Below are 70,657 nucleotides of genomic sequence, written 5' to 3' on the forward strand. Positions count from 1 at the left end.
CCTGTCCCTCCCCCGTCCCTGTCCCTGTCCCTCCCCCTCTTCTCGGCCCCTCCCAGCCCTTTGCCCTGACAGAAATGGGGAAAATAATGGCTGCCCAGGCCCCTCCTTGTTCCCAATCTACAGATGGCTAAACTGAGGCCGGGAGCAGTGGAAGAGACAAAGGGCACTGAGGCAGGAACTCACACTCACGTGGGGAGGGCATTCAGGTGCATCCTGTCTCACGGGGTTTAGGGCGGATTCGTGAGCTTCTGACCAGGAGCTTTTACACCCCTGGGACCCCACCCCTGGGACCCCACCCTTGAAACCACACCTCTGGGACCCCACCACTGGGGCCCCACCCCTGGGACCACACCCCTGGGACCCTGCCTCTGGGACCCCGCCCCTGGGACCACGCCTCTGAGACCCCGCCCCTGGGACCACACCCCTGGGACCACACCCCTGGGACCACACCGCTGGGACCCCGCCCCTGGGACCACACCCTTGGGACCACACCCCTGGGACCACACCCCTGGCACCCCGCCCCTGGGACCACACCGCTGGGACCCGTGAACATTTGAAGCTCTAAGGACCTACCAGGAAAAAAATCTGATAAAAATCCAGGACCCCAGGCGACGCCCACTCTCAGGCTGGCCCCAGCTCCCTTCCCGACGCCTGGCCCCTCATCTCTGCAGGGAGGGTCCAGCCTGTCCTGGGGTCTCCACTCCTCCCTCTGCTCATGGTGCTGTTCACCGGGAGGCGGGACTGGGATGCTCTCCAGGAAAGTGGCATCTTTGATCTGTTTCTCCGAGGCCGTGCCAGGACCTGCTGGGCCACACCAGTGCCCACTGCGTGCTGCCTGAATGCCTAATGCTAACCCGAGGCCACAGGTGTGAGGCCAGCACCGGGGACCATGAGGACCTGCCTCTGCCAGCCTCAGGGCCCCCCTCCCCCCACCCCCCCACCTCGCTCTGGAAGGGGGCGTGGCCAGCAGAGGGTCCCCATCCTCTCCCAGCTGTTCCCCACGCCTAAAGCCCCCCCCCTTCAAGGTCGTGGTGTCTGGGGAGGGGCCATGCAGCTAAAGTGCTTCAGCAGCGCTCCTCCAGTCCAGCCCGGCTGGCGGGGCTCCGTGGTCGAGCGACAACCTATGAACCAGGAGGTCAGAGTTCGGTTCCGGTCAGGACACATGTCCGGGTTGTGGGCTTGATCCCCATGGCGGGGGGGGGGGGGGTGTGCAGGAGGCAGCGCGTTCTTCCAGCATCACTGACGGTGACAATGGCCGGCGGCACCGAAGCCCGGGCCCGGCTCCTCTCAGCTCTCCTCGGTCGGACCCTCCTGGCTCAGCCCCAGGGCCCGAGGAGCTGGGTGGGCGCAGCTGAAGCACCCCCATAAACCCCCGTGGGCGGTGACGGGTTCCCTCCGCAGGGACCCTGGCCTCCGCCTGAAGTTAAGTTCCCGGCCGCAGTCTCCATCCACACCCACAGGACGGCCCAGGGCCGCACCGCTCGGACCAGCGTCGCAGGTCCCGGGAGCATCTCACTCACCACGGAGCTCTCTGCTCCCCGGTGACCCCCGAACACCCAAGGCCAGGGGTGTCCTGGGGGCTCTGACTGGTGACAGGCCCAGCCGGAAGGAGCCCGCTGAGTGCTGGGCCATCAGCCGAGCCTGCCTTCCAGCCGGCCCAGGGCTGTGTGTCCGTCCGGCACTCCGTCCGCTGGCTGGTGTGTCACATGAGCTCTGGTCCCCGAACAGCCTGCACCGGCTCAGACCGCCGCTCCTCCTCTAACGCGGCCGTGCTGCCGAGACCGCGGCTGCTGAGATGGCGCTGCTTGAGCAGGTCCGGCCCACGTGGCCATCCTCACAGCTCCCTGTTCAGAAGCCCTGGGGGTCCACCCACCAGTTACCTGAACAGGGGCTCCCCCTGAGCCTAAAGCCTCCTCAGGTTTGGAGACGCCCCTGCGCCAAGTCCCTCCACATGGTGGCACCTGTCACTCAAAAAGAAACCCCGCCTGCGTCTGGATTGTGTCACTAAACATGCAACATAAACTGCTGTCTCTACCCTCAGCCCCAGCCCAGCCTGGAAAGGGAGATCCCTGTGGGGGCGCCCCCCCCCACCCGTCACCGCTCCAGGGAGTCACAAACTCCGGTGGGGCTGTGGGGGGAGGGGCGCTGGGCCATGTCGTCACTGTCAGCCAAGGCTGTTGGGTCTGATTCCAGGGGAGCCCTGAGCGCAGGCTCCGCTGCCTTGCCAGCAGCTCCCTGCTTGGCCTGGGGGATGCCTAAGGGTCTCTGATCAAACCTGTGCTTCTCCCTCGGGGAAAGCACAGAGGCTCACAAACAGGGAAGCGCCCAAGAGGTCTGGGTTGGCGTCAGGAGAAAGGAGGGAGGAGACAGAGACGCGGCCAGGGGTTCAGAAGGCAACCCCGTCCCAGGCAGCCCTGGCGAGGTGCTCCTCAAAACTACGGGACGAGGGGTGGGCGGAGATCAAGCCAGGAGCAGAGAACTGGGGGGCCCCGGGGGTGAGTGGCTGGAGGGGATGCCAGGGAGCTGTCCAGGCCACTGGGACCCGAGGCCCGCTTCCCAGCAGGACTGTAACTGCAAAGCCCAGGGGATGGGGTGGGGGACCACTGCCCAGGTGGGGGTGAAGAGCAGAGACTATGCAAACACTGGCCCCCAAAGGGGCTCACGGAGGAGCCACGGGCCTGAGCGGCTGTGGCCCTGGCATCCCATCCAGACAGGTCACTGCTCCGGTCCTGGCCGGCTTCTGGCTGCGCCCCTGACGACAGGAAAAGCCCCGAGAGGGACACACCCAGCGGCACAAAGGCCAGTGCGGCCAGCGGCCGGCGGCCGGCGGGGCCAGTGCGCACCTCAGCGATTCCTGTTGGACGGACAGTGACACAGACACGTGAGTGTCCGCCTCCTCACTAGCATCTCGGAGCATCTTCCTCCTCGTTTCAGTGGATCCGTGACCCCAGGAGCCCGGACAGCTTCTGCAGGCGCCTGCCTCCCGCGGGATCTGCTACATCACGCGGCGCCTCCCAGGGTCCCGCGGCCCCCTGGCCCACAGAGGAACCGTGTCACGGGTGTGGTGCAGGAGAGCTGTTCCAGGCCGCGGGCTGTTAGGACATGTAGGTTACACGTCTTCTGTTCTCCCAACATTCCTGAATCCAGAGACCCAGCCATTCCAGTGATTTCAGGGAAAGGGCTGTGGGCCAGACACGGTGTTAAGCGAAATGGGGAAGGTGCCGGGCTACGTGCACGCAGACCCGGGGTGGTGATTCTGTGGGTGAACATCTGACCCAGCAGTTTGCCCAGGCGGGGGGCCACTGCCCTCCTTCTCAGGGAAACACGCAGGCCCGGAGGTTCCAGTGGCGAAGAGCTGGGGGTGCGATCGGGCGGGCAGGGCCAGGTCACACCTGGGGGATCCGTGTCCCCTGCCACCAAAGCTGAGGGCACAGCAGCCTTCCACTCCGCCCGGAGTCCGTCCCTTCTCACTCTGCCTGGTGCTGCTCCCAGGAGGCCACTCGGCAGGCACTGGGGACCGAGAGGAAGCGTCCAGCACAGTCCTGCCTGCGGGAGCCCCTGCTCACCCGGACGGGCCCCTGCTGCCCGGCGGTGTGCCCTCGCAGTGGGCTAAACATGGGTGTGGGGGCACGTTCCAGCCTCTGTCCGCATCCTTGTCGCTACCTCCCACCCCGGGGCTCTGGGTGCTGTGCCTACAGGGCTTTTGGAGCGGGGAGGGGCTGGCAGCCCTCAGCTGCGGAGAAGAGCAGATGCGTTTCCAAAATAAATAACAGCTTTAAATCCTCCCTTTCCTCCAAACCAGTAAACAGCAGAGACAGCCTGGGAGGTCCTGGTGCTGCCGGGCGGCCCTCACGGGGCCACCCTGGACTCTCGGGGTTCCCGGGCTCACAGCTGCTGTGGGATGCCCTGCTCCTTGTAGCCTACGAGGAAGAAGCAGAGGAGACGGGTGAGACACCCACTTCCTTCAGGATTTCTCCCGGAGGCGCCCACCTAGGATCTGTTCCTGAGGCCTTAGTCACACGGCACCACAGGGTCCAACTTTCCCCCAGGGCATTGGCTTTTTCATGGGAATCAAAAGGGTGAATGGAAGCGGTGGAGCTTGGGGTTTAGTGGGGATATGGGAGGAGGGATCTGTGGTGGGGGCTGGGAGGTTATCCACGCCCCCTCAGCCCACACCCCAGCACACAAGCGGCCCCACCAGGCTGGCCTGGTGTGACTTCCCAATGCAGAGCCAGGGAGAAGGTGCCAGACAGGCTCCACCAAGTGGTGGGCATCTGGGATCCGTGGACGGAAGGAGGAAGGAAGACAGCTCACAGGAGGGAGTGAGCATGCGTGTCTTCAACCAGCTGGACGCCGGGGACACAGGCGAAGGTGACCGAGGTTTGGAGCCTCTAAAACATTTGGTGATAATTATGAGGCCATGGGAAACATTGACCATATCGATGTTAGAGAACTGCTGCTTGTTTTTGTGGGTATAAAAGGGTACTGTGGTTATGTTTTTTTTAAAGGATACCTAGTGAAATATTTAAGGATAAAATTGTGAGTCTTGAATTTTGGTGGTTACCCCCTATTAGCTGGTAACTTGGCCCTCTTTGGGCCCTCAGTGGGCTTAACTTTTTTTCCTTTTTATTTATCGGTTTATTCATCTATTTGGGGAAATTCATCTGTTCTGAGAAACCCAGGCTGGGCTGGGGGAAGCTGTGGGAGTAACTCATGAACAAGAGCAGCGTGAGCTGACAGATGTTGGACCTTCAGGGACTCGCTGGACTAGGCCCTTTATGTTTGTTTATGTTTCAACATTTTCCAAAATAAAAAGCTAAAAATAGAAGCCAGTTGACCAACTGGAAGAGGGGACGAGTGGGGGGGCATTGGGGGGGGGCAGGCAGCCCAGGCCCGAGGCTGGCACCCACCAGCAGACTCACCTTGGGAAACTTGGAGAACACAGGATGTGAGGCAGCATGAGGAAAAAAGGGAAAGAGAAAGAGAAAGGAGTCTGAAAACAGGGCAGAGAGGGGCTGCCTGAAATCTAAGACGGGCGAATGCTCGGGGCCAGGCGATGGAGCAGGGTGGGCTCAGGGTGGCCAGTGGCCGGCCATGCCGCCCTCGGTGGCCCCGTTAGGCTGTGAGCACCGCGAGGGCTCCCAGGGAGTCCTGCCCCGTGAGGCACTGCCAAGAAGCCCTCTCCAGGACCCTCCTTCCCTCCCCAGCTCAGCCACGCCCCCTCTGCTGCTCCCCTCCTGCCCCTCACTCTTTTTTACCCCAACACCTGTCTGCCTGGAGGTGCATCCTGGATGGACCTGAGCAGGGTCAGCTGCAGAACAGGTTTGACCACCAGAATCCAAAGGTACTGAAGTGCCACGCCTGCCAGCTCAGCTCCGTGTGAACCATGTAGGTCACCCTTGTATAAACAGGAGCCACACATAAAATCTAATGCTGGGGAAGACCCAGGCCCGGGAGGCAGGCAGATTTTTATCTTGCAAACATCTTGGATCAATTGGTAGTGACTGCCTAAAGCCCCCATCATGAGATCGTTCAGCAGAAAGTGTAGCAATTGATTGGTAATGTCTGCCATGGGCAAGGCAGTAGAAAGAAGTGACTGTAAAATTACCAAATATTTATTGACCCATGACCAAGACAGGCTGTTGTTCCCTGTTATTTGCTTATTGTTAATATAAGTAGAGTAGAGCCCTAGCCAGCTTGGCTCAATGAATAGAGCTTTGGTCTGCGGACTGAAAGGTTCCAGGTTCAGTTCGATTCTGGTCAAGAGCACATGCCTGGGTTGTGGGCTCAATCCCCAATGTAGGGCGTGCAGGAGGCAGCCAATCAATGATTCTCTCTCATCATTGATGTTTCTATCTCTCTCTACTTCTCCCTTCCTCTCTGAAATCAATAAGATATATATTAGAGCAGTGTGCTTGTAAGTTCCCATTTTAACTTCTACTTTGACCTGTATTTCTGATTCCCCTCTGAGGAGTGTGTTGTTGTTGTTGTTGTTGTTTTATGGTGTGGTGTGGCATGCCCTGTGAAAGATCTGCCTGTGTGGTTACAACTGAAAAGTTTTCTGCATTCTTATCGGAAGGGGCTGGAGGGACAGAAAGGGCAGCCTCTGTCCAGCTGTTGGCCAGGAGTCAAGTCAGTTGTGGTTATTCCCTTCAAACTCGTCATCCTGGGACACACACTGCATTGTTGCTTGGGGCCACCCAGGCCCATGGCACCATCTCAAGAGTGGCAACTCTTCATCCTTTGAGGTGGGTTTATTTTTTGGAAAAAGTGCAGACACCTTGTGCTGACATGGGTGAGCAAGTCTGGGGCCAGGGCGGGAAAGTGGGTAGCAGTGAAGTCTGGCGGGTTTTCTTGTGCAGGCCCCACGTCCATCCCCAAACAGTGCTCTGAAACGTCTGACATGAAGACAGCACCCCGGGAACAGTGTACAGACATCCAGGGAGCTGGCTCTGACCCCAGGGAAGGCTCGGGTTGGGAGCAGTAGGAAGGGTGGGGGCGGGGGGTCCTGGCATTTGATGATCCTGCAGCCCAGTTATGAACCCCACACCAGCCACAGAGGATGGGGCTCTGGCTGAGTCGCTGGCTCTGGGAGTGAGGCAGCGACGGGGTTTCCGTCTGTACTTCTGGGCCTTCTATGTCCTCATCTAGGGCGAGGCGAGGGAGGCTTATCGCTGAGACCCAGGCCCCATGGTTCCTGGGTATAGAGTTGGTGTGAAATGGTTGGTGAAGGGCCACGCAATCCCAGTGAGGAAGTAAGGCTTTCGAATCAAGCTACAAAGAGCTTAGTTTAAAGGAGAAATTATGCTGCTCTGGCTGTAAAACGCACAGTCACAGGGTGTCGTGGGCAAATGCACCAAGTGGCCTTTCCCTTCTTTCTGGAAAGTGCATGATGGAGGCGCAGGGCACGGTAGGCACAGGGACCCGAGCTCCCTTGGCCACACCCCTGCCACCAGTGCTGTCAGAGCTGGATAAGGGCTCCCGCCCTCTCGCTCGTGCTCCCTGGCTTAGTCTCTGCGTGTCCGCGCCCAGGAGTCCCTGCAGGCTTGGGGCTGGGCGTGCAGGGAGGCCCCTCTGCCAGGCAGCACGGACACCGACACCCGTGAGGAGGACAGAGGCGAGCCCTCGGGGAAGGAGCAGGCTCAGCACATCTCCCGGCCACGCGCCCACACCCTGAGGGTCACAGACACCCAGACTACAGATGGTCAGCCTGCTCCTCCTCCAGCCCCGCCCCCTCACCCGGCCCCACCCAGGCCAAGAGGAGGCGTGGCCCGTGGCTGCTTCTCCAGTCACGCCCCCACCCTGCTAAGCCCTGCCCACAAGGAGGCGTGGTCTGTGGCTCCTCCTCCAGCCCTGACCCTCATTCTGTCCAGCCCCGCCCACAAGGAGGCGTGGTCTGTGGCTGCTCCTCCTCCAGCCCCGCCCCTCACCCTGCCCTGCCCCGCCCACAAGGAGGCGTGGCCCTTGGCTACTCACTGGCCAGGATGACCATGTCCATGCCCCAGAAGATGCTCATGATCCAGCCCACCATGACGATGGCCGTGAGGATCTGGATGAGGGCGGCCGCGATGTTCAGCCAGAAGACGCAGCACACGTGCCTGTCGGGGAGGTCGGTGCGGGCCCCGCACAGCACAGCGAAGGCCGAGACGAACGTCCCTGTGAAGCCGAGGGGACAGCGAGTTAGGGTGCTGGGGACGCCGCGCATGCTCCTCGCCGCCCGGACACTGCCCGCCCTGCGGGAGCCTGGAGAGAAGCAGCCTGTGTCCATGCATCCCCTTCCCGCTCAGACCGGCCCTCCCCCTGCTCCACACGGAGAGGCCAGGGTAGCCCCTGGAGGAGGCCCAGCATGGGGCTGCCGCGGGCCTTGGGGGACACGGAGGGCACGGCAAGTCCCTGCCATTAGGAGCAGGGCAGGGGTGCCGCGGGGGCAGGAGTGGTGGCATGGGGGTGCTGCTCAGGGCACTGTGGGGGCTCTGAATGTCTAGAGAGGGACCTGAGCTCTGACCGTTTTGAGCAGGAGAGTGACACCCTGGGAGCAGGGATCTGAGAAAGGTAACTTGTGGGCAGAGTGTTGGCGGATTGAAGTGTCTGAGAAAGATGGACTCAGAGAAGGCGCAGCTAGAAAGGCGGGGCGGAGGGGGCGGGGGGGGAGGGGGCGGGCTGCGGGCTCATGGAGGACGAGACACCGGGCCGTGGGCTCGTGGGGAAGAGTGCGCCACACCCTCGGCCTTGGCCAGGCATCACGCAGGTGGCATATGAGCTGAACACGCGCTGACACCATTAAAAAGAGAACACTGCCCTCCGGCGTGGCTGCCGGCTGAGCATTGACCCATGAACCCAGAGGTCGCTGGTTTCATTCCCCTCAGGCACAGGCCTGGGTGCGGGCTGATCCCAGCAGGGGGCGGGCAGGAGGCAGCTGACAGATGATGTTTCTCTCTCCCTCTCTCACTGCCCCTCTCTCTAAAGATCAATTGCAAAAAGTTTTTAAAGAGAGCACTACCAAAGTAGAAGGGAGCATGAGAGGAGTGAGAGCACGTGGGGGTCTCACGTGCAAAAGCACAGACGCTGCTACCCGCTCAGCTACAGTGCCCTGCCCTCAGCCAGCGTCCCCTGACTCTCCCACCCCTGGAGGCGGTCATTAGCACCCCCATTCTACACATGGGGGACCAATTCCACCTCTGGAGGCGGTCATTAGCACCCCCATTCTACAGATGGAAAGCCAATTCCACCCCTGGAGGTGGTCATTAGCACCTCTACTCTACAGATGGGGACCAATTCCACCCCTGGAGGCGGTCATTGGCACCCCCATTCTACACATGGAGGACCAATTCCACCTCTGGAGGCAGCCATTGGCACCCCCATTCTACAGATGGAAAGCCAATTCCACCCCTGGAGGCGGTCATTAGCACCCACATTCTACAGATGGGGGACCAATTCCACCCCTGGAGGCGGTCATTATCACCCCCATTCTACACATGGGGGACCAATTCCACCCCTGGAGGCGGTCATTAGCACCCCATTCTATAGATGGGGGACCAATTCCACCCCTGGAGGCGGTCATTAGCACCCATTCTACAGATGGGGGACCAATTCCACCCCTGGAGGCGGTCATTAGCACCCCATTCTATAGATGGGGGACCAATTCCACCCCTGGAGGCGGTCATTAGCACCCATTCTACAGATGGGGGACCAATTCCACCCCTGGAGGCGGTCATTAGCACCCCATTCTACAGATGCAGGACCAATTCCACCCCTGGAGGCGGTCATTAGCACCCCATTCTACAGATGGGGGACCAATTCCACCCCTGGAGGCGGTCATTAGCACCCCATTCTACAGATGGAAAGCCAATTCCACCCCTGGAGGCGGTCATTAGCACCCCATTCTACAGATGGGGGACCAATTCCACCCCTGGAGGCGGTCATTAGCACCCCATTCTACAGATGGATAGCCAATTCCACCCCTGGAGGCGGTCATTAGCACCCCATTCTACAGATAGGGGACCAAGTCCGGAGAGGCTGAATGCCTTGCCCACACGGCACAGCCCTGATTCAGACCCAGCCCTGCTTGGTGTAGCCTGCGCTCTCCTCCGTCAGGGTGCTGCCTCTGTACATTGAAAACCAGGGAAGCTGGGATGGCCGCCCTGGGAAACAGGAGGGCGGTTCCGCGAAAAAGTAAAACTAAATATATTCCCAAGGAACTGAAAACAGAGTCTCAGAGCATCTGTACACCCTTGTTCACCGCGCGTTATTCACAACAGCTACAACATGGAGGCGGCCCCGTTGTCCATAGACAGATGGATGAATAAGTAAAATGTGGTATATCCATCCACGGAATAGTATTCAGCCTTTTCTAAGAAGGGAGGAAATTCTGTCACACACTACCACATGGAATGAGCCTTGAGGATATCGGCTGAGTTAAATAAGCCAGTCACAAAAAGACAAAGACTGTGGGTTCCACGTATACGAGGTACTTAGAGGAGTCAAGTTCATTGATAGGAAATAGAACAGTGGAGGCTGCCAGGGGCAGAGAGGAGGGGCAGATGGGAAGTTAGGGTTTAACGGGAGCAGAGTTTCTGTTTACAAGATAAATATGTTCTGCGATGGATGGTGGTGAGGCTGCACAGTAGTGTGGATGTACTTAGCACCGAGCTATGCACTGGAGGATGGTCGAGAAGGTGAGTTTCATGTTGTGTGTACTTTGCCACAACAGAAAGAATTTGGGGGGGAGAGAGACTTGTGTGCAAGAGGGGACAACCTCAGGCGGGTGGTGTGGGAGGGACTTCTGGTCACCACTCTCTCTGCTACCACATTGATGCACTCGTGGTAACTGTAAGACGCCTATAAAAAGACAAGCACATTGTCTACAACTGATTTGTATGATATGTACCTATATCATACATGCAGTTGCACTAATTTAGATACAATATTATTAATGAACTTACTAATGATAATTTGCATAAATAATTTCACTAAGAAACAACAGTAATAGGTCCCTTTTGTCATATAAATTAACATATGCCACAGAAGGATTAAGTGTGTGGATTTATAGTATAAAAACATCATTTTAATCAATTCAGCAGGAAATTTAAAAAATAATTTTAAGGAGGAACCAAGGTAAACACCTGTACTTGCTGCCTCTCACAACCACATCAAAATTACAACTAAAAGACAGAACAACGATCATCTAGAACCATGGGAAAGCTGGCTGAGTGGAAGTTCCCCAACTAGAGAGGTGAAAAAAGCGGTGAGACTGGTAGGAGGTGCAGAGGTGCGGAAAGTGCTAGCACCTGGATGTGCTGCTCTTTTAATCGGGAGGGAGATACAAGCTCCCGCTTGCTCTGAGCTCCAGTTCCGGGCGAGACTCTGGGGGACCCAGAAACTAGAGTGTCTGGCATCGGGGCAGGAATGAGAGGGCGGCTTTCTTTCAGAGAGAAGTACTCACAGTGGTCATTGTTTCTGCGCTGGGACCCCTCCTGTGCAGGGCTGACTAGCAGCCATTGCTGTTTGCTCCGCCCTGGTGATTCCCTGAGACCCTGCCCCACCCAGTTTACAACCCCACCCCAGCTATGCGCAGTGGCTTTTGCATATGAATGGCCTGTCCTTTCTCAGCGGTCAAACAGGCAGCAGCTGGGTCAAGGAGACCCAAAGCAATCAATCTGGCAGCATCAGCCTGCCTTGCTACACAGTTGAGCCTCATCTGGGCACTTCCAAACCCCAACCCGATACAAAGAGGAAGAATCTGCAGATCTCTCTGTAGCTCCTGCTGGGTGGCCCCAGACAGTGGCTGACTTTGCATCTCCTTGGAGATCCAAGAGCCAGTGTACCCAGTGGTCAGTATGAGACCATACCAGATTACAACTCTTCACATTCATAAGTGACACACTCAAGGGGCAGACTCAGTGAGCACCAAAGCCCTACTGAAGCAAGTCCTGCTCCATAGGGGTGTCTCCAGCACAGCAGCTCTTCCACTGTAGACACAGCTGGTACCCACAGCCAATTGGCCTGGAGGTCAATTCCTCCCAGTGATACCAACAACAATCAAGGTTTAATTACAACATGACTGTGCACACAGCCCACAAAGGGGTGCACCAAGAGTATCCACCTCAGGTGACTGGGGAGGCTGAGCCACTGGACCCTATAGGACACCTACTACACGAGGCCACTCTGTCAACTCAAGGAAACATAGCAGCTACCCAGTACATAGAAACAAACATGGGGAAGCAGCCAAAATGCGGAGACAAAGAAACATGTCATAAATGAAAGAAATGGATGAAAGCAAAACACTGGATATAGATTTCAAAACCACAGTTATAAGGTTACTCAAGAACCTTCTAGAAACCTCCAAGGAACTTAGTGAGACCTTCAAGGATCTTACTAAGAATGCCAAAAAAAAAAAAAAAAAAAATGGAAAAAGACCAGTAAGAAATTAAGCATACACTGACTGAAATAAAGAATAATATACAGAGATTCAACAGTAGACTAGAGCAGGCGTCCTCAAACTACGGCCCGCAGGCCACATGCAGTCCGCCGAGGACATTTATCCGGCCCGCCGGGTGCCACTGCCTGTCCTGCTTAGCAGCTGACTCGTCCCAGGCCCTCAGTGCGCATAGGAATTTGTTCATAGTTTTTTTTTTTAAACTATAGTTAGGCCCTCCAATGGTCTGAGGGACAGTGAACTGGCCCCCTGCTTAAAAAGTTTGAGGACCCCTGGACTAGAGGATCCCAAGAATCAAGTCAAAGATTTGAAATATGAGGAAGCAAAAAACACCCAACTGGAAGAGCAAAAAGAAAAAAGAATCCAAAAATATGAAGATAGTGTAAGGAGCTTCTGGGACAACTTCAAGTGTAACAACATCCGAATTATGGGGGTGCCAGAAGAAGAGAGAGAACAAGATACTGAAAACCTATTTGAAGAAATAATGGCAGAAAACTTCCCCCACCTGGTGAAAGAAATAGACTTACAAGTTCAGGAAGCGCACAGAACCCCAAACAAGAGGAATCCAATGAGGACCACACCAAGACACATCATAATTAAAATGCCAAGAGCAAAAGACAAAGGGAGAATCTTAAAAGCAGCAAGAGAAAAACCGTTAGTTACCTACAAGGGAGCACCCATACAACTGTCAGCTGATTTCTCAACAGAAACTATGCAGGCCAGAAGGAATTGGCAAGAAATATTCAAAGTGATGAATAGCAAGAACCTACAACCAAGATTACTCTACCCAGCAAAGCTATCATTCAGAATTGAAGGTCAGATAAAGAGCTTCACAGAAAAGAAAAAGCTAAAGGAGTTCATCACCGCCAAACCAGTATTATATGAAATGCTGAAGGGTATCATATATAATAAAGAGGTAATATGCAAATTGACCATCACATCCTCACAAGATGGCTGCCTATGACCAGGCTGGCAGGGGGGTTAGTGAGGGATTACCAAATGACTGAACAAGCAGGCTGCGTGGGGAAACTAGGCCAGCAGGGGGGTTAGTGAGGGATGACCAAATGACTGAACAGCAGGCTCCATGGGGTGACCAGGCCTGCAGGGGGGGGCAGTTGGGGGCAACCAGGTTGGCAGGCGGGCAGTTGGGGGCAACCAGGCTGGCAGAGGGGGATAGTTGGGGGCGACCAGGCCGGCGGGGGGGGGCAGTAAGGGGTGACCAGGCCGGCGGGGAGGGGGGCCAGTTAGGGAAAGCCAGGCCAGCAGGGGGCAGTTAGGGGCAATCAGGCCGGCACACAGAGGCAGTGAGGGGCGATCAATCAGGCTGGCGGGGGGGGGGGGCAGTTAGGGGCAACCAGGCAGGCAGGCAGGTGAGCGATTAGGTGCCAGCAGTCCAGGATTGTGAGAGAAATGTCCGACTGCCGGTTTAGGCCCGATCCTCATGCCTAAACCGGCAATCAGACATCCCCCAAGGGGTCCGGGATTAGAGAGGGTGCAGGTTGGGCTGAGGGGACACCCTCCCCCTGCACGAATTTTGTGCACCAAGCCTCTAGTTCTTTAAGAAGAGGAAGAAGAAGAAAAAGGTAAAGATAAAAAATTATGAACAACAAAGTGACAACAAATACTTATCTATCAAGTGAATCTAAAAATCAAATGAATAAAAAATCTAATGAACAGAACAAATTGGTGAATGTAATAGAATCAGGGGCATGGAAAGGGTGCGGACTGACCATTCTCGGGGGAAGGAGGTGTGGGGGGTGCGGGAAGAGATTGGACAAAGATCTTACACCTATGGACGAGGACAGTGGGGGGCCGAGGGCCTGGGGTGGGGTGGGAACCGGGTGGAGGGGAGCTATGGGGGGAACAAAGAGGGACATCTGTAGTAATCTGAACAATAAAGATTTAAAATAATAGTAATAATTTTAGCACATTTTCATATGGAGGTGTTAATTATTTAAATAAATAAAAAGCCCTCCCCAACAGCGATGTGTTCGTTCTCATTCACGAGCACCCACCAGGCGCCTGTGCTGGGTCCTGGGAACGGAGCCCACGTGGGCGGTGGAGCTGGCCCCACCCCCACCCCCACCCCCACCCCACCCCCACCCCCACCCCCACCCGGGAGCTCACGCTCTGGAGGAACACTGGCCATAAGGAGCAGTGAGGAATTCGGCTGGGTCACGTCAGGAAGACTCCACGGGAGAGTAGGGATGGGGACGAGGTCTGGAAAGGGGGGGAAGGGCCAGGGAAGGAGGGCGAAGGGCATCCCAGAACAACCCGCGTGAACGCCCGGGAGCTCAGAGGTGCGGGGCCCGCATGGCCAGGGCTGCTGGACACACGGCGGGAAACAAGGCCAGCTCAGCTTCGGTTTAAAAAACATGGAAGAACGAGGCTGAGGTGGGCAGAGGTCAGACGGGCATGGGACCCAAGCACCAGGCTTCCTCTGCAGGCTGCTGGCAGCCCTGGGAAGGGTTTTGACAGGGAACGATGCAACCAGGGCTGAGTTTCAGAACCAGCCCCAAGGCGCTGTGGCCCCCAAGAGGTTGTGGCCCCCAAGGTGCTGTGGCCCCCAAGGCGCTGTGGCCCCCAAGGTGCTGTGGCCCCCAAGAGGTTGTGGCCCCCAAGGCGCAGTAGCCCCCAAGGCGCTGTGGCCCCCAAGAGGTTGTGGCCCCCAAGGTGCTGTGGCCCCCAAGGCGCTGTGGCCCCCAAGAGGTTGTGGCCCCCAAGGTGCTGTGGCCCCCAAGAGGTTGTGGCCAACAAGACACAGTGGCCCCCAAGGCGCTGTGGCCCCCAAGGCGCTGTGGCCCCCAAGGTGCTGTGGCCCCCAAGAGGTTGTGGCCCCCAAGGTGCTGTGGCCCCCAAGAGGTTGTGGCCAACAAGACACAGTGGCCCCCAAGGCGCTGTGGCCCCCAAGGTGCTGTGGCCCCCAAGGCGCTGTGGCCCCAAGGGGAGGAAGGGCGGGAGGGGTGAGGAAGGCTGGGAGGAGGGACACAGCAGAAATCCCAGCGGGAGGGGCAGTGGGGGAGACAGTGGGAAGGACCCACGGAGGGAGAGGAGGTCGTGTCCCCAGGATCAGCGGCCAGCTGCTGACGGGGAAGGAGGGGCCAGGTCACAGGGTGAGGGGCAGCCATAACCAGGCGGGAAAGCGAGAGGCATGTCCACCGGCTGAGGAGAGCAGGGGACAGGGATGGGGACTGAAGTGAATGAGGTCACCCCAGGAGGGCGTGGAACGCCAGGAAAGACCTGGGGGACATGAGCTCTTAGGCGAGCGCAGAAAGTGACTCCAAAGGGGACGGAGGGGGCCAGTCAGGGAGGTGAGGGAGGCGTCCCGATGCGGGAGGGGAGACGGCGCGGGGTCACCTGCTGCAGAGATGGGGAGGGACCTGCTGAGGCCGAGCGGCCAGTCGAAGAGAAGGAATGGCGGGCGGGAGCAGCCGTCAGAGGTCAGAGGCGAGAATGAGGAGTGGATTGCAGGATGTGGTGAGGACACGCCGTCCCAGTCCCGGGAGAAAGAAGCGTGTTCACCTGCGGGGAGAAGCTGCCGGGCAGGGAGGTGACAATGTGACGATGAGGGCGACGTGGGGGTCAGGGGTTTGATAAGATGAGACGGTGAGGGGCGGGGGAGCGACAGCAGTTTTGCAGCCTGGTTTGTGCATCAGAAACAGACTGAGTTTTTTAAAATGCAGGTTCCAGGCCCCACCTCCAGGTCCCCAGAGGCCCAGGGCGGGGTCCAGGGATTGCTTGTTTAAGAATAAAACATTCCCGAGCCGACTCTAACATGCAGTCGGGTTTGCAAATCCCGTGGAAGACAGAACAGGAGACCACCCGACCTGGGAAAGGAGCCCACTCCGCAAGGCCGGGGGCGAGGCCGCAGAGAAGGCTGGCAGCGAGCACCCGAGGGGGCAGGCGGCACGCAGGCATGGGCACAGGAGAAAAAGCGAGGTCGTGGGCTCTGCTGGGGCTGCGACAGGGCACCCCGAGCTCCCAGGAGGCCCCTGGAGGGAAGCCGTGACCCAGGGCGTCCTTCCCAGTGAGCAGGCAAAGCGGCTCCCCACCCAGGGCGGGCGCTGTGGGTTCTTGTTTGGCAGCAGGACATGATCCAGGCTCCAGAGACCTGGGGGCGCCCCGTGGTCGTTAGGGGGCCACAGGGCAGCGGTAAAGGAGGCGGCTCTGCTCGGCTGCGAGGCACTCAGCCGCCCGGAGGACCAGGGAGGACGGAGGGAAGGCGGAGGGAGGCCGTGTGCGGCTCGCGCTCAGGCGCTCCCTGTCTGGCTGGGGACTCCCACAGGCCCGGCAGGCAGGCCTGCTCCTCCGGTCTGTGCCCTGCGGGTGCCTGTGTGCTGCTGGGTGGGACAGCTTCCTGCCAGGGCGCGGGGTCAGCTCCATGGCGTGCTGCACGCAGGGCTGATGCCGCTGCTCGGGCCACAGGGACTCGCCACCTTGCAGGAGGGCGTGTGCCTTTACGTTGGAAGTAACGCACTCAAACGGGCTTCACTAACAGGGATCTGCTGGCTCCCTCCCCGGTGTAGCCCCACCTCTCTGTGCTGTCCCGGGCACACGGGAGCTGCAGGCGCCTAGACAGTGGGGGCGCCCAGGAGCCACGCCACACGGACGTGTGTGGCTCCGTATCGTCACACCAGGAACAGGGTTTGCATGTTACCCCCCTTTATGTCCCAGGACCCGGGCACGGCCTGGAACACGCAGGCCTCAGGGAGGGTTTAACACGAACAGATGGCCACGGAGGCACCCGCAAGGCGCGCACGGGACAAGCCTGTCTGCGGGCTCGTGCTCTCTCTGCCCTCCTGTCCTGACTCAGCTGTGACGTGGTTGGCCCTGAGGGGACCGTGTGGCCTTGGGGACAAGCCCGGGCGGTCGGCTTCCTTTGTAAGCACGTCTCCCCCAGGTCCCCTCAGTCCCCGCCCTCGCCCTCCCTCCCAGGGCTGCACAGAGCAGCTAGAAGTGCGGCCCACGAGGACCCTCTTCGCTGAGAAGCTGGTTCCACAAGCCAAGGGGGTGGGCTCCCCTGCCCGGCGCCTGCAGAGGAGGTGCAGCTGAGTCCCCGGAGACAGGCAGCCTGCACACCCAGCTGCTTCGGAAAGGCGACCTGGCACAGGTACGTGGCGCCACGCCCTGGCTTCCAGCCCTACTGGGCGCCGCAGCCACCGCCCCCTCGGGGCGACCACTCGGGGATGGCTCTTGTTCATGTGGTGTGATTGGCACCCGGCAGAGCTCAGTCCGGGATGCTGGGGCTGGGCAGCCCTCTGCTGCCGGAAAGTGAGCTGAGCCGGCTCCTGGGAGGCTGTGCGATCCAGGAAGTCGCTGCCCACCCGTCTGGGTCTGGGAAGGGGACCAGAAGGGGACCGCCCTCAGGGCACGGTCTACAAGAGGAGCTGTGTGAGCAGCATGAGCACTCCATGTCCCAGACTGTCCCCACCCCAAGTGGACACGAACAGAACACAGACCCGGGAAAAGCTCCCCAGAGGGTTTGGGGAGGACATCCCATCTCCTTCCCCAAAGGAAAACGTCAGACACATTTCAGACGTGTGAGCAATCGGTCCACACAGACAGCACCTCAAAGTGCGCGCCATTCCTGCCTGAAATGCGGACTGTTTTCTGCACCCCTGTCAGCACGTGAGCTGCCACCACCCCCCCACGCTGTCAGCACGTGAGCCTGCAGGACCCCCCACCCCCCCACGCTGTCAGCACGTGAGCCTGCAGGACCCCCCCACCCCCCCACACTGTCAGCACGTGAGCCTGCAGGACCCCCCCCACCCCCCCACGCTGTCAGCACGTGAGCCTGCAGGACCCCCCCACCCCCCAACGCTGTCAGCACGTGAGCCTGCAGGACCCCCCCACACTGTCAGCACGTGAGCTGCCACCACCCCCCCACGCTGTCAGCACGTGAGCCTGCAGGACCCCCCCACCCCCCACACTGTCAGCACGTGAGCCTGCAGGACCCCCCCACGCTGTCAGCACGTGAGCCTGCAGGACCCCCCCACACTGTCAGCACGTGAGCTGTCACCACCCCCCACACTGTCAGCACGTGAGCCTGCAGGACCCCCCCACACTGTCAGCACGTGAGCTGCCACCACCCCCCCACGCTGTCAGCACGTGAGCCTGCAGGACCCCCCCACGCTGTCAGCACGTGAGCCTGCAGGACCCCCCCCACACTGTCAGCACGTGAGCCTGCAGGACCCCCCCACACTGTCAGCACGTGAGCTGTCACCCCCCCCCACACTGTCAGCACGTGAGCCTGCAGGACCCCCCCACACTGTCAGCACGTGAGCTGCCACCACCCCCCCACACTGTCAGCACGTGAGCTGCCACCACCCCCCCACGCTGTCAGCACGTGAGCCTGCAGGACCCCCCCACACTGTCAGCACGTGAGCCTGCAGGACCCCCCCCACACTGTCAGCACGTGAGCCTGCAGGACCCCCCCACACTGTCAGCACGTGAGCCTGCAGGACCCCCCCACACTGTCAGCACGTGAGCCTGCAGGACCCCCCCACACTGTCAGCACGTGAGCCTGCAGGACCCCCCCACACTATCAGCACGTGAGCTGCCACCACCCCCCCACACTATCAGCACGTGAGCTGCCACCACCCCCCCACACTATCAGCACGTGAGCTGTCACCCCCCCCCACACTATCAGCACGTGAGCTGCCACCACCCCCCCACGCTGTCAGCACGTGAGCCTGCAGGACCCCCCCACACTATCAGCACGTGAGCTGTCACCCCCCCCCACACTGTCAGCACGTGAGCTGCCACCACCCCCCCACGCTGTCAGCACGTGAGCCTGCAGGACCCCCCCACGCTGTCAGCACGTGAGCCTGCAGGACCCCCCCCACACTGTCAGCACGTGAGCTGCCACCACCCCCCCACGCTGTCAGCACGTGAGCCTGCAGGACCCCCCCACGCTGTCAGCACGTGAGCCTGCAGGACCCCCCCACGCTGTCAGCACGTGAGCCTGCAGGACCCCCCCACACTGTCAGCACGTGAGCTGCCACCACCCCCCCACACTGTCAGCACGTGAGCCTGCAGGACCCCCCCACGCTGTCAGCACGTGAGCCTGCAGGACCCCCCCCACACTGTCAGCACGTGAGCCTGCAGGACCCCCCCACACTGTCAGCACGTGAGCTGTCACCCCCCCCACACTATCAGCACGTGAGCTGCCACCACCCCCCCACGCTGTCAGCACGTGAGCTGCCACCACCCCCCCACACTGTCAGCACGTGAGCTGCCACCACCCCCCCACACTGTCAGCACGTGAGCCTGCAGGACCCCCCCACGCTGTCAGCACGTGAGCCTGCAGGACCCCCCCCACACTGTCAGCACGTGAGCCTGCAGGACCCCCCCACACTGTCAGCACGTGAGCTGTCACCCCCCCCACACTATCAGCACGTGAGCTGCCACCACCCCCCCACACTGTCAGCACGTGAGCTGCCACCACCCCCCCACACTGTCAGCACGTGAGCCTGCAGGACCCCCCCACACTGTCAGCACGTGAGCTGTCACCCCCCCCACACTATCAGCACGTGAGCTGCCACCACCCCCCCACACTATCAGCACGTGAGCTGCCACCACCCCCCCACACTATCAGCACGTGAGCCTGCAGGACCCCCCCACGCTGTCAGCACGTGAGCCTGCAGGACCCCCCCACACTGTCAGCACGTGAGCCTGCAGGACCCCCCCACGCTGTCAGCACGTGAGCCTGCAGGACCCCCCCACACTGTCAGCACGTGAGCCTGCAGGACCCCCCCACACCCCCACGCTGTCAGCACGTGAGCCTGCAGGACCCCCCCACGCTGTCAGCACGTGAGCCTGCAGGACCTCCCCCCTCCACGCTGTCAGCACGTGAGCCTGCAGGACCCCCCCACCCCCCCACGCTGTCAGCACGTGAGCTGCCATCCCCCCCCCCACGCTGTCAGCATGTGAGCCTGCAGGACCCCCCCCTCCACGCTGTCAGCACGTGAGCCTGCAGGACCCCCCCCCCGCCACGCTGTCAGCAGGTGAGCCTGCAGGAGCCACTCTCCACTCTGCCCGCACCCCCCCCCCCCGCCCCCCGCCCGCCGCCACCGCTGCCACACACACACAAGTCGGGACTCAGACTCATGGGTTTGGTCACAGTTCATCCTGACGTCACAGGAGTCAGAATACTCAGCTTGGTCACCCACTCCCTTCACCTCCCTTCGCTGCAAATCACCTATTTCTGGAAATGAATGTCACGCCCTAGGGTGAGGCTCTGGAAATGATTTAAAATTTTCAAAGGAGAAACCAAGATGACGGCATAGGTAAACACCTGAACTTGCTGCCTCGCACAACTACTTCAAAACTACAACTAAAAGACAAAACGGACATCATCCAGAACCACAGGAAGGCTGGCTGAGTGGAAATTCTACAACTAGAAGGAAAGAGAAAAGCACATGGAGACTCAGAGGAGCAGTGGAAGTAAAGTGCAGAGGTACGGAGGCACGCACGCGGAGAGAGCTGGCAACTGAGTACACAGCTGGCTTTTTCATTCGGGAGGTAGACACAAGCTCCCGACTGCTTGGAACTGCAGTTCCGGGTGAGACTCTGGGGACCCAGACTCATACGGGAAGAAACTGGACTGTCTGGCAGCGGGCGGAACTCGAGGGCAGCTTTCTCTCAGAGATGCTTGCAGCAATTACCAAGGGACACTGAGACCTGGGGGCCTCTTAGGGCAGGGCTGATGGAAAGCCATTGCTGTTTGCTCCACCCTGAGACTCCGCCCCACCCCAGCTGTGCACAGAGGCTTTTGCATATGAATGGCCTGGTCCTTTGAAATCTGAACTTACCTTACAAACTGTAGCTGAGTCAGAGAGACCCAGAACATCCAAAAGAAGGCCCAAGGCCCCACAGAAGCTTGCACTGCTTCACAGCTGAGCCTCATCTGGGCACCTCCAAAACCCAAACAAAGAAGAAGAATCTGCAGATCTCTCCGTAGCTCTTGCTGGGTGGCCTCAGGCAGAGGCTAAACTAGCACTTCCTTGGAGATCCAAGAGTCAGTGTACCCAGGGGTCAGAGTGGGACCATCCAGATTACAACTCCTCAGATCCATAAGGGACACACTCAGGGACAGACTCAGTGAGCACCAAAACCCCACTGAAGCAAGTCTTGCCCCATAAGGGTGTCTCCAGCACAGAAGTTCTCCCATCGTAGACACAGCTGATCCTCACAGCCAATTGGCCTGGAGGTCAATTCCTCCCAGTGATACCAACAACAATCTCAACTACAACAAGACTGTGCACACAGCCCACAAAGGGGTGCATCAAGAGTGTCCATCTCAGGTAACTGGGGAGGCTGAGCCACTGGGCCCTATAGGACACCTAGCACACAAAGCCACTCTATCAACACAGGAAAGCAGCCAAAATTCGGAGACAAAGAAACAGGTCACAAATGAAAGAAATGAAGGAAAACAAACGACTGGATATAGAGTTCAAAACCACAGTTATAAGGTTTTTCAAGAAGTTTCTAGAAACCACCAATATATTTAGCGAGACCCTCTAAGATATGAAAAAGAACCAACTAGAAATTAAGCATACACTGACTGAAATAAAAAATAATATACAGAGATCCAACAGCAGACTAGAGGATCTCAAGAATCAAGTCAAAGATTTGAAATACAAAGAAGCAAAAAACACCCAACCGGAAAAGAAAAAAGAAAAAAGAATCCAAAAATATGAAGATAGTGTAAGAAGACTCTGGGACAACTTCAAGCGTACCAACATCCGAATTATGGGGGTGCCAGAAGAAGAGAGAGAACAAGATACTGAAAACCTATTTGAAGAAATAATGACAGAAAACTTCCCCCACCTGGTGAAAGAAATCGACTTACAAGTCCAGGAAGGGCACAGAACCCCAAACAAAAGGAATCCAAAGAGGACCACACCAAGACACATCATAATTAAAATGCCAAGAGCAAAAGACAAAGAGAGAATATTAAAAGCAGCAAGAGAAAAACAATTAGTGACCTACAAGGGAGCACCCATACGACTGTCAGCTGATTTCTCAACAGAAATGATGCAGGCCAGAAGAGAGTGGCAAGAAATATTCAAAGTGATGAATAGCAAGAACCTACAACCAAGATTACTCTACCCAGCAAAGCTATCATTCAGGATTGAAGGTCAGATAAAGAGCTTCACAGAAAAGAAAAAGCTAAAGGAGTTCATCACCGCCAAACCAGTATTATATGAAATGCTGAAAGGTATTCTTTAAGAAGAGGAGGAAGAAGAAAAAGGTAAAGATAAAAATTATGAACAACAAATACATATCTATCAACAAGTGAATCTAAAAATCAAGTGAATAAAAAATCTGATGAACAGAATAATCTGGTGAATATAATAGAATCAGGGGCATAGAAAGGGAGTGCACTGACAATTCTTGGGGGGAAAGGGGTGTGCGGGATGCGGGAAGAGACTGGACAAAAATCGTACACCTATGGATGAGGACAGTGCGGGGGAAGGTAAGGGCAGAGGGTGGAGGGGAACTATCGGGGGAAAAAAAGAGGAACAACTATAATAATCTGAACAATAAAGATTTAAAAAAATAAAAATAGATAAAATTTTCAAAAGAGCCTGGCCGGTGTGGCTCAGTGGTTGAGCGTCAACCTATGACTAGGAGGTTCGATTCCTAGTCAGTGCACATGCTGGGCTCGATCCCCCAGTGTGGGGCGTACAGGAGGCAGCCAATCAATGATTCTTTCTCATTGTTGATGTTTTTGTCTCTCTTTCCCTCTCCCTTCCTCTCTGAAATCAATAAAAATAAGTTTAAAAAAAAAAAGACTGTGCTGCCACCCGGAGAGCAGATCCTGGCGGGGGTGGGGGGGCCCACAGTCTTGGCTCGTCCCGAGCCACGCAGCCCTGCTGGGACCGATGGCACTCAGGACAGAGGGTCCCCCATGACAGTGTGTCTTGTAGAGGTGAGCTTCCCTGAAATGCTGTGGCTTTTCCGACCACGGAGTCAGGCCTCCCCTGCAGGTCTCAACTCAGCACATCACCTGCCAGAGCGCCAGGCCACCTCCACAGGCTCCGAGAAGTGGGCGCAACAGAGAGGCATGTGCCGTTTGTGCCATGCACCCTGATGGAACGCCAGCACAGGCCCCCGGGCCGTCAGCGTGCAGACGCAGCGTAGCCAGCTGAAGCACCAGCCACTGCCGGCTATGGGTTACCTTACACCGATATTTACAGTTAATGCAGGCCCGTCATTCCCGAGGCTGGTAAGTTACCTGTGTCTACGCTATTGGAGGGTCCAGCTACTCATAGCTGATGACTCTTAGGATGCTTTGAGCTGGAAGTGACACAAAACCAACTCAAACTAGCTTAAGTGATAGCATTTATCGTCTCAAATGACAGGAAGTCCAAAGGTGGTTCAGAGGTTGGATAACTAAGACGTTCAATTGTGCCACCAAGGGCCGGGCTCCCTTTTTTTTTGGGGGGGGGGCGGGCGTTAATCCTCACCCAAGGTTATTTTTCCATCGATTTTTAGAGGGAGTGGAAGAGAGAGGGAAAGAGAGAGCAAAGCATCGATGTGAGAGACACACGTTGATTGGTTGCCTCCTGCACACGCCCTGACCAGGCCTCAGATCGGGGAGGAGCCTGCAACCAAGGTACGTGCCCTTGACCGGAATTGAACCCAGGACCCTTTGGTCCTCAGGCCGAGGCTCTATCCACTGAGCTAACCTGGCTAGGGCGGACCGGGCTCATTGCCTCTCTGCACTGACATGCTTGGTGCTGGCTTCAGCCATAGCCTGGTGCCAGATGGCTGAGCCGCTCCAGAAAGCTCCGTCTTGGCAATTCCCCGACTAACGATCGTTGGGTCACCTGCCATTTCTGAACCAGTCACCCACCGGAGTATGAAGTTCCAGGACCAGCTTACACCTGCCATCTGGGTGCAAAGGATGCTGGGAGCCAACCTCACTGCCCACCACACACAGCCCTTACCAGGAAGCGTGCCCTCCTCTTCACCTCTGGGCACCCGCCTCCCAGGCAACCAGATGCTCCAAGTTAACCCTAGAGACCACATGAGCCATCACAGCTAGACACCAGACGTTTCCTATTAGAGCACTGCGTCTTTAAATGCCCTGCCCACGTGTCCATCAGCAGAGGACGGATACACAGCGTGCGGTGTATCCCTAACGAAACGTTATTCAGCCTGGAAAACAGAAATGGTGACACACACTACAGCACGGGTGAGCCCTGAGAACAGTATGCTCAGGTTGTATAAGCCGTCACGAAAGAGCAAGTACTGTCTGATCCCACAGAGACAGAGGAGGACGAGGTTACCGGGGAGAGGGGGAGGGACCTGGGAGCTCAGGGGGCACAGAGGTTCAGTCTGGGATGATGAGAAAGTTCCGGAGAGGGTGGGTGCAGCGCATCGTGAATATACTTAACGCCACAGAGTTGTACACGTACAGCATTAATACGGTGCATTTTATGTTATGAAAATTTTACCACGATAAGAAAGATGACCTTTGACGTCTACTAACTCACTAGTCATCTGCAACCTCAGTGAGACGTGTCTTTACTGAGACCTGACGCTCCAGGCATTGCGTGGGGAGCCCTGGTCCGTGTAATCTCCCCTCCACTGATGTAACCTCGTCCCGGCTTTAAAGGGGAGGAAGAACCCCTTCTTTTCCTCTGACTTGAATGCCAAGCGGATTAAGGAGGTCCGGCCCATAGGGAGGTAGAGTGTGAATGTCAATCAGGGCTCCGGGCCCCTTAGGGGCACTCCGAGCTGGGTCCCCAGAACATACAGCGGGCCATCCCTGGCCCAGGACCCTCTGTCCCTCTGACAGCACCCTGCAGTGACCTGACTGTTGTCACCCCTCTAATGAGACCCGAGCAGAGCCAGACCATCACTCCACCTGGCGGGGGCGGCTGGGCGAGGCGCTGCGAGCCTTTTCCGGGAGGCTCGGCCGACGACTCCCAGGGGGGAAGCACGGGTCAGACAGAGCGCTTCTGCCGCTGATGGATCTCAGGAAGCAGAACTCGCTGGGGAGGAGGCCTATCTGGGCTCTGCAGCCTCGGGCAGTGCACTGCCTTCCCCAGGCTAAGCAGGCAGGAGCATGGCGGGGGGCGGGGGGCGGGGGGGGCGAGCTGGGAGGGTGGCCTGGGGCCAGGCCGGGCGCCAGGGCAGGCTCTGGGGAGACGCAGCACCAGACGTTTCCTATCAGGGCCAGGAGACTGCGGGGCGAGGGCTGGGTTTGTGCTGGAAGTGCCGCTCCAGGCCCCAATGACCTGCCAGGGGCCTGGAACGGGTGACAGGAAGGCGTGCAGCTCTGTGGGAAGTGGGTCCTCTTCTTCCTCTAGGAAATGGCACTGTCGGGAAGTCTGACAGATTCCAGAGCTGCCCCGCGCTGTCCTCAGCCGGAACTGCCGTCGGGGGCGGGCCCGTGGCCTGCTCTCACCCACCTGCCCCAGCGTCTCCATTGCCACTTAGCCACCCACTCAGCTCCCCACAGCCCAGGGGCCAGCCAGGCCTAGCTGCCGAGTTCAGGGACCTGGCTCACCTCCATCCTGCTCCCTCCCACAACCCCACCTGGGTGCCTCGCTGGTGTGGGATCCAGAGAGTGGCCTGTTGGAGAGCCAGGCAGACCCATCTACTTCTCGGGGACCCTCAGCTCCCAGGTGGGGCGGCTCCTGGCTCTGCCCCTTCCCTGAGTCTCCCCCTCCTACGTGAGCCTGGGGCAGAGCGCCACCCCCGAGGGCTTGCTCCGGGCCAGGCCTGTCCAAGGGCTCAGTCTGCCAAGTCTCCTCGGGTCCACAGAACCCCCGAGGAAGGCGCTCCTTACAGGAGCAGTGGTGGGACGGGTGGAGCGGACTGCTGCTGGGGCCAGGGACGGGCACCCTGGCTCGGCCGGTCTAGCCTGGGGCAGGGCAGTGGGCTCTTTGCGCCTCAGGCTCTCCTTCACCCAATGTTAAGGGCGCCTGCAGCCCGGCTGCCACGCACAGCGCCTGGACGGGGCGGCTTACCCACAGCCGAGTCCTCACGGTGTGGAGGCTGCGCGGTCTGAGATCAGTGCTTGCCGGTGATCACCAGCTCCCTCTTCTCACGGGGCAGGGAGACAGCGCGAAAGCCTCTGGCGCCTCTTCTTCTAAGGGCGCTCACGCCATCCGGCCCCACCCTGACGGCCTCGTTTAAACCTTAACGACCCCCTAAAGGGCCCATCTCCACATACAGACACATGCTGGGCGAGGGCTCCCGCTTACAGATTTGGGGGGACACAATTCCGTCCACGGCCACAGGCGGGACGTGATGGGGTGCTGGGCTGCGGGGCCGGGGAAGGCGGGGGGCGGTGTAGTGATGGTCCCTCTTGGTCGAGACCAAGCGTGTCAAGCTCAAAGGCGAACACGGCCGAATAAACGCGGCGTGCGGCCCTCGCCGGAGTCTGACGTGCTTGGCAGGTCAACAGCTGCTGCCTCTGCTCAGGGCCGAGGTTCCCACCGGCTGGAGGCGCGAGTTCAGATGGCCTCTCCCCCTCGCGATCTCACTGATTTTACGTGGCCATCGCTGGATGCCCTGGCGGTGCCGTGTGCTCTGGATGGGCCTGTTGCTAAGAGACCAATCCCAGAAGTTTTTCAAACACCCAGCTCCATAAAAGCACATTCCTCCTCACTCAACTGCAGCCTCCTCTTGGGCCTCAGCCACACCAGCAGCTGGTTTCTGGGCCGCAGTGCGAGCCTCCAGCGAAGGCAGCGACCTGCTCCGGTGACCCCAACAGAGGAGCCACTTCAGAGCTGGGGGATGGCATGGGCAGAACGAGGCCCGTCCTGGCCAAGGGTGCCTGCGGCTCCGCCCGGCGCCTGAGGTGGCCTCTGGGGAGGGGCCCGCTCGGCTGCGGGGAGAGGAGCAGCCCTGACCTGTGCTGACCCTCGAGGACCAGCAAGCTGTGGGCCTGTCCTGGGGGCTCCTTTTAGGATCTCTGTTCTCTGTAGAGAGGCCCCGCATTAAACATGCTTCAGACCAAATCTAGCCACAACCTCTCGCCCAGAGGCGGCTGCGGGGCCCAGGCTTCAGGGCCACAGAGCGCCACCCAATGAGGCTCCCAAGGGTTTCTCTCCAATGGGGTTCTTTTTAGAAAATGCATGTTCCCCGGCCCCGCCCCACCCCTCCTGATGCCAAACGAGACTGCGAGGGTGGGAACTGGGACGTGACAGCTAGCAAGAGTCCCAGGGTTCTCATGCTCGCGGAGGGTCAGGACGCACCTCCGTGTTCCCGGCTGCTGTTCTGTCCGATGACTGCGCACCTGTGGCGAGCGGGCGGGGGCCAGCCGGCGGGCAGCGCTGCGGACCAGTCCTGCCCACCGGCCACGGTCTGCGCCCACGGGCTCACACCGCATGGCTCCACTCAGACCTAGCTTGGGAGGGCCGGCTTCACCCCAATCCCAGTTCCAAGGATGATGATAATGACATTTAATTTTAAAAAATTAAAAAATGAGCCCTAGCCAGTTTGGCTCAGGGCTCACAGACTAAAGGGTCGTGGGTTTGAGTCCCGGTCAAGGGCACATGCCTGGGTTGCAGACTTGATCCCTGAACTGGTTGCGTACGGGAGGCAACCAATTGATATGTCTCTCTTACATCGATATTTCTCTCTCTCTCTCTCTCTCTCTCTCTTTAGAAAATGCAAGTTTCCTTCCTCCCTCCCTCCTCCCCTCCCTCCCTCTCCTCCTTCCCTCCCACTCTCTCTACAAATCAATGGAAAAATACCCTTAGGTGAGGATTAACACAAAAATGAGCAGAGGAGATGAGCAGAGGAGAACGTCTCTAAACGCAGACGGGACAAGGCCATGAGAAGAAGCTCAACATCGCTCATGGCAGGGAATGCGGATCAAAACCACAAGGAGATGTCGCCTCAGCCCTGTCAGGTGGGTCAGCAGGAAGACAGGAAGTGACGCGTGTTGGTCAGGATGGCAGAGAAGGACTCCCTCGAGCACTGCAGGTGGGGATGTAAAGTGGCGCAGCCGTTATGCAGAGCAGCATGGAGTTTCCCCAAAATTAAAACTGGAACTACCAGCTGACCCCTGACCCCACTTCTGCGATGCACCCAAAGGAAACAAAGTCCTGTCTGGAAGAGATAGCTGCTCTCCCTCGCTCACTGCAGCGTTATAGTCGCGACATGGAGGCGACTGAATGAACGAGTGGGCTTTAGAGCGTGCTGTGTCCGTAGCTGTGGGATTCAGCCTTCAGAAAGAGGAGAGTCCTGCCACTCGTGACAACAGGGCTCAAACTTGAGGCTATAATGCTGAGTGAAACAAGACACAGAAAGAGAAATAATCTCACTTCCATGTGGAATCTTTGAAGGAAAAAAAAGCCAAACTCCTAGTTACCAGAAGCTGGGGCGTGGGGGAGGGGAGCTGTAACTACAGATTTCCCTCAGAACCAGGGGTACGATGTAATACCGTGCCCCAAGCCCTGTTTTAGGCACTTTACGTGTGATTGCTCATTTCACCTTTAAAGGAATCCTGTGAAGTGGGTATATTATTATCCCCATTTTGCCAATGAAGAAACGGAGGCACAGAGAGGGTAGTTAACTGGCCCAAGGTCACACAGTTCTCCAGTAACAGAGTGAGATCTAGACCCTCAGCAAAATAAGAAAGTTATAGAAAAAGGTCCCCAGCGTTTAGGGAAGCACCCCGAAAATAAATAAATGAAGTTTGGGTCCCTGACTCCACATCACCAAATGCCCTTTGCTCTGGGCCCGCCTCTGGGCCGGGCGGCAGGCAGTTCTGCTGCTACTTGTTCCCTCCCAGAGAACGAAATCTTCTCGTTCCTGGCAAGGGCCGGCCTGGCCTTCCCGACCCTGGAGTGGGGGAGCACCTCAGGGGGCATAGCTCCCCCAGCATCGGCTCCTGGCCCCAGTGCAGAGCCCCCGCCGAAGGACCCTGCTCTGCCCAGAGCCAGGCAGCGGCCGCAGGGGGGCCTGGCTGCTGCCCCCTCCCTGCTGCCCCGGCCCGCCCCGCCACCTGCTCCCGGGCTTTTTCAGTTTTAAGGGGAATGTGTGCAGGGAAGAGGCCGGCAGGCTGCAGGCACCGAGGTTCCCACTCGGGGCGGGCGGTGAGCCCCCTCTGGCAGCTTTCCACGTCACACTCCTCGGGACATTTCAGGCCAAAGTCCATCCTGGACCGCCCTCCGGCGGCTGGAAGGCGTCCCTGAGGCTGGCGCCTGTCCTAGACGGGCTCCCTCCCAGGGCTGACGGCGTCACATCGCGTCCGGGCAGGGAAGCCCCGCGGCAGAGCTGCCGCCTTCCCCCTGCATCCTCGGCCTCGGCCTGCTGCCCGGGAACAAGCCTTACCCGGAGCCTCATGACTCTCGAAGCACAAAATGTCCTGCAACGTCCCTCATTCGTCACTCTCTGGTTCTCAATAAACACAGTTAAATCACAGGTGGCAGCGGCGGCTGCTGTCGCCAGAGCCTGCAGCCTGGACAGTCCCCTGGCCTTTTCCCGCCGAGAGGGCGAGGCCGTCCGCGTGGGCTGTTGCTCTCGCCGTTCAGACGTGTGCAAACCTCTGAACGAACCCTGGTCCTGTGCACATTTGGGGCACTGGCTGTGCAGGCTCACATGTGCACATGCACTAGGCGTGCAGGCTCACGCATGTATGCATATGTATATGCAGGCTCATGTGTGTACACACAATGGGTGTACACGTTCACATATGAGTATGCAGATCCACATGTACACACACACAGTAGACATGCAGACTCACATGTGCACACACATACAAGGCACCAGGTGTGCAGCTTCACACATGTATGCATATATGTGTGCAGGCTCATGTGTGTACACGCAACAGATGTACACGTTCACATGTGCTTGTACACGTGAGTGTGCAGGTTCAAGTGTACATGTACACACCAGACATGCAGGCTCACACATATGTGTGCGCATTGGTGTGCAGGCTCACACATGCAAGGCACCGCGTGTGCAGGTTCACAGGGGCACACACCCGATGTGCACACACAGCCTCTCCTGGGCATCGCGGCGTGGCTGTCAGGGAGCGGTGAGGAGCACGTCAGGCAGGGAGTCTGGCACGTCCTCTTGGGAGGCCCTGTTCACATTGCCGGCGCGGCACGCGTTGTGACAGTCCACACAATGGCTTTCCAGGAATTATTATTCCTTGTGACTCACAGTTGTGCAGGATGCAAACCGCGTGGCTGCGCCCAGGTGTTCAATTACACACCAGCGAGCCCTCTGGGGTTCTCTCCTGCTGGCACCCCGCCTTTAGCTCCTTTTACGGTCATTTCTTTTCCAAACGCTTCTCGTTATTAGAGAAGTCTCTCTCCTGTTTGTTCTGCTTCTCCCTGACCCCTCTGTAAGTTCCATTTGCTGGGAAACGAAGGGTAACAGTGAGCCCAGGGAAGCCCCTCGGGGCCCAACCGCCACCAGCATCCCTGAGGAGAGGAAGGCTGGTGCCATGGGGACCGTCTGCCGCTTTTCTAGTTAAAGCTGCTCTTGCTCAGCCACGGGCATCCGAGATGGCTCTACAGCTGTCCGTTTCTCACCCCACGGTTCCTTTAGGCTGATATTGCTCTGCTTTTACCTCCTGTTAGTTCCCATGACGCGTGTTCAGCATTGCAGCCGTATTATGCATGAAAGGGCGTTTTCCCGAGGAATGTGCACAGAAGGAGCAAGGAGGCCTCGGGCTCTTGACAGCCTTGGGCAGCTCCAGGGTGTCTGGTCCTCGCCGGCTCTATGCAGCCGGGGTTTGGGGAGAGACTGCAGGTCACCCTGACCTGGGCAGGACCACTGAGCAGCAGAGTGGGCGCCCAGGGCCCAGACCCCGCGGCTTCGTCCAGGGAGCGGCCGGCCCCCCTCCCCCAGGTCTTCCCAGCAGCCCACTGGCTGTTTGGAGCCAGGTCTCTCCATAAACACGCGCTCTTGGAACCAGATTTGCAGCCTGTGAGGGAAGCAGCAATGGGCCGGCTGCCAAATTCACCACCTACTTCCCCCCAACCCCAGCCTTGAATGTGCAAAATCCCCACAAATACCATGTTTATGGAAATTACATCACCATGGCAACTGTAAAGGTCTCACAAGTATTTTTAAAATAGCAAATTGCCAAAACCCACTTAGAAAAACCTAAAATCTGTTTCCTTCTGGGCATTAGTGAACACGCGGGTGGCAACAAACACCAAGCGTGCTTCTTGGCGTGACGGCCAAAGTCAGGAACAAGGGCCCTGTCCCGGCTTCTCGGGACAGAGGGCTGCATCTGGGAGAGTAAGGTGTGACTCTGATTTCTTTTCCTACAAAGAGGCTGCCCTTTCGATTTACTCTGGAAAGCGACAGCAAGCCCCTCTGGTGAGAGGATGTGGTAAGAGACCGGCCTTGCTGACATACTGCTCGCTTCCTCTCTGCCCCACGTCACTGACGTCGCTGCCTTCCCCACCCCGCAGACAAGCCCATCGTTACTCGGACTTTAGGAGGTGCAGCAGCTCCTGTCGCGGTGACTTAGCCCCGTCGACTCTCGCCTTATAAAACGCGCGTCTCAGAGGCTGCCCACCAATCACACAGGAGGCGGAGGCCGGATTCAGCATGTGCAGCTAGAACGTGTGTGCTTTTAAAGTGTCACCGGGATGGCATCAAAGGGGATCCTTTGCGTAGACGATGCACTAATCGTTGGTGTCTTTTGTAAAGACGAAACGTACTGGGCGTATTTTGATGACTCTTCTCACCACAAGGAGTCATTGGGGCTTTTCCAGCTCAAACAGCGAGGGTCTTGTTGCGAGTGGAAGAAGAAGATCACCCTGTGAACAGACCATTTTATTCTCTAGCTGGTCTCTATCTTCAAAGGAGGTGGCCGGGGGCGGCGGGGGGCGGGGGGCGGGCAGAAGAAAATGAAGGAAAAAAGGCAAAATGATGGGTCCGAGGGAGTGGCAAGCACCGGGACTGGGACGGGGCTTTGTTTTCAGTGTCTTTCTCAGCCAGGAAGGGCAAGGAGGAGCAGGCCGGGCAGAGGCTGCATCTTCCGAAATGATCAGGAAGATGGGACAATAGCCCGTAGTCGCTTGAGAATGGCGAGCCGGTTCTGGAAGCTCGGCCGGTCTGTGGACCCGCGTGAGGGGAGGGGAGAGGTGGACCGAGTCATGAGCAGGTACGAAAAGACAGGGAGGGCTCCAGGGTGAAGGAGGGCAGTGGCTCCTGGGGCCACAAAGCTGCCAGGGACCTGGGCTTCCGGGAGGAAAGGGGCGGAGCCCTGGCTCTGCCTGGGAGGGCGCGGGGCAGGTGGGCAGAGGAGAGGTCTCTGGGCCAAGCACAGGGGCCAGAGCTGCCCAGGGAGGGGCCGAGGCTGACACCTGTGCTAAGCAAGAACATGGAAACCCATAACGGAAATCACAGGAGGACGAGAGCTGGTCTGGGCCCTCGGAGCTCACATGTCTGCGGCCCCAATCCCGCCCTCCTTTGCCCCTCCCCCGGCCCCGTGGGAGCTCAGCATCTCAGGAGCAGAGAGCCATTTGGGAGCAGAGAGCCATTTGGGAGCAGAGAGCCATTTGGGAGCCGGGCGCCCACGCTCCGCAGCCGGCAGGCGCGCTGGCTCCTGTGCGGGCTGTTCCCGAGCTTCCAGGAGGAAGACGTTAGAAACCAACTTCTTTAGGAAAACTAGGGGCCTAGGGCGGGGTGGGAGGTAACAGTGGTGCCAGGGGGTGGGTCAGGGTCCCACAGCCCAGTTAGGGTGCTAGAAACAAACATCCTGTGCCAGCGGGCGTCCCTGCAGGAATCAGAGGCCTGAGCCCTGGGCCTGCTGAAGGGACAATTCAGAGGCCCAGGAGGGGCCAGGGAGCGAGCCCACAGGAGATGAGATGCTGAGGATGAGAAGCAGCAGAGGCCATCCCCACCCCCGGGCCTGCAGGGGAAGGAAGGGGGAGGGTGCACTGTCTCAGTCTGGAGAGGGCTAGGGTGAAGGAGGACTGCAGGACAGAGGCCATGGTCATGGTCATGGTCAGGGCTGGATGAGCCAACACCCAACCTCTCTCCTCCCTTCTTCCATCCCTGCCTGTGCCTCCCCCTGGTCAGCACAAGGGGAGCAGGTGAGGCAGGCTACGGAGGGTGGAGAAGGGATGGGGAGGGCCCAGGGGGCAGTGGGTGAAAGCTTCCTCTCCTGCCACCTCTGCAAGCGCAAGTCTCACACCTGAGAGCATGAGACCAGGCTTGGAGCAGAGCTTCCACTCACTTCCCGACTTAAAGGCACATGGTACACAGAATCTTATTTCCTTTACAATCTCCGCACCAACAGGAGGCGAGAAAGAAACCACGCTTGCTTCAGATGGGTACGAAGTGGAGCTTGGACAGAGACAGAGAGCACCGCTGAGCCAAGGGTGCTGTTAGGACAGCACTGGAATGAGAAGCTGGGCCCCTGGGCCGCAGCCCGGCGCAGTCAGCAGTTTGCGGGGTCCTGCTGAGTGCTCTGCACTGGCCCACACACTGGGGGAGACACAGAGAAAGTGTAGTTAAGAGGTAAGACTAACCCACATGACGAATGAAAACCCAAAAGTAGACGGGTAGGTAGACCAGATAACCCAAAAGAGGAGACACTTGATTTCAATGTATTTTAACTTCATCATTGTACCCCTTACCCCTAGCCGGTATTGTCTTCAGACTTACATTAAGTAAGTGTGGCCCTGACCGGTTTGGCTCAGTGGATAGAGCATTGGCCTGGAGACTGAAGGGTTCCGGGTTCGATTGTGGTCCAGGGCATGTACTTTGGTTGTGGGCTTGATCCCCAGTGGGGGGTGGGGGGAGGCGGCGTGTGGGAGACAGCTAATCCATGTTTCTCTCTCATGGATGTTTCTAACTCTCTATCCCTCTCCCTTCTTCTCTGTAAAATCAATAAAATGCATTTTAAAAAGTAAAAAGAATCAAGTGTGTTTCCCCTCATGATTGGTGGTTGTGCCGATCCCCTGTTGTCTGGGTGTGGTGGGTGGGGAAACCAGGCAGGATGGGAAATGATGTCTCTCCAAACAGCACTGGGGAGACATCAATGCTCCCCCCGCCCCGCCACCCCCCACCCCCCGACTGCCTTTAAGGAGTGCTTCAGTCGATGGCCAAGCATCCTGACACAGGGTAGACCCAGCTCTCGAGTCTTCAGGGAAACCTACACCAGGAGATGGAGAACATTCTGCGACGTCGGCTGCATCAGGCTTAGGTGAGAAGCTAGTAGGGGAAGAAAACACACAGCAGAGAGGGCCCACGCAGTCAGGCATCTTGCCAACGCCATGGCTTGGCTTGGCTTTCCTTTAGCCCAGATCAATGCCCAAGGCCCTCCTCTCAGGATGTATTAGACTCAGAGTCTGCCACGGCACTGAAGCCCAAGACCAGCCAAATCTTTTGGTCAAGCCCAACCTGTATGGTTTAGTGCACCCTCCACTGCCCCCCTTTCTTTCTTCAGCCTTACAACCCCGCTTATTGGGCCTAAGATGGTAATGTTTTTGTTTATGCCCTTCTGAGTCAGGCCACAGAAAGATTCCAGTTGTGTGTTCAGCTCACATGACCCCTCAGAGTAGCCAAGGCGAAGAGGCAGCTCGGCCATGCCTTCCTGGGGTGGCGAGGTCATGGGTGGTTGGTTTGAGGTCCATGAATGCTTCTTGGACTCCATCCTGACGGGTCAAAAAAAGGAATGACCAAGAAAAGAACAGATTCTCCGAAGAGCTCTGCAGCGTTGGGATCTGGTCCAGCTCTGGCTGAAGCCCTTACATTCCTGATCGGCCCCAAAAGACGGCTTCCAACGCAGCCCGCTCAGTCCCAAGCAGCCCCTGCCAGGAACCTCGTTGTGGGCACTGGCCCCAGCCTCCTGGGGAACGCACTTTCGTAATAATCGAGCCTGCCTGTGGAGCAGAGGGATAGCTGGCACTCCCAAAGGCTGCTGTGAGCTTTGGTGTGACCATGGGCTTTTAACAGCAGGGATCCCTGGGAAACTTCTCTGGAGGGTCTGGGATCTGCGAGCCAAGGCCACCTTGCACCTTGACTTTCTTCCTGTGGCTCCAGGAGGCCCCTGAGTGGGTTAGAGCTGGTAGACAGGCCTTCAGCGATAAGAAGTGACTAACTCAGGCACAGTAATTTGGATTTCTGTGCAATTGCTGTGAACTATGTGAGTATGTTTGGCTTCTAACCATATGATATTTTCACTTTGGTTTTAAAATACTTTCAAACTTACAGGGAAGCTACAAGAATAATACAGAGAACTCCCATCTCCCTTTACCTAGATTGCCAGTTTCTAACACTTTACATCTGTTTATCATTCTCTCTCTTTCTTTCTTCATGTTATTATTTTTCTAAACCACTTGTGAATAGGCTGAATATATCATAGGCCTTTATTCCTTAATATTTCATTATGTTTGGCTTCTAACCATATGGTATTTTATCAAAGAACAAAGGTATTCTCTTAGATCTTCATATTATGGATATCAATTTTGGGAAATGTGATATGAGCATATTTTTAAATATATTTTTATTGATTTCAGGGAGGAAGGAAGAGGGAGAGACAGGAACATCAATGATGAGAGATTCATCTATCAGCTGCCTTCTGAACACCCCCCACTGTGGAATGAGCCCACAATCCAGGCATGTGCCCTGACCGGGAATTGATCCATGATCTCCTGGTTCTTAGGTCGATGTTCAACCACTTAGCCACACCGGCCAGGCAAATATAATAATTTATCTAATCTATAGTTCATATTCCAATTTTTCAACCATCTCAATAATGTCCTTACTGGTATTCATTTTTCCTCTAGTATCGGATATAATCCAAGATCATGCTTTGCATTTAGTTGTCATGTTTATCGTCTTTTTTCATCTTTTATGTGGGCTTGTCTGACATTTCCTCATCAATCAGTTCAGGATTTGCACTCCCGCCAGAATACTGCAGAAGTGATGTGTGTCCCTTGCAGGATGTCACATCAGGGCATGTGCTGTCTGTCTGTCCCTCCTCACCGATGCTCATTTTTAACAGTTCTGAGATATAATTCACACAAGGTAACATCCATCCTTAATAATTCAGTGGTGCCGAAACCGGTTTGGCTCAGTGGATAGAGCGTCGGCCTGTGGACTGAAGGGTCCCGGGTTCGATTCCGGTCAAGGGCACGTACCTTGGTTGCGGGCACATCCCCAGTAGGGGGTGTGCAGGAGGCAGCTGATCGATGTTTCTCTCTCATCGATGTTTCTGGCTCTCTATCCCTCTCCTCTCTGTAAAAAATTAATAAAAAATATATTTAAAAAAAATAATAATAATTCAGTGGCTTCAGTGTAGTCAGAGTTATGTAACCATGACCATAATCAATGTTAGATCATTTTCATCACTTCCATCAGCATCACTCTCTAGTCCTCCAACCGCCCCCGCCCTCCCCCGACAATCACTGCTGCCTCTGCAGATGGGCCCGCGCGGGACATTTCCGATCAGCGCATCGTACACTATGGGGACAGGTGGTCCTTTGCGACTGGCCGCGTTCACCTAGCACAGTGTTCCAAGGTCCAATTGTTTTCCACCCAATCAGGGTGCTGTCTGGCTTCTTCACGGAGCGATTTTTCTCCTTGAAAGTTATAAGCGTTCTGCAGAGGGACACTTTAAGATCATGCTAATATTCTGCTCCTCATCAAAATTTCCCCCTAGATTTAATGTGATGGTTATTGAGCAAACCAATCTTTATTAAAGCAGTTTGCTAAGCTTGAACATTTCCACCCCCCACTTATCTGTCATTAGCTATACAGCTCAAAAAGACGGACGGTGGCCTGGCTCTCCTCAGGGTGACTGTCCCCACAAACCCCCCTGAGAGCAGGCCCTGTGCCTCTGTGATGGGGCAGCCAACATCCCTCCTCTGCCCATGTCCCTCCCCTGAGAGTCCAGACCACCAACGAAGCCTCAGAGACACACAGGCTGTGTACAACCCCCACCTGCCTGCCGCCCTGAGAACTCCGTCCCTCTGTCCCTCTGAGCTAGGACTGTGGAGAGGTGACAGGAAAGCCCGTGTCCCTTGGACAAGGGCTCAGTAGGTTAAAGGAGCCATGCCCTGCTCTTGGCTCCACACCAGCAGGCAGTGTGCATAGCGGCCTCACTGCCATCAATGCCCACGGAAAGGTGCTCGGTGCTGCGGTGCAGAAGGTGAGGAAAGCAGAGCCCCACCCTCCAGGAAATGATTCAAGAATAAGAAGATGGAGACAATAGCAGAAGAGCCAGAACGTAGGGACCAGAGTGGAAGACGAGCAAGAGACGTGTCCTACGCGGCTTGAGCGTCCCAGGGAGTGATCAGGCCCGGCGTGGAGGGGCACTGGTGAGGCGCCTTGACGGCTGTGGGCGTTGGACATGGTGGTGGAGGGAGGTCCAGGCAGGAGCAGACACCCCTGCAGCACCTGTGAAAGGCAGTGGCCCCGCTCAGCTACACGAAGGGAGGCAACGAGCAGGGAAGCTCATGGGGTCCTTGCTGGCCAGGGGGGATGAGCCGAGCTCCTGGACCAGGGGGATGAGCCGAGCTCCGGGACCAGGGGGATGAGCCGAGCTCCTGGACCAGGGGGATGAGCCGAGCTCCGGGACCAGGGGGATGAGCCGAGCTCCTGGACCAGGGGGATAAGCCAAGCTCCGGGACCAGGGGGATGAGCCGAGCTCCGGGACCAGGGGGATGAGCCGAGCTCCGGGACCAGGGGGATGAGCCGAGCTCCGGGACCAGGGGGATGAGCCGAGCTCCGGGACCAGGGGGATAAGCCAAGCTCCGGGACCAGGGGGATGAGCCGAGCTCCGGGACCAGGGGGATGAGCCAGCTCGGGGACCAGGGGGATGAGCCAGCTCGGGGACCAGGGGGATGAGCCGAGCTCCGGGACCAGGGGGATGAGCCAGCTCGGGGACCAGGGGGATGAGCCAGCTCGGGGATCAGGGGGATGAGCCGAGCTCCGGGACCAGGGGGATGAGCCGAGCTCCGGGACCAGGGGGATAAGCCAAGCTCCGGGACCAGGGGGATGAGCCGAGCTCCGGGACCAGGGGGATGAGCCAGCTCGGGGACCAGGGGGATGAGCCAGCTCGGGGACCAGGGGGATGAGCCAGCTCCGGGACCAGGGGGATGAGCCAGCTCGGGGACCAGGGGGATGAGCCAGCTCCGGGACCAGGGGGATGAGCAGAGCTCGGGGACCAGGGGGATGAGCCAGCTCCGGGACCAGGGGGATGAGCCGAGCTCCGGGACCAGGGGGATGAGCCAGTTCGGGGACCAGGGGGATGAGCCAGCTCGGGGACCAGGGGGAGCTACTGAAGATTCCAGAGCAGAAGAATAAAATGGCCGGAGCTGAGACACGAGCAGGATGTGCTTCATCTGCTAACACAGAAATGTATTAACATGGCAAGACCAGAGCCGCCCTGAGCTGGGACCCGGGACCCAGGTCCGTCTGATCTGCGGCTGGCGGTCCCCTCTGCAGCGTGGCCTCAGGACGACCCTCCTCAGAACCAGGCAACCCCCCCCCCCCCCCCGCCAGGGCCCGCGCCCATCTGTCTCCCCCTGGAAATGGCCCACATCGCAGTTCTGCTCCTGGCGCCGTGCTATCCGTTTTCATTGAGGAAGTTTGCCTTCTTGGTGAAATGTTTCTTTTCAAAACAAAACAGAAAATAAAATATGACAACCTCCCAAACAGTGTTTGTTCCGGAAGCCTCCAGGCTGCTGTGTCGGCCCATCTGCGGCACCAGCACCACCGTGGGGCGAGGCTTCCTGCCCGGCAGCACGCTGCGAAGGCGACCCGCAGGCTCCCAAACAGCCTCTCCTCCCACAGCACCCGCCTACGGTGCTGTCGCATCACCTAGAGCTTCTGAGGTCAAACAGTGAGACTGGGAGGCAGGGCCGGGGAAGGGATTTGCTACACCTTGAAAAGCGACTTTGACGATATGAAAATACCTCTCAATGAAGTTGTTAGCAGGGAAGAGGCTGGGCAGTGAGGTGTCCGTCCGGTGATGGGGTCTGATGGGGTCATCCTCCGCAGCCCTCACCAGATCTTTATAAAAGGCCAGTGCACTCGTTCCATTCAACAAAGAGCAATGAAACACCCAGCACCAGCCGGACGCTGCGGTGGCAGGAGGCCTCGGGCTGGGGCAAGTGATGGTGAAGTTTAAGAGCCTTGGGTACCAGGGGACGCCTCTCTTCTCTAAAATGAAGAGGTTGGAGAGGCCCTAAAGCTGTCCGGCCCTTGGAAAGGTGGCTTTTTTTTTTTTAAATTGATTTCAGAGAGCAAGGGAGAGGGAGAGAGAGATAGAAACATCAGTGACAAGAGAGCATCATTGATTGGCTATCTCCTGTATGACTGGGGATCAAGCCTGCAACCTGGGCATGTGCCCTGACCGGAATCGAATCATGACCTCCTGTTCATAGGTCGACACTCAACCTCTGAGCCACCATGGCCAGGCTGGTGGACCGTTTTCTTTGTTGAGGTTTTAGGGCAGGCTCTTCTCCACAAATACCGAATTGTTCTTGATCTCAGGGTCAAAATTCTCAGCTAACAAAGACCCAGGTCTCCCGAGTGCTGAGCTCCCCAGGGGACCCTGGCCTTGTGTCCCACACACTCCAGGTTCCAGAACAGCCCTAGTCTCATTTCATTTTATTAGAGGGCCGGTGCACGAATTCGTGCACAGGTGGGGTCTGGCCACCCACCCCTGATGGGGTGTGTGTGGGGGAGGGGGCGATTAAGGGTGTGGGTGGCAGGGGGAGGGGTCGCTGGCAGTTAGCTGGCCGGCCCCGCCCCAGATTGGGCAGGTTGGCCACCACAGTGCACATCATAGCCACTGGTCATCATAGCCACTGGTTATTCTGATCGTTTGGCTTTTATATATATAGATTCCTTCAAGAAAAATGGCTTCTTCAATGTAGTGTAAGACCTTACTTACTGGGAATGCATAATTTATTTCTGTGTTGTGCCTTTTGTTAGGAAGAGACTGTCCCTCACTGCTGCCTCGGCTTTTCTCTAGAAGCGCCCTTTCTAAGGAACACGGCTTAGAGAACATGTGCTCAGCGGAGCCACTGAGACCCACACCCGGCTCTCACTGGGAAGCTCCATGCTAAGGACACTCCTGCCCACGACACACATCCTCCCAAGACCGGCCCACCTGCCCCGGTGATGGGGCTTCAGGACTGCAAACCCCCAATTTGTGACAACTCTCCCCCAGGCTGTGAGCCTGGGCTGTTCAAACATGAACCTGAGAACAGTCCTCTAACTCTCTCTCTCTCTCTCTCTCTCTCTCTCTCTCTCTCTCTCTCTCTCTCTGTTGTTATTGATTTCAGAGAGAGGCAGAGGGAGAGGGAAAGAAACATCAATGATTAGAGAGAATCATCAGTCAGCTGCCTCTTACACTCCGCACACTGAGGACTGTTCCCACATCCCGGGCATGTGCCCTGACCGAAAATCAAACCGTGACCTCCTGGTTCATAGGTCTACACTCAACCACTGAACCACACCAGCCAGGCAGTCCTCTAATTTTCATAGTGAAATAACTAAGAGGTAAATCTTATAGGGACATTTGTGTGTGTGCGTGTACATGTGTACACATGTACACGCACACACACACACCCATACTCATTCACAGTCTGATGCTCCCACAGCCTCCTACACAGGGACGGATGCCGCAGGCCCAGGGATTGGGGAGGAGGATGGCAAACCTCCCACTGGGTGTGGTAAACCAAGTCCCGAGAGCCTGCTCACCCCCTCACCCCCAGCATGCCAGGCATGTGAACCCCAGCTCTGGGCCTGGCCTGGGACCAGGATGCTGGAAAAGGCAGAAGTGCTTTTTGGTCTCCGCCCAGCCCAGGTGCCGCTCTGAGGACAATCCCAGAAACGATCTCGGGACAACGGAATTTTGCTGATGTTAATCGGTAGTGGTAACCCTTCCCGACCATGGGGGGCATTACCATGAACAGAACATAGTGTCTTGTGCGGTGGCTGAGCAGCAATCATTGGTTCCATTTTGACTCGGAGAAGTTAAGTGACCTGCCCAAGGTTCGATGCTACTGAAGAACCAGAACTAGCTCTGAGGTTCACCCCACTTTCTTTCTTTTTTAAAATATGTTTTTATTGATTTTGAGAGAGAGAGGACGAGAGAGAGATAGAAACATCAATGAGAGAAAAACACCAACATTGATCAGCTGCCTCCTTCACACCCCCTGCTGGGGATCAAGCCACAACCTGGCATTGTGCCCTGATCGGGAATCAAACCTGCGACCTCTTGGTTCATGGGTCAATGCTCAACCACTGAGCCACGTTGGCCGGGCCTCCCTCCTTCCCATGATGCTGGTGGCTTCATGAATGTGACACAGAACTGGAAATGTTACTTAGATGGTGCCCTCGGGGTCACCCTGGACAGCTTTGCTCATTCCCCCAGGAGCCATGCTCTCTCCCCCATGAACCTGAGATGGGCCAGCAGCCATGTTCTCCTTTCCTCCATAGAGCACACACCGCTGTCTGCACTTAGCACAACCCGCCTTCCCACAGAGGGTCAGCTCCCTGAAGCAGGACCGTGTGAGGCGGGACCGTGTGAGGCAGGACTGTGCCTTCCGTGATGTTGTCGGAGCTGGAGCCAGGCCTGGGCCGCAGCAGGAGCAAGCGCCTGTCTGTGAGGGACCCGCCGTGGAGGGCCACCCGCCCGGTGTGGCTCTATTTAAGGAGGTAAAGGAGTCTAAACGCATAGGCCCTAGCCCAGCATGACTGTGTCCTCCTCAGAACTGGAGATTAGGACACAGACAAACACGGAGAAGACAGCCGTCTCCATGCCAGGCGAGAGCCCTCAGGAGAAACAGCCCTGCCAGCACCTAGAACACAGTTTATCCTTGTATTATTTATTATTTACTTGTATCACAACTGTAAACCTACTTTTGCCCAACCCATATACTGTTAAAGTTCATTTCACCTGTTTCTTTTTATTTTTTTATAATATAAGTGATAGAAATTTTTAGATTACTAGTACATCTGTGGCTCATGTTATATTTCTTCTGGAAAGTTCCGGCCTAGGGCCTTGTGGGTCATGATAAGGACCTGAGCTTTTACTCTGAGGGACATGGAAGCCACTGGAGGGTTTCCAGCTCAAATGCGACATGATCTGACTCACTTGTGTTTTAAAAAGAACACTCTGGTTGTCGTGTTGAGAGACCATAGGGATGTCAATAAAGACAAACAGACCATTAAGAGGCCATTGCAGTCACTCGGGAGAAAGTGGAGCTTGAGAAGTGGTCAGATACTGAGCAGATTTTGAAAGTAGAGCCAAGAGTATTTCCTGGCAATAGGGTATGAGGAACAGAGGAGTCAAGGATGAGTCCCAGTGTTTGGCCTGAGCTTCTGAAAGAATGCCATTTGCTGTGATGGAGACAGATGGGGGGAGGCAAGTTCAGGGGAGAAGAGCTGAGTTTGGTTTGGATGAGTTAACTCCAAGGGTCTTTGGTTTCCAAGGGGAGATGCGGAGAAGCCGGTTGAATATCACACTCTGGAGCTCAAGGGAGGGGTCCAAGCTGCAGATGTGACTTGGGAGTCCTCATATACAGATGCAGTTTCTCCAGGAGACCGAGCCTGAGCATCCAGGAGTGAGGGGAGTGCAGGCGGAAAAGAGATTAAGATCAAAGTGAAGATCAAGATCAAGAAGATCAAGTGCCCTGGGGGACTCCCAGGTTTAGAGGTTGATGAGATGAGCAAAGGAAACACGAGGTATAAGGAAAACCAGGAGAGGGTGGCGTTTCAGAAGCCACGTGAAGGCAGCATTTCGAGGAGAAGGAAGCGAGAATGATGTCCAGTGCTACTGAGAGATCCAGGAAGATGAAGACAGAGAACTGACCACAAGCAGTCAGCGGCCTAGACATGCTTGGTGATCCTGATGTGCCATTTAGGTGAGAGGTGCAGGCAAAACATGACTAGAACAGGTTCAAGGGACAATGAGAGGAGAGGAACTGGTGACAGCAAACCCAGGCCACTGGTTCAGGGCACTCAGCTGTAAAGGGGGGAGGAGAGTGGCAACAGCCAGAGTGGGATGTAGGATCAACAGAGGCTATTTTTAAAAGATGGGGGAGAAGCTCAGCATGTGTATGTGCTTCCGGGAATGAGTTATTAGACAGAGAAAATGTTATGATGCATAAGAGTTAGCCTACTTACGTCACTCCCATCTTGGTTCTACTCTTCTCCCAACATTACCCCAGTACAGTGTTATTGTCCCACTGTCCCAACATATCACTATTTCCGTGCATCTATTGATTACCTTGATAATCTTTATTTCTTAACCTATTGATTGCAGACAACATCTCTTGACCCCCCACTTTATATGAGGAAGGTATTCACACCCCTACTCTACCTTGTACATGTCAGTCAGCTTTGATGGGTGTGCTAGGACAATAACAACACTGTAAACAACAAAAAACCTTAGCAACTCAGGCTTACTTCTCATTCACATGCCCTGCCCTGTCCTGCCTCTGACTTCCTCTTGATTCTGGGAACCAGGTTGAAGAGCAGCCCGCACCTGAGACCTGCCATTCTCACGAGAGAGGGAAAAGGACGAAGGCAGAAGCTCACAGTGCCTCTTAAGGTGTCTGCTCAGACATAGCTTACTGTCATTTCCACTTACACCCCATTGGCCAAAGCAAGTCACATGTCCAAGCCTGACACCAATGGGCAGGGAAGGAAGCATTCCCCTCCCACAGGAGGCGTGGCAAGCCAGGGGAAGACAGTGAATAATTGGGAGCAACAGTTCACTCTCTCACAATTGCCCTCCCCTTGTCTTACATGTCCGCCAGCTCCAAGCTGTGCTTTTCATTTCGTATTGTCCAGGTGGAAAGCCTTTCCGTCCTCCTTCCTAGCTATTTTAGTCTCCGGTGCTTTGTCTGTGTTTGGTTTTAGAAGCTGAAAACCACTGAGCAGCCTTCACATCATATGACGAAGCAAATATTCTTTGCTGCGGAGTCCAAGAGAACTAAGAGCCGGTCTTGTGCACCACTGGGCCAGGACAGGCCCCGCACGCGCAGGAGCCGTTCTCACTCCACCACTTGCTCAAAACCAGGCCACGTTTTTACTTGCTTCATGTGGGAGCTATGCCTCTCACGAAAAAGTCTGGTTTTTCCAGAAGGTGTTGATCACCTCTTCACAGTTGGAAGAAGAAACCTGTGCCTTCTTCCCCGTGTCCCTAATCTCTTCCAAATCGTCCATTTACTGTTTGGAATCTTTCTGTCCTTCTTCTTGAAGCCTGCTGACCCCCTGCTCTCACTGGGCAGGCGCCTTCATTTGGGGATCCTAATAGAAACGTCCTGTAGCAAACTTCCTGTCTCTCCTGCAGTCACTAATCGCCGTGTGTTCCTTGCTTACTTCCTGGTGTGTGTGTTCTATCACATCAATCCCCTGCAGGATCCCCATTCCACTCTGTGGAAGGTCCCCCCGCCCCACCCCGCCTCAGAGACCGCCTTCCTGGTGCCTCCATCCTCCTACACTTATCGGACAGACTGCTCGCCAGACCTGGGGACAGTTTTATCCTGAGGTTGCCTTTCATGGCTGCCATGGATTGGATACATTATTCCCTGGATCTCCTATCCCCTTTCTTGGTTTACACTGTTGTTTTCTAAAATACATCCTCAAGTAACTTCCTTTAAAAGGTTGAGCCCTGGCTGGTGTGTCTAAGTGGTTAGGGCGGCGGTCTACACACTGAAGGGTCTCTGTTTGGATTCCCAATCAAGGGCAGGTACCTGGGTTGCGGGTTCACTCCCCGTCCCCGGTCAAGGCGCATGTGAGAGGCAACCAGTGGATGTGTCTCTCACACACTGATGTTTCTCTCTCTCCACGCCCCCCCCCCTTTCACTCTCTCTAAAAAAGCAAAGGAAAAATATCCTCATGAGGATTAACAAAACAAACAAAAAAAGGTTGAGTAGGATATAAACTTTCAGGTCCTGGCCTGCCTCACTTCTATAAAATTAAGCTAATGCCTATTCCTGGAGTATAATTCTAGTTAATAAATATTCACAAAAAACATGCTATATCAAGGAGAAATTTAAAATGGTTGCTTCCATATGGACACAAGGAACTTACATATGGACAAAGAATAAACTCTTGAAAGAGTAATAAAAAGTCAACAATACAAAAGATGCCTCAGGTAAAACCTAATAAATATCCATTAGAGCCTTAGGCCTAGAGAAGCGAGAGAGAAGCTGAACCAGCCAGTGATGCCCTTACAGGGGAAGCAAGACTTCAGCTGAGTTCAGAGAGCAGGCGATATGTTAGGGGTAGACTGGGTATTTGTGAATATTCAACAGTAGACTCCTGGCCAACATTAGTCTGACAGAATGGCTGACAGTCCGCGGAAGCTCTGCTCTGTCCCACTCTTGGGGTTACCAACATTTTCATTTCACCAAGTCAATCAAGATATAATCTTAAAATATGAAAGTATAATTTACCCCTGACCAATAGACAAACTCTCTGGCTATTTAGGGCCGTAACAATGAACTTTCCTCACGTGTATGAGGAATTGTGTATATCCTTATAACTGCCTACTTGTTGGACTGTGAAGGTGCAGGCACTGGTCTTTATTAGTAGAGTGTCACTGAATAGGACTGGGTCACTCTCTTTACCATCCTTTTTTTTTTTTTTAATCCTCAACAGAGGATATGTTTCCACTGAATTTTAGAGATAGAGGAAAAGAAAGAGAAAGAGAGAGAGAGAAACATTGATTGGTTGTCTCCCTCACACGCCCCAGCCAGGGATCGAACCGACAACCTAGGTATGCGCCCTGCCCGGGAATAGAACCCGCACCTTTTTGGTGTATGGGGTGAGGGTCCAACCAACTGAACCACCTGGCCAGGGCTTCATCATCCATTTTTTAAATTTGTTTTTATTGTTCCAACGAGGAGTCAGAAAGATCATAAATCACTTCTGCTCCCCATCCACTCCCAGGAGAGGAAACATCCCTCTTATTGGCCGGAGTGTGATCCCGACAGCACTACTGTTTGGATCAAGAAGTCACCAGGTCCCAGCTGGTGTGGCTCAGTGGTTGAGCATTGACCTATGGTTTGATTCCCGGTCAGGGCACATGCCCGGGTTGCAGGCTCGATCCCCATTAGGGGGTGTGCAGGAGGCAGCTGATCAATGATTCTCTCTCATCGTTGATGTTTCTATCTCTCTCTCCCTCTCCCTTCCTCTCTGAAATCAATAAAAATATATTTTGAAAAAATAATAAAGAAGTCACCAGGGAACTGTGAAGACTGGGCCTCTCCATGGCAGGTCCTCCATGGACCTACAACACCTACATCAGCGAGAACACGCGCCTTCATTCCTCCCAACACTTGCACTCTTGCTCAACTTGCACATGCGAGAGGCCGTGGAGGGAAGGAAACTTCCAGGAAGAAAAAGACCTTTGGGCCCAGAGTCTGCCCAGTTTTCAGAGAGTGGGCCTGAAGTGAGGCTGGGAGAGCTCGGGCGGTGATGGGTCTCCTCGGCAGGGTCTGACCTGATGCTGCTCCTACTGGGCGCGGCGAAAACGCTGCTGCTCTGCCATCAGGGCACTTAGCGAATTTAAACACCGTTCGCTCAATTGCTCCGATGATCTACGATATCTTGGCTGGTTTATTCACCATCACATCCCCAGGGCCTGGCATGTGGCAGGCGCTCTGTGCTCGTGGAATGAAGGAGTGAATGGATTGAAATTAGCTGCATTTCCTCAAAGGCAAGAGCCAGACACGAACGTTCTGTTTTCACCGGAGCTCCAGATAAGCCAGGAGGACCTGGGGCAGTGGAGAGGGAGGCGCCTGCATTTTGCCTGAGCTGGTTTGTCATGCAGGTCGAGGGGAGCAGAGAGATCAAATGCTCAGAAGAAAGGTCCAGAAAGGCACTCCGCCCCCCGCCCCCCCACACACACAGATGGAACCAGAGTCAGCTCTGCAGAAGGGCACAGAGTAAGAGGGGCCCACCACCTCCAGAGCACTCCCCATGCGCCAGACCCCTGAGCTCTAGGTAATCTCTGCCCTCCCAGCAACCCGGAGGCATCCCTGATTCACAGATGAGAAGCCAGCCAGGATCGGACCCCTTCCGGTGGGGGAGGGGGGACAGGGGCTGTGCACCCAGTCAGCTCCACAGGGACGAAATGAAACACGCAGGATTCGCTCACGGAAAATTCAGAAATCTGTACCTACGCCCAGGACTCACCTGTTCTACTGCTTTTGGGGTTCCCTTATTTTCTCAGAAAGGTTTCTTACAAAAATCCCATGGGATTCTGATCTAACGAAGGAAAGTGTATGGAGGGGGACACTGGGTCCCTAAGGTGGGCGAGTGGCAGCAAAGGGACCCGGTGAGGTGAGAGCCAGGGGCGGGCACAGGTGGCGGCTGCTGCCCGGGCGGGCGGCTCCCCGCTCAGCAGGGCCTGGTACAGCGCCTCCCGCCTGGCACGATTCCTTTGTTTCCTCAAAAGCCCAGCGGGTGGCATTTACTGAATTCACCACTTTTTAAAAAATTCATGGAATCAGGAGCAGCCCTGCTGGTGACGGCCACATCGCAGAGCGGACGCCCCGTGCTCACACTCCAGCAGGTGGGTTCCCGACGCGCCTGCTGACCCACAGCCTCCCCCCCCCGCCCCCGCGCCGTACTAGCACCCCAAATGGCAAATGCGCAGTGAGCAGCCCGCGCGGGGGGCGGGGGGGATGCGGGGGTGAGGCACGGCGGAGGGGGCACCGCTGCCGACCACCTCGCCGCCTGCTCCGGCAGAAGGCGGCCCCGCGGGCGGAGAGACCAGCAGAGGGACGGCGGGCTGTCCTGCGTGGGGCGGGGGGTGACCCTCTCCAGCGCCGCACAGGCCCCCCTAAGCCGCCAAGCGCGAGGCCGCGGGAAAGGCCAGAGCAGAACAGAAGACACTTCAGCTGAACCGACCTCGCTTCTCGGGAACTTGGAGCCCGACACGGGCCGGGCTGGTGGGCAGCGTGGGCTTGGCCCTGAGGAGGGCGGAGCGGTGCCCCTCCTGTGCCGCGGGAGGGGGGAGGGCGCCCCTTGCAGGAAGGGCAGCGAGACCCCGGCAGGCAAGCTGAGTGGGGGAGGGCGTGCAGATGGAGCGGGTGGGGGGGGGGGGAGAGGGGTGGTCGGGGAAAATTCACCCCTCCCTGACGCACCCGCCGGCACCCTGTCTCTGCCACGGGCTCCGGTTTTAAAATTTGGAACACGGGGGGCCATCAGGGTCCCTCCAGACAGCCAGACTGCAACACAGAATTGCATAGGCGCGCTCTCCACGTTCAAGGGAACGGGAGGGTGGGAGTGAGTTGGGGTCACCTCCAGCCATGGGTGACCCCATCCCGCAGGTGTCCGCCCTGGCCCGTGTGGCTCAGTGGGTTGGGCTCGTCCTGTGCACCTGGAGGCTGCGGGTTTGGTTCCTGGTCCGAGGTCCCGGCATATGCCCGGTTGCCGGTGGAGGGCTCAGTTCCTGGGGGGGGGGGGGGGGGCGGCTAGGGGGGGCGTGCAGGAAGCAGCCCAAAGATGTTACCATGTTTCTCTCTCCCCCTCCCTTTCTGTCTCTCTAAAAATCAGGTTTTAAAAATCTTTAAAAACACACAAACCCACAGGTATCCAAACTAACACCCCGGTCCCCTCGGCGCCCCGCGGGCGTGCTTGGTGACCCGCAGGGCTGCTGGCGGAACCGCGTCTCCGAAAGCAGGTGAGGGGGTGTCTGGTAAAGAGCGCGCCCCACACGGCCGTCCCCGCGGGCGCAGGCGGGGCTGCGGGCTCCTGAGCCCGGCTGGCCCCTTCTCCCCAATTCCTCCGACTTCCCGGACTCCCGGGACGTGGTCGCTGCCACGCGTGGCCGCAAGGGCTCCTCCTGCCGGTCCCCGGCCCCGCGGAGAAAGGGATGCGCGGCGAGAGAAGGGGCAGGATTTCGGGGCGCCTGGAGGGGGGTCGTGGCGCCGCCCGCGGGCTCCAACATCCCGGCAAAGTTTCCGGCTCTTCGGGCCGGACAACCTCGCTCACAGGCGGGAGAAGGTGAGAGGCGGGCCGGGAGCCCCGCGCCCTCCAGGCGCCTCTCACCACCTGCCGGGGGCGCACCCGCAGCCGCGGCGCCGCCCGCCCCCTCCCGCCCCCTCCCGCCCCCCGCGGCCCGTCTTACCCAGCCCCGGCACGAAGGTGTTGAGGAAGAGGCAGATGACGGCCACCGGGAAGGGCAGGTAGGGGATGGCGGCGCGCAGGGGGCCCTTCTTCTCGCGGACCTGCACCACCACCCCGCTGGACGCGGCCGCCCGGGGGTCCGCCGCCGCCGCCGTCGTCTCGGCATCTTTGTGCGAAGGCTCCATGGCGGGCGCTCGGGCCGGGCTGTCGCCGCGGGGCTGCCGCCCAGCGCACGGGGGGCTGGGGCGCCGGCTCCGAGGGCCGGCTCCGCGCCGAGCTCAGGCGGCCAGCGGCTCCGGCGCCCGCGGCTGGCAGGACCCGCACGCCGCTTCCCCACGCGCCGACCTCTGTGCGCTCCGCGAGCTCCCGCTCCCCGGCCGAGGGCGGGAGGGCGGCGTGACTCTGGGTGACAGCACTCCGACGCCCCTCCCCGCCGGCCCCGGCCCCGCCCTCCTCCCCGCCCGCACCCCACCCCCAAACAACGCCACCTCCAGATCAGGGCGAAGGGGGAAAGTGGGAGAGGAGCGCGGTGGGAGCTGGTGTCCAGAACTGGGGGGACAGACAGACCTCGCCCTCCCCAGACAGGGGCTCGGGCGGGACCCTCCGCCGAGGACGCTGAGAGCGGGCCGCGTGCTCTCGGGGCAGGGCGGGCGGGCGGGCGGGCGGGGCCGGGAAAGCTGAGTGTGAGTCCTTGGATCTGGAGGAGGCGGCCTTGAACGTTAGGGAGACGGAGCGAGGAACTCAGGGAGCCTGGTGCCTAGTAGGCCTTCAAGTCCTTCTGTTTAAATGGGTTTGTTTCACTGAGTAAACGCGACCGTAAGCTTGGGGGAAGAGTGAAGCAGGAGACAGCTCTTCAAGCCGGTCTGTCCCCGCGGCTGATTAAAATGGGCCCCGCGCCCGCCCGCCCGCCCGCGGCTCCGTTGGTTGAGCGCCGCCCTGTGCGCCGAAGAGTTGCTGTTCCTTTGGACCTGGAATGGGGAGCGGAGGGAAGGCCACCGATCTGTTTCTCTAACTCCCTGTCTCTGTCCCTCTCCCTTCTCTCTCTCTCTCTCTCTCTCTCTCTCTCTCTCTCTCTCTCTCTAAGCATGTCCTCGGGTAAGGATTATTTTTTTAAAAAGGGGGGAGGGGAGACCCCCCCACACACAAATACACAACACAAAAACGGAAAGAAATGCGCTTGCTGCGGGAGGGGGGGCGGGTGCTGGGTACCATCCCCTGAACTGTCCTGGAGGAAAAGCAGGCCTGTGTGTGTGTGGGGGGGGGGGGGGGGGTGGCTAGGAGGCCAGGGAGGACACGGCGCCCTGCAAGAGGAATAGCCGTCGGTGTCCGAACCAGCCGCTTTGAATTAGATTTTCCGAATCATGCCGCCCTCACCTCCACACCTGGAAAAAGTGAACTTTCAGGATGAAAGCAACGCTGCTTACCTTCGGGGTCCAATGCACCAGTAGCATCCAGAAATTCAGCACATCATGGGGAGAACTGGGAGGATGCAATCCACTTCCCAGTAGCCCTCTTCCTCGGGGAGTGGAACAGCAGGGGGCTCAGAGCGAGGTGCCCTAAGACCGTGGGGTATTTTACTGCTATCTGATTAAAGTAATCTTAAAAGCAGATGGCCAGCAGGGGTTAGTGGTGATACTGGTGGACACACACACACAGTAACCAGCTTAAGCCTGGCAGTCAGCAGAGAACAAGACAAAGTTTTAGCGTCCATTCAGCCACTAATTGCCTGTATCACTCAGAAGAACTTGGTTAGCCTTTTCTGGGCTGGAGTTACTGGGATTATAAAATCAAAGCAAGACTCATTGTCATACACATTTATTGAAGGCCTAGTGTGACTTAGCTGTGGGTGGGGAGAAAGGCCTCTGCCTTGGAGGCTGTCATAGGGGAGGGGTACTAACACCCTGAGGATAGAATGACAGACGGTGACTGGTGTAACTGCGGGAGCTGAGGTGCTGAGGAAATAGGAACCTGTCTGAAGCCAGCTCCAGTGGGGGAGGCATCAGGGAGGCCTCCCAGAGAAGGTGATACTGGATGAGACTTGAGCACTGACTAGAGTTAGCTAGTTGCTGGAGATTTATTTTATTTTTTTAAGACCAAGCTACTTTTATTAAAGACTAGAGATCTGGTGCACGAAATTTGTGCATTGGGGGGGGGGGTATCCTCAGCCCAGCCTGTGCCCTCTCTCAGTCCGGGACCCCTCGGGGGATGTCCACCTGGATTTCCACGGGGAGCAGGCCTAAGCTGACAGTCAGACATCCCTCTCACAGTCCAGGACCCTCACTCCTTACCGCCCGCCTGCTCGCTGCTCCTTAGCGCTGCCACGGAGGTGGGAGAGGCCCCTGCCACCACCCCTGCACTCACCAGCCGTGAGCCCGGCTTCTGGCTGAGTGGCGCTCCCGCTGTGGGAGCGCACTGACCACCAGGGGGCAGCTCCTGAGTTGAGCGTCTACCCCTGGTGGTCAGTGCATGTCATAGCAACTGGTCGTTCTGCCGTTTGGTCAATTTGCATATTAGCCTTTTATTATATAGGATATTATATAGGATAGCGTGCCACACAGATTTAAGCAATTGTGTGTTTATGTGATCCTTTGCCTCTCTCCATAATTCTCTCTCTGGTTGGGTATTAATTTTTTTAATAATTGAGATTTATTTTCTTTTAAACAAACACTTCTTTATCCAAGCACTCCCTTCAGACACCATTCTAAGCACTTTACACATTTTAACTCATTTAATCCTGACCACAACTCTATGAAGTGTTATATGTTACCCATTTCACAGATGGGGAAAATGGAGCACAGAGAAGTTAAGGAATTGCACAAAGTCACCCACCAGTTAGTGATAGAGCTGGGATCTGAATGCAGGCAATCTGGCTCCAGATCCACATAACTGCTCAGAGACCTAGAATATAACCTTAAATTTTAAAATGTTCTTCCACAGAGAACCTGAACTGTTTTAGAGCCACACAAACTCGGTTATTCCTGGAAGAAAGGTTTCAGAGGAGGAAGTGGATTTACATCCCCCAATTTCCCAGATGATTCACTTAATAGCGGGGGTCAGAAAGCGATCAAGGCAGAACATCAGCATGTACAAAGAAAGGCATGAAGGCCTGGAAGGGTAGGAACACTCCAGGAATTGCAGCATGGCTGGGCCAGGGCTCGTGTGGGCGGGGCAGGAGGTGGGCAGGAACCTCGGAATGAAGGGCAAAGGAACTGGGACTTTATCTTGGTGGCGATGTAGAGTCACGGGGACATCTTAAGCAGGTGTGTGGCATAAGTGTCCCAGTTACTCTTCTGGACGATGTAAAAACTGCCCAACATTTATTGGCGTGGCTCAACCATTTTGTCATGACCACAGGTTTTGTGGGTCTGGAATATGGACAGCGCAGCGGAGGCAGCTCTTCTTTGCTCCATTATGTCTGGAGGCTCAGCTGCGAAGACTCAGTGGAGGCAGCTGGAACAGCTGGGACCAGAGCACTCACTTCCGAAGTGATTCTCAGGTCTGGTGCCTGGACTGGGATAACTTGAAAGCTGACTCCACTGGGACTGTTGGCTGGAGCACCTGCCCGTGACCTTTTCCCGTGACCTCTGCACATGGTCTCTGCACGTGGCCTCTGCACGTGACCTCTGCACGTGGCCTGTGCACATGGCCTCTGCACGTGGCCTCTGCACGTGGCCTCTGCACGTGGCCTCTGCACATGACCTGGACTTTTCACAACATGGTGCTGAGTTTTGAGAGGAAATTCCTCAGAGGGGCCTGGCAGAACCAGTGGACACTAACCTCAGAAGTCTCATAGTGTCACTCTGTGACCTCTATTGGTTGAAGCAGTCACAAACCTGCTTAGATTCAATGGAGGACACCCCATCTCTCAATGGAGCAATGTCAAAGAACTTGAATCCTGGCTTTAAACTCACCATACTGGATATGGTTTTGGGAAAAACCCACCCAGTCAACAGTGAGGAGCATGGACTAGAGAGGGTACAGTTGGGTCCCACAAGAGGGGACCTACAGGGATTGAGAATGGAGGAGGGATAGTTCCCAAATGCAAACTGGATATTATTAGTGAAGAGGAGAAGTTGAGTTTGAGGGTCTGAGGGCACCCAAGGGGTGGCAGGCACTTGCTGACCTGCATAGACGATTGTCTAGACAAAAGTTGGATAGTTAGCCCATCTGGAGCTTAGCAAAGCAATTTGGGCTACAGATTTGGGAGCCATCAGCATACAAACGGTAGCTAAAGCCCCGTATACAAATGTGGACTAAAAAGAGGGCCCGGAAGACTCACTGGAGGGTACTGTGAATTCAGCACCAGGGAGGAGAGAGCAAGAGGTTTAAAAGGAGAAACACTAAGAGTTTCAAGGGAACTAGAAGAGGAAGATGTTAGGGAGGAACAGACAGCAGAGTCAAATGCCACAGAGGAGCCGAGTAAGACCCCAAAAGTGCCCGATGGATTTGGCACTTAAGAGGTTTAGATCACTGGAGTCCCAGCTCAAAAATCTCACCCACTTGTCCATTTCCAAGGAAATCTGTCCATTTCATCAAAGCTGTTGAATCTGTTGGCATATAATTGTTCATAATATACTCTGATTTCGGTTTAATGCCTGTAAAATCTGCAATGGTGTCTCCTCTTTCAGTCCTCCTTTTGTTCATCTGGGCTTCCTCTCTTTTCCTGATCACGCTCACCAGGAGTTCATACCCCATCCATCTGACACTGTGATCATGGCTGATGTTTGAAAGAGAGTTTAAGATCTAAGCTATTTCAGGTAGGAAGAAGCCTCCAAATGAAAGTTAAAACCTTTAAAAATAATCCCCCTCAAAATCAGACACAAACATGACAGGGGAAACCAATCAAACAGGTGGATGACATCAGCCAAGTGACACATCGAGGCCAGCATTGGGTCATGAAGATTGAGTCTGTTTCTTGGCCTTGTTCTGTCATCAGCTGAATAAAGTGCCTCTGCTTTAGGCCTCTTTTAGCTGAAAAAAAAAAAATAATACTTTTGCTAAAGTCAACTTCCAAACTGTACAAGTAATTCCTACACCAGCAGGGATGGCTCCTTTTGGCAGACGGGCATTAGAGCATTGTCAGTAGAAAGACAGACTTTGCTTAGAGCTCTGTGTCTTTGAATAATTTCTTAACTTCTCTGAGCCTCAGTCTCCAAAATCCTATATAATAAAGTGGTAATATGCAAATTGACCATCACACCCTCGCACAAGATGGCCACCCCCATGTGGTCATAAGATGGCCGCAACCATGTCATCGCAAGATGGCCACCACAAGATGGCCGCAGGGGAGGGCAGTTGGGGGTGAACAGGCCAGCAGGGGAGGGCAGTTGGGGGTGAACAGGCCAGCAGGGGAGGGCAGTTGGGGGTGAACAGGCCAGCAGGGGAGGGCAGTTGTGGGGGGGGGGGGACCAAGCCTGCTTGGGAGGGCAGTTAGGGGCAAACAGGCCGGCAGGGGAGGGCAATTAGGGGCAACCAGGCCAGCAGGGGAGGGCAGTTGGGGGGGACCAGGCCTGCAGGGGAGGGCAGTTGAGGGCAACCAGGCCTGCAGGGGAGGGCAGTGGGGGTAATCGGGCCGGCAGGGGAGCAGTTAGGCGTCAATCAGGCTGGCAGGGGAATGGTTAGGGGGTGATCGGGCTGTCAGGCAGAAGCAGTTAGGGGCAAGCAGGCAGGCAGGCAGGTGAGTGGTTGGGAGCCAGCAGTCCTGGATTGTGAGAGGGATCCCAGATTGGAGAGGGTGCAGGCTGGGCTGAGTGACACCCTCCCCCAAGTGCACAAATGTCATGCACCGGGCCTCTAGTTGTAAATAATACTTAGCTCATTGATGTATGTGTGAGGAAGGATTAAGTGAAATATCATGGGTAAGGCGCTCAATAAATGGCAACTGAGTCAGGAGCCTTTTCATCCCAAGTGATAGAAACCCAACCCAAATTTAGCTTAAGGGGAATAAGGGGGAGTTTATAGATGTGATGGCTTTTGACATATCAACTTGTCAAGGCTGAATTGCAGTCCCCAGAATTCCCGTTCTAGCCTGTTTTCGTTTAGGGTGGGCTAGGGTGATACTCTTTCTCAAGAGCTGGAGGATGGAAGGGAGGCAGTGGCCATCTTATAGCAAACACGCTCCTTCTTGGAGGTATTTAACCAAATACTAACCTAGGTGCTTCATGAAGGAATTCTGCAGATGTGATGAAGTCCCTGATCAGTTTGATTTAAGTTCATCAGCGGGCGCTTATCGGGTGGGTCTGACTTGATCAGTTAGAGGCACTTTAACGCGGGTGTAGGCCTTCTCCAGGGAGACACACCTCCAGGGAGGCCTTCTGCTGGGCTGACAAGTGCTCTCCCTTCCCTCTCGATCCTCCTCCCTGACTGCAACCTGTGACCATCCTGCTCAGCTGGCACCACGGGTGTCCAGCTGCTTGTGACTACAGCACCCTGACCCCACCTGCACTGCCAATTCCTGTGCCTCTGGCCTCCCCTCCTGGCCAGCCGCCCACGCGCAGGCCCGTCCTGGGCCTTGCCTTCATTCCCAGAGCTGCTCCTCTTCCAAAATCTCTACCACCAACCCGTGCTGCAGTGCCAGCCCCCAGGCTACTGTACACAGCCTGCTCTGTGCCGGACACCAAGCACGTCCAACGCAAAGGCTGACGGCCAAGTAAACAAGGTCTAAGTGTACGTGGGCCACAAAAAAACAAAAGCTTCCATTTTCACAGGAACGCAGGTTTATTTCAATAGAGACGTGCTGAATACAAAGGGCTGAACTAAATGAGTCATCATTAACATAAAATAATAGAACATTTTAATAAAAACTAATATTTTGTCTTGAACATTAACTTACCAGACACTGAATAACTGCACAAATTAATAACGCAAATAAACCTATTTTTCTTGTTCTCCGAAAGCAAAATATTTCCTGTTGCACACACTAAACAAGTCAGTACAAGACTAAAGATGTGGCATCAGCTGCTAAAATATTCACTGCTAGTATTAGTGGAGAGATATGGTGTGCATAAGGCATGTAAGGGAAATGAATGCTACATGATTATAGTAAACAGTCATTAGCGAACGTTGTAATTCATTATTAATAATTATGTATAACAGGATATTGTAAAAATTAAGTTACGAAATTTTTATTAAAACGTTTCTTACATACCGTTATATTAGCTGGGCCGCAAAAATATTCGTTGTGGGCTGCATGCAACCCGCGGACTGCGAGTTTGACATGCTTGGCCTACACAGTCTTTAATGACAAGGGAAGGGTTATTACTGCACTACATTGAGAGTTTTGGTGATCAGAGGAAAACATCTTACGATGAGCTCTAGAAGGCCAGGGAGGAGACGAGTGTCTCTTTAAGAGCCCTACAGCAGACACTCAGACGAGGGCGTTACCTTGGCAAGTCCCGCTTCTTACGCAAACAGCTGTACGTTTTCCTAAAGTTGGGAAGGCAGCTGCCGCCGACCAGGTTACCAGGAAACTGTGGATGCTGTTACGAGAGGGAACAGGAAATTCCTGCCAGTAAAGGCCAGATCTAAAAGCAGCTGAAATCAAACAGATTTTCATTCTCTTAACAACCAAGGACTCCTAGTCCCCTGCCGAAGCACAGGCCCAATTCCGAACCGGAGGCCAGGAGGAGCCGGCCCCAGCAGCCTCTTCCCAACAGGGAGAAGGAGCAGAAAGGGCAGAGGGGTCTCCGGAGAGGCCTGAGCACAGCTGTGACCAGTAGCTATGATCTCAATGTGGCAGCCTTCGGCCATCTATGGCTACTGTAAGTTAGTTAAAATTCAGCAAGACCTAAAATGCGGCCCCTTGATTGCACTGGCCACATGCCAGTGCTTGATGGCCACGTGTGTCCAGTGGCTGCCACACTGGGCGGTGCAGACGGGGAACGTTCATCTCCGGAAGTCTGGCCAACAGCACCGCGTTGGGTTAGGATTGGCTGCACATTGAGAAGCTACAGCATCAGAGTGGCCTAAAGAGATGACGGTGTACTTCTCTTTCCTGCAAGTCTAGGGCAGTAAAGCCTCTCCCCGAGGTCACCAGGACGAGTTATGTTCACCTAGTTCCTTCCATCACAACACTGCCATTCCTGGGCGGTCCCTTGTCCTCAGGGTCCCTGTAAATATTTCTCTCTTTTCCGCATCCAGCGTGGCTAGAGAGCAGTCCAGTTCCTGAGTAGGGGCGGCTGGGGATTGAGAAAATGAAAGAAGGAGACAGACACAGAGATAGAAGGAAAAAGCTGGGGCCGGGTGGGACCACTGTCCTCTGACATGGACAGGGACAGGAACAGTGACCCCGAGCCCATATAGCGTGCTTATTTTATACAGCAAGAAAAACAGGATGTTTTACTAAAAGTCAAGACAAAGGAGATTAAGCGCATTCTAGGGTGGGCTGAGTCATATTCATTCCTGGTGCTTGGCTGGATTTAAATAACAAAACCCACCCCCTGGCACCTGGGCTGAAGGTCAAGCTGACAACACTCCTGCCTTTTGGCAAAGCGTGTTTCCAGGACGTGGCTTTGCTGATGCCACTGGATTCAGCTGACAATAATTAAAGAAATGCCCATGTGCCTTCCCAGGCGCTCTCTACAGGTCCCTGGTCCCGGATGGTGCGCCAGCAGGGGAAGAAGGAAGCAGAGAGCTACTCCTTTCCTTTAAAGGCATCACCTCTGATAGATCCTCCCTTCCCCCAACTGGTGGATGGAGTCTGACGTAACCTGCACCTAGGGCCTGGACATTCCTGAGCACCTAACCAGGCACCTTATATGGACTATACATTGAACCACCAATCAGCGCGTGCTGAGTGCCCTGGGCCCCACCCCTTCCCGTTCTTCCCCTTAAAAGGCATGTTCCCCTTGCAAGGCAGCCCGGTAGGGTCCTTCTCCTCTAATAAAGCCTGTAGTCCTGGTTTTCGGCCGTCTGTCTCATCTTTCATTTGGTGCCGAAGTCTGGGAGAGGTGCACAGGAGCGTGGAACCTAGCCCCGAGCTTCTGACTCCTGCTCTGGCTCTGCTCGGTGGCATGGTTCTGAGTTGATCGGCCCGCTCCGGACACCTCTCGAACCCTGCCGTACCAGGACATGTGGGGATCTCGTCGCTTTCTCACCGATAGGCTTCAGGGACTTTCCCGACCCCCCCCCCACCCCCACCCCCCCGCATCATTCCCTTGACCTCGAAGGGCCTCAGAGTTTCCCGTCCACTCGGCTACATGTCCTACGTTCTACGAAAGCCCAGGCGCCTGGCCGGGAAACTCTGCTCTACTCCATGGGAAAGGTCTCGGGGTGACGACCTTGGAACCTTCTCTCGTCTCTCTCTCTCTCTCTCTCTCTCTCCAGGTTGGCTGAGGGAACAGGAGGACGCTCCTTCTTTCCTCCCCAACTTCCCGGCGGCCCTTCCCTCTGGTCATGGGGACCTCTCAGTACACACCCTTAGGGTGTCTCCTTGCCAATCTCTAGACCCTTGGTCTTTCTGGCTACATCAAACCAAAGAAGCTCTACCTGGCCACAATATAAACTCGGCAATGTCTCTCTGTGGCCCAAAAATGGCACTTTCGATTCCAATATCCTCCAAGACCTAGATAATTTTTGCCACCGGACAGGGAGGCCTCAGAGACCCCTACGAATAGGCTTTCCCCCCACCCCACCCCGCTCTCACCCCTCGCTTTACTCCTCATGTTCCACCCATCAGATCCTCCTCGCAAAGTCCTCTTTGCCTTCTCAAACCTGTCCTCAGCCTCTTTCTCTGTCTTCTGACTTTTTCTACCCAGCCAATCATTCATCTCCACCTCGCCTGCTCCCACCGCCCCTTACAACCCTGCCGCAGAATCCACACCCCACGCTCTACCTCTGAGAATTCTAACCGCCCACCTTCCCCTGTGCTCTCCACCGAATCTCTGCCCCCGTGACCGCCAGCAACCGAATTCACAGGTGGCTGGCCATTCCCTTCTCACTTTCTGATCTTCCGGAGAGCCCAAATCCTGAGAACGTGAGCTCCAAAACAGCCTTTCCCATCTAACACTCATTCTCAGGCCACCCAGAGACTGCCTTCCGCTACAGCCTCTTCTATTCCCCGCGTCCACCCTACCCCTGAGGGAGGCAGCAGGAACTGAGGGCATAGTCTGAGTCCATGTCCCATTCTCTATGTCCAGCCTCACAGATTGAGAGGCATCTCAGGTTTCTTTTTCCACTGACCTGACCACCTTTACTTCCCGACATACACCGCAAACTTCAAAAAAATAGATACAGGTCCACAAACCCCTCAAAAAGACCTCGTTACCTTTAAGGTCTTTAATAATAGAGACAAGGAGCCAAAATCAAAAGTCAGACCAGGCCAAGGCTGAGGACCAGTAGGAGGCCTTCCAGCTCCTAGCCACCACTCTCACGAACCCCAAACGAAGTGCCGGTCCTCCAACTGCGGGTAAGTCAGGGGCTAAGAAGAAGCTGCCCAGGCCCTGACAGGGCCCCACAGACTTACATTACCAGGACAGAGCCTCGGGTAACGACTGTGGTGGCAGTTTTTTGCAGAACAGAATGCAGGCGTCTGCCAACCAAAAGGTGGGAGAGATCTATCTGGCCTTGAATTCAGAACCTAGAGACACCTATGTCACCAGAATCTTTGAGACCCTGGGTAGACGCCCCTGACAACACCCCCTCTCAGCAGGAAGTAGCTACAGAAGACGGACCTTCACCCCTTGACCTTGCCCGGACTCTCAATTTTTTTAATATTACCAAAAGCCTGGAATGATAGATCCTCCCTTCCCCCAACTGATGGACAGAGTATGACATAACCTGCACCTGCAGCCTGGACATTCCTGAGCACCTATCCAGGCACCTTATATGGACTATACATTGAACCACCAATCAGCACCTGCCAAATACCCTAAGCCCTAGATTCCTAAGTACCTAAGTGCCTAATGATGTGCCTTATATGAAACCACCAATCAGCGCGTGCCGAGTACCCTAAGCCCCATCCCTTCCCATTCCTCCCCTGAAAAGGCGTGTTCACCTCTGCACATATTGCTACTCTCCCCTTGTGAGACAGTCCAGCTGGGTCCTCCTTCTCCTCTAATCCTGGTTTTTCTACCCTCTTTTGTAATGAATCTTGCTCGTTAGTGTGGAATAAACTTCCTCTTTTAACTTGTCTGGGTCCCCGACTCCATTTCCTGTGCCTCAAACCTTACAACCTCGACCTGCATCACTGGCCAGAATTTGTCATGTGGCCTCACCTGACAGTAAGGAGGCTGGGAAACTTTATTCTGGTCAAAAGTAAAAAGTGGATGGCTGTGGACAGGGGAGCATGGCCACTGCGGGCATATAGCGGTCTCTTCCACAGCAGTTGGGGCATCGCTGAATCAGTGTCTGCCAGCATTCTCTTTCTTGGGATCTTTCTGTCCTCTGTCTCCTCCCACTTTCCTGTTTCCTCCCTCTTCCTTTGACCCCCTTCCCCACTGTGCCCCTTCTATGTAGCAGGTACCACGCTCAGCTCTTCCACATACACAATCTCATTTTACTTCCACAGCCACCCTGTGAGGAAGGTACGAATTGTGCTCATTTTACAGACTGTAGCTCAGAAGAGTTCAATAATGAGCTACACTAGATTGGTCCCCAAAGCTTTCTCCCCAAATTCACCAAATTCCACTTGCTTCTTCCTCTCTTCCTGGCCGGGCCACCTCTCCTCTTGGGTTCTCTCCCCAGACTTTCTCGCCTCACATCTCAAACCCCCTCCCTTCTTCCCCTCGCTTCCTGTCTCCCAATGTAACAGGCCAGCCTCACTCACACAATTACTCATTGATTCCACTCAGCTCCTAACACAGGAAATCTATTAAGTTATAATCAATCTATACATCTGCTCTCCTGATTAAACTTGCTGGGATTAGGGTGGTGTTTTCCTGTAATTTCAGCTGAAAACCTGAGCGATAAATCAAATCGACTGACAGGACAAATGGGGTTATCTCAGAACACCTTGCCTCTTCCCTCCTGTGGCCCATCTGCCAGGCCCTGACCACAGATGACCTTGCTCCCGGCTTCCCCAAGGCTGAGTGTGTGGAGGCCAGAACAGACCTCTGATCTCGGGCTGGAGGTCAAGACCCTGACCTTCACAGAAAAAAGGATCGCCCAGGTGGGCAGGAACCCCCAGAGCTCTCATCCCACGCACAAACGCCCCTCCTCCTCAAGGTCGTAGTCAATAACTCTCCCTCCTTTGGTTTCTGGGGTCTCTCCCTCCACCTGGGTGCAGAAGTGAGAGGGCAGGACTTCCTGAGAGGGGACGGCCCCCTCACTGGTCTGGAAACCACATTTGACTTGGACTGTTTCTCACCGGAACAGAGGGGTATCCCGCAGGCAGCAGTGGACAGGACGGTAGAGACCAAGGAGGAGGAGGCTGGCTAAGAAGGACAGGTGGCAAAGGTGCCCTGGCAACTGCAGATCCCTCTCCCTGTCCTGCTCCCTCTCCAGAGACCCCAGTGGCGTTGGAGCAAGGGCATTGGTCGAGGCAGGGATACCAACCACCCCTGCTCCGAGGATATTCCTCAGGGCCCAGCTTGGGCCTCTTCCCACCCCCAACCCCCAACTCTTCTCCCCTCTGCACCTGCCACCCCAGGCTGAGCGCGGGCAGGCCCTCCCTGGGTGTCTGATCAGTGTGCACTGAGTCCGCCACGCAGTCAGGCAGCAGCCAGTCCCCGCAGCGGCCAGTCCCCACAGCGGCATGTGCGGTTCGTGTTGTCAGCTGTCCCAGGCGCCCGCTCCCGCCCTTTGCGGAAGCAGTGGGAGTCCTAGAACTGATGACGCCAGAGGGTGGAAGAAACCAGGAAGGGGGGGTGGGGGGGGCGTCATAGAGAAACAGGGAGGAGAGAGAAGGAAGCGGAGAGGGAGAGAGAGACAGACAGGCAGGGACAGAGAGAGCTTGCCTCTTACCTTAAAGGTAACCCGCACCGGCACAGGGCTGGACCATGTGCCTTTACACTCACGGCTGGCATTTAGCTAAGAAAGGTGCAGACAGAAAACAAAACCCCGAACAGCAACCACAAAGCCCGCCCAGCCTAGAAGGCAGGTGCCGTCGGTCCTGCACCTCCTTGAATCCCGGGGGGAGGGTGGTGCCAGGGGCGGGGGGGGGGGGGGGGCCACGGCAGAGACCTTACCTGCTGCACGTCCTCCAACTGCACTCCCTCGGGCTCTGCAGCCGCAGCCCCCCCCCACCCCCCCGGGGCAGCCCTACCCCCCGGGGCAGCTCTTGCACAGTTGCCTGGTCTCACGTGTCCTCTGATGACACATGGGGACGCGCAGCTCGGTCACCCTGGCAGGCACTACCCACGGGTCTCTTGGCATTGAGTTCCTTGGGCGTAGCTTGGTTTGTTTCCTCTTAGCCACTCAGCGCATATGCCAGCATCTCCAAGGCTTCAGGGGGGCTGCTGTGCTGCAAAGGCCCCCCCACAAGGTGCTTAGGCCTATGCCCGGGGCCAGCTCCTCCTGCCCCATTGCCATCCCCCACGCTCCAGGGCCCTGGGGCTGCCTCAGAGAGCCCCAGTGTGGCTGTGCCTGCGAGGTGGGTGGGGCACATGCACGCGCCATACCAAGGACAGGGAGTGCTAGGGCCCAAGAGAGGCACTGTCACGGGCGGCCATGGAGGGGCAATCCTACTTCTGTCACTCACCAACCACGTGACCTTGGGCAAGACACTTAGACCCTCAGAGACTCGGTTTCCACACTGGAAACAAGGACACTGAGAGTGCCTGCTCTTCAAGCTGGCGTGAGGCCTGCACGATCGCTTGGCATGTAGCTGAGCACGGAGTAAGTGCTCGGGACATGGCACGTGTGACCATTGTCATCGTTAACACTTAGAGAGGAGACCGATGCCAGGGTCCTCTAGTCACCTCCTTTGCAGAACGCAAGCACACGGAGCACAGGTGATTGCCCAGGGGCCCTTGGGGTTGGTGTGAGGAAGAAGGCATGACCCTAAAGCGTGTGAGAAGGGCGCTGGTGAGGAACGAGGTAAGTGGTCATCTCAGCAGAGTGCCCAAGAGTGACCTTCCCAGCATCCCAATGGACCATTTCATCACTCACTATTCCAGATCCCTAAAATGTCCCCCACTGGTCCCTTCTTTGGGATGAGGTACAGTCCCCAGACAAAGACTGAGTCGCTTTGGGCGACTTATTTCTCTGATGTAAGTATTGCCACCTCATCAAACACCTGGGGGCGGGCGCGGTGTGGGTAAGATGGAGAGTTGAGTCTTCCATCTCCGCTGAGAAGAGCGGGTCTGGGGGACTTGTTCATGGTGGGTCTGGGTGGGAGTTCTTAGCCAGCAAGGGGAGGGGTTAGAGTGGTACTGGGGCGGGAACCTAACGGTGAAGGGATTTGCAGGTGTCATCAGGGTCGCAATGAGTTGATTGTGAGCTAAGGTGTGTGAACCTAACTTAACAGGTGAGATCCTCAAAAGGGACTGGGCCCTGCCTGCCCTGAGAAGCTCTCCCTGCAGCCGTGAGACCTAACCCCAGGGCCCCTGAGGCCCGCCCGGACTCCTGACCCAGGAGCTCTGATGGGTAATGTGTGCTGTTTCACGTCACTGAACCTGTGTGATGGTGACAATGCAAAACTGGTGTAATGGAGGGAACGCGTCCTGGGCTGGAGGTAGGAGGCGCGGGAGACAGGCCAGCCTGCTTCCACTCAGCTGGGCCACAAGAGTCAACCCTGACCACCCTGCCGGCCCCGCGCTACTTCTGTTCTTGAGGCGGATCCGGCTGTATTGTGGGACCGGCTACCCTAAAACCTCTCCCTAAAGCTGCTATGAGGAGGGCAGCATCCCTGGGTCCCACAGCCTAGAGGCCTCGCCCTGAGGAGAGCCGAGGGCTCTGGAGCAAAGTGCCCAGCGCCCAGGAGCTTAGGGAAAGCACAGTTTCCACTCAGGCCCAGGCCAGGACCAGCACCCTTCCTCCCGCTCGTGCTCCCAGGCAGTGGCCCCCAGCATCCTGGCTCTGGCCCTGCAGGCCTCATGCCACCTTTAGGCAGCCCTGGGCAAGGAGGCCAGACATCCCGGGACTGTTCCCTCCGACTAGCGGGCGCAGACTTGTACCTTGGCGTGGAGCTGACTCTGAACCCTGCCCACCACCCTGGAGTGGGCAGCTGCCTGCCCTGCCCACCTCAGCCGGCCCCGGTCCTCAATGGCCAAGCCTGTGGGCCCGCTTCCCTTCCCTGGCACTGAGGGTGCCACCCTCTCCTTTGTCCCACGTGCAGCAGGACCCTGGGCCAACTGAATGTTTCTTATGGCTGGAATCCCTAGGTGATTTTAAAGCTTGCTTGCATTTATTTACTTGTTTGTTTGTTTGTTTGTTTAAACCCTAGAACCCTTCCTTCAAACAAAATTCGAACAAGAGCCCTAGCGGGTTTGGTTCAGTGGATAGAGCATCGGCCTGCAGACTGAAGGCTCCGGGTTCAGTTCCAGGTCAGGGCACATGCCCAGGTTGCAGGCTTGATCCCCAGTGGGTAGCATGTAGGAGGCAGCCGATCCATGATTCTCTCTCATCATTGATGTTTCTCTCTCTCTCTCTCCCTCTCCCTTCCTCTCTGAAATCAATAAAAATATATTTTTTAAAAATCGAAGAAAACTGTCTACAAAGCCACAGCAGTGGAGCTGCTCTGAGTGGGGGAGGCAGGTGCAGAGCCTACTGTTCCCTTCCCTGCCGCAGCCTCCCCTTTCCGGGAGCCCCTGAGGGGCTGTGTGGCCCCAAATGCTCCTTAAAAGCTTGTTTGGACACTCCTGCCCAGGGCCCTGTCCCGCCCTCCTGTTTATCTTTCTCTGGGTGCTCTGGACAGGAAGTCCCACCCTCTCACTCCCAATGTAGCTGTCAATCAATGGAAGCATAAAACCTGTTCCCAGTCCGTAGAGGCTGAGTCCCTAGGCTTTCAGCTACCGAGAGAATTTCCACCTGGAAGACAGCGACCTCCCTCTCGCATGCCCTGACATGTGCCCTTGCGATCTGGGAGCCAGTGCTGCTCTTGGCCCTCCAGGAGAGCTGCTAAATAGTCAGAGTTGAGAGAAAGCTTATGGCGTATCCCCTCTCTCAGGGACGTGAGGATGGGCCATGCGACTTGCTCGGCCCAGGGGACGCTGGCAGGCGTGAGGCTTGATAAGCACTTGCAAAGGGGCTTGCCTCTCAGAATGTTCCTCCTGGGGAGCCAGCTGCGGTGCTGAAGGAAGCCAGCTAGGCCCCCAAATGATGGAGGCCACGTGGAGAGAAGCCCTGGAGGAGGAGGGGGCATTGTGGATGCTCCAGCCACAGATGGGCTCCCAGCCAAATGCAGCCACAAGAGCGATCTAACCCACACACAGGGAGCAGAAGAACTGCCCCGCTGAGCCCAGCCACCCTCAGAATCATGATCAATAATAAAATGCGGCTTTAAGCCACGACATTTTGGAGAGGGTGGTTATGCAGTGATAGATAACTGAAAGCCACCGATAGAACCAGGGGGGCAGTGGGGGGCAAGTTTGTGGGATCGTATAGCCACGCCTTTTCATCCCAGGTCAGCCAGGCACTTGCAAAGAGCACAGACCAGCTGGCTCCGCTGAGAGATAGCAAACATTTACTGGGGATACTGGGAGCCCTGCCACTTAGGATAAAATGAGAAGGAACCAGTGACTGATGGGGAGGAGAGGGGAGCCTTTGGCTTGAGCAAGTCAGAGAGCCCTGGCTGGATGACAATGGTGCAGAACAGCTTGGCTTTTCTGCAGAAAATGGAATTATGCTTCAATTCAAATTCCTTGCCACTTACAAATTACTTTTTATTTTATTGCCCTACAAACCACCATGCAGACCGTCTCGAGGGCTGTTTTGGAGACGTCCGTTGCTCTCCAAAGCCGCGGGGCGAACCATGTGCCGTCCCCAGCGGCTGGGAGGAGAGGCTTTTTCCTTAGGAAAAAAAAAAAAGCGGTTTGGGGACATGTCAGAGGTAATGTCTTAGAAGCAAAAAAACAGCAGATGTCCTGGCTGGTGTGGCTCCCTGGTTAGAGCGTCAGCCCACGCACTGAAGGGTCTCGGGTTCAACGGCTGGTCAAGAGTACATACACGGGTTGCAGGTCCCATCCCCAGCTCCAGTTGGGCGAGTTCAAGAGGCAACCAATCGATGTGTCTTTCTCACATCGATGTTTCTGTCTCTCTCTCTCTCTCTCTCTCTCTCTCTCTCTCTCTCAAAATCAATGGAAAAAAAACATCCTCAGGTGAGGATTAACAACAACAAATAGCAAGATCAATTGGGAGTTATAGCAGCATCCTGGACAGGGAGAAGTGATGCGAAATGTTCTAGAATGAATGCTGTCCCAGCCTCCTTTCCATGCCTTCACTCCAGAAGCATTAACTGAGCACCCACCGTGCCTGCCTTCTAGGAATTCACTGTTCAAGGGGAGAGACCAGCAGGTGAGCCAACCGTGCAGGCATTCCGCTGACCACGTGGCCAGGTGACCGTGCAGGCATTCCGCTGACCACGTGGCCAGGTGACCGTGCAGGCATTCCGCTGACCACGTGGCCAGGTGACCGTGCAGGCATTCCGCTGGCCACGTGGCCAGGTGACCGTGCAGGCATTCCGCTGACCACGTGGCCAGGTGACCGTGCAGGCATTCCGCTGACCACGTGGCCAGGTGACCGTGCAGGCATTCCGCTGACCACGGGGCCAGGTGACCGTGCAGGCATTCCGCTGTCCACGTGGCCAGGTGACCGTGCAGGCATTCCGCTGACCACGTGGCCAGGTGACCGTGCAGGCATTCCGCTGACCACGTGGCCAGGTGACCGTGCAGGCATTCCGCTGACCACGTGGCCAGGTGACCGTGCAGGCATTCCGCTGACCACGTGGCCAGGTGACCGTGCAGGCATTCCGCTGACCACGTGGCCAGGTGACCGTGGTGCAAGCAGCTCGAATCCCTCGGGGTCGACCCGCCGTGGGACTCGGATTCCGCACACCTGTGTGACTTTGCAGCACCTCACACCCTGGGAAGTGGCCCTAAGAAACCCAGGAGCCGACTGGTGTGTAATGTGTGGATTTGTGCAAAGCACCGCAGGCTCCCAAGTTAGAAGAAAGTAACTTTACATCAAAGACGGCATAAGTTGTGGATTCCTGGGTGAGTGCACTATTGTTATTCTCAAGCAGAACTTTCTAGATCAGCTTCTGGGCAGACAACCCCATGTGAGAGCATTTTTTAGCTGGCGCCACTCAGGAGCAAAGCATCATTATCTTTCCGGCAGGAGTGTCTTTCCGCAGCTTCCCATGGCAGCAGGGCCCGCCGCCATCCGCGCACGGGGCTCAACCTCCCGCCCAGCTCTCCTGGTGAGCCCACGGGCTCCAGGAACCCCTCAGGGAGGGGTCCAGCTGTGAAGTTCAAAAGCAGAAGAACACCTGCACTGGTGCCTCCCAGCACCGCCCGCTCGCTGGCTCCCTGGCTCCGCTCCTTCCATCCTCCGGCTGCTCAGACCTGAGCCCATGGGCGGCCCAGTCACCGAGGCCCCTCCTGGCTCCCTCACAGGAAGGCCTTCTGCCGGCCGCCACGCCAGGCTCTGCTTCGGTTCAACACAGCGGCTCTCGCTCTACAAGGCCCAAGGGGTTCTGAGGGCTGGTCAGAGGGGTCATAAGGTATGGTGGCTGGTTACCTCCTTCCCCACCTGAAGAAAAGAAAGGCAGAGAGGAAATTGGGAAGGAAGAGATGGAGGGAGGAAAGAAAAGAAGGAAGGAGGGGGGGGGGCAGGGAGAAGGGGGAAAGAACCGCAAAGCAAATAAACCCTCCTTGTTTCACTTCTATTCAGCCAGCTGAGTGTGAGGACACTGAGCAGCTCCAGGGTGGTCGGGGCGGGGCGGGGGGAGGGGGGGTGCAGGAGGCAGCCAGGTGGGGCCCGCCATTCCCTGGGCTGGGGCCCGCTGCAGAGCCAGGGGCCTGCACACCCTTCCCGCGGCCAGAGCTCCGCCTCACGCTGTTTTGCACTTGATGAGCCAGAGTCCCCGCTGTGGAAGGCCTGTGGGGCCTGGTTGCCCCGCTAGCCCCTGATGGACACTTTCCCCAGAACCCAGCCCCCACTCCGGCTTCATTGTGCCCGTGGGCCTCTGGTTCCTTCCCGGTGCTCTTGATTGGTCTCCAACCGGACTTCCTCGGGACAAAGTGGGTGTTTCTTTTTCCCATTATGAAAGTAACAACTGCTCAGAGGAAGCACGGAGAGGTACGGAACGTTGTAAAGAGAGAAACTGCCTGTCGTCCCGCTGCTCAGAGACGAGTGACATTCATATTTTGGGGAACATTATGCCCCACTGGACACCTTTTACTTTTTTCCAATTTAAGAAGATAAATATTTAAATAAATTGGTGCTAAACAACATGGCAATCATCACGACACAGAAACATCTCAGGAAAAGAACTGCCTCCTTAACCCCCCAGCAAGGTTTTCCTGAATAATCACTCTCACCCATTACAGAGGGGGTGGGGGTCTCTCACTCTCTCTTCTTATGCTTTCTGTTTTTTTAAATATATTTTTATTGATTTCAGAGAGGAAGGGAGCGGGAGAGAGGGAAACGTCAGTGGTGAGAAGGAATCATTGATTGGCTGCCTCCTGCACACCCCCTACTGGGGAATCAAGCCCAAAACCTAGGCATGTGCCATTGACCAGAATCGAACCCGGGACCCTTCCATCCACAGGCATCGCTCTATCCACTGAGCCAAATCAGCTGGGCTCTTCTTATGCTTTCTAAATCAAGCATTCATTATTTGAGTTCTTATCCATCACAGTCACAAGCTCGGCTTTGAGAGATTAGTGTGTTCTCTAGCACCTCCAGTGGCCACGCAAAGTGACCTTATGCGTACCCACAGCCTAAACCCAACGCAGCAGCGTGAAGATGATCAGAAATCCTCGTGTCCCCCAATCCCTATGTTAAAGCCCCAGGACCCAGCACCTCAGCAAGTGACGCTTGGAGACAGGCACTTAAAGGTGATCAAGTGAAAGTGAGATCCGGAGGGTGGCCTGACCCAGTCCGACAGGCGACCTGACAGGAAGAGGAACTAGGACACAGAGAGACCGCAGGGATGCGCACATGGAGGAAGGACCGTGTGAGAAGGTGGCCATTGGCCAGGCGAGGAGAGAGTCCTCGGAAGAAAGCAAACCCCTGACACCTCGGTCTCTGGCTTGCAGCTGCTGGAGCTGAGGAAATCAATCACTGCTGCTTAAGCACCCGGCACCCACGGCGGCCGCGCGACCTGATACACCAGCTGTGCAGCCTTGGGCAAGTCGCTCATATCTCTGGCCCTCGGGGCTCCACCTGCAACCTGGGTTGTCACCAAGCCAGTGTCTGTGACACACAGCGATCCCCGCGCGCATGGAGGGTTAGAGGAGGCACAGAGTGGCGGGCCTGGCCTGCTTCCCTCCGCATGAAAGGAGGTTTGGTTCTCTACTACTGCATTGCCAGCCGCCCCAAGATTCGCGGTTGAAAGCATCAGTAAACATGAATGCGCTCCCACGGGTCGTGGTTGACTGAGCAGTTCTGTCGGTGCCTTAGGGTCTGCTGCTGCTGCTGCTGCTGCGGCTGCGGCCAGGTGGGGCTGGGCTGGCTGAGAGGCTCGGGCCCTCGGTCTCCATGCGGCCAGCTTGGGCTCTTTTCTTTGGCAGCTGGATCCTAAGCCTGAGGGCGAGTGTACAGTACACGGAGGACATGGAGCTGCTGGTCCTCTTGGGCCTGTCACCGGCGGAGCGTCATGGCCCTCCCGTCTTGTGGGTGAAGCAGCCACAGGGCTTTTTCACTTGACATGATGCATCCAGATCCATCCGCCTTGTCCCAAACGGCAGTATTTCATCTTTCCTTATGGCTGAGTAGTATTCCATTGTGTGTACATACACACACACATGTGCACATGCATATATACACATACATATATGCATATACACATGTGTGCCTATACATATGTATCTATAGGTACATACACATGTGTGTCTATACATATATATCTATAGGCACATACACATGTGTGCCTATACATATATACCTATAGGCACACATACATATACACATGTGTACATACACACATATATACATCTTCATCCAACCATCCAGGTTCAAAGGGAGGAGAAAGAAACCGCCTCTTGACAGGGAGCGTGAAAACAATCTGCTACAAAATGGGAGGGATAACGTGAATATACACATTTGTTTATGTTTTTAAAAATTGACTAAAGACAAGATTACCTATGTTAATAAAAGTCACTGACGCAGGGAGAGGGCACAGGGTGGAGGAGCTAGGGATGGAAGCCAGACTTCTCCAAATATATCTTGTCATATAGTTTTGGCTTTGAATTCATAACAGTTTTTAAATCAAAAAGGCCAAAAAAAGCAAGACAAAAATCAAAAACAAAAAGACAGGCGTCTAGCTGCATGCTGCATTGGTGGCATAACAACAGAGAAAATAATTACTTCAAATGAATTTAAAATACAGAACTTGATTGCACGCTCCTGGTGGGATCTATTGTAAGGGCAAAACAGACCACAACGAAGTCTTATACTGGATTCAGTAATCTTACTGTTAGCAGCAAGATGCACATAGCTATTGTGAAACTGTTATAGTTAAACTGTCAAACAGAGCAAGTAAGTAATTGTGTTGAAGTCTTTAAAAGTCAAGCTTTTCAGGAAAGAGAAAAGAAATGAAAGTATGAACACAACCACGTTAAGTGA

The 70,657-nt window shown here is 56.0% G+C and overlaps 1 protein-coding gene across 1 annotated transcript; it reads right to left on the reverse strand.

The window, feature by feature from the left end:
- Positions 1–972: 972 nt before the first annotated feature.
- On the reverse strand, positions 973–49,348 carry STUM (stum, mechanosensory transduction mediator homolog). Its single transcript, XM_080651137.1, has 3 exons — positions 48,993–49,348; positions 7,477–7,656; positions 973–3,920 (listed from the first exon to the last, which is right to left on the reverse strand). The coding sequence occupies exons 1-3, from the start codon at positions 49,174–49,176 to the stop codon at positions 3,886–3,888; spliced, it is 399 nt and encodes a 132-aa protein (XP_080507263.1). The 5' UTR covers positions 49,177–49,348; the 3' UTR covers positions 973–3,885.
- Between the last annotated feature and the right edge of the window lie 21,309 nt (positions 49,349–70,657).

Source organism: Plecotus auritus (assembly GCF_963455305.1).
Source record: "Plecotus auritus genome assembly, chromosome: 14".
Lineage (NCBI taxonomy): Eukaryota > Metazoa > Chordata > Mammalia > Chiroptera > Vespertilionidae > Plecotus > Plecotus auritus.

Bases quoted from the DNA above. Each gene is read 5' to 3' on its own strand.
- STUM (XM_080651137.1), bottom strand. From the start codon at position 49,176: ATGGAGCCTTCGCACAAAGATGCCGAGACGACGGCGGCGGCGGCGGAC. The intron at 7,657-48,992 runs GTAAGACGGGCC...TCGGCTTCACAG, and splicing joins CACCTTCGTGCCGGGGCTGG to GGACGTTCGTCTCGGCCTTC. The intron at 3,921-7,476 runs GTGAGTAGCCAA...TCTTCCTCGTAG, and splicing joins GGACATGGTCATCCTGGCCA to GCTACAAGGAGCAGGGCATC.